This window comes from Ostrinia nubilalis, chromosome 26 (assembly GCF_963855985.1).
Source record: "Ostrinia nubilalis chromosome 26, ilOstNubi1.1, whole genome shotgun sequence".
Taxonomy (NCBI): domain Eukaryota; kingdom Metazoa; phylum Arthropoda; class Insecta; order Lepidoptera; family Crambidae; genus Ostrinia; species Ostrinia nubilalis.
In genome coordinates this window covers 11,030,492-11,102,580 of record NC_087113.1, presented here as the reverse complement: position 1 = coordinate 11,102,580, position 72,089 = coordinate 11,030,492, and the positions used below count along the sequence as shown (strand labels likewise).

At 38.3% G+C, this 72,089-nt stretch overlaps 2 long non-coding RNA genes across 2 annotated transcripts; both read left to right on the top strand.

The window, feature by feature from the left end:
* The first annotated feature begins 34,975 nt into the window (after positions 1–34,975).
* LOC135084559 (uncharacterized) lies at positions 34,976–37,079 on the top strand. The gene is made up of 3 exons (XR_010259887.1): positions 34,976–35,081; positions 35,314–35,415; positions 37,008–37,079. It is a non-coding gene; the product is annotated as an uncharacterized LOC135084559 (long non-coding RNA).
* Positions 37,080–39,858: 2,779 nt separating this feature from the next.
* LOC135084581 (uncharacterized) lies at positions 39,859–40,939 on the top strand. Its single transcript, XR_010259896.1, has 3 exons — positions 39,859–39,944; positions 40,252–40,362; positions 40,897–40,939. It is a non-coding gene; the product is annotated as an uncharacterized LOC135084581 (long non-coding RNA).
* The last annotated feature ends 31,150 nt before the right edge of the window (positions 40,940–72,089 follow it).

Here is a 72,089-nt window from a genome sequence, read left to right as displayed (position 1 = left end):
ATGCTACATACATAAATAATATATAAAATATATAATAAATAAATACATACATAAAATAGATGATTGAGTTAAACTGAAATTACAATTCATGAAGATGAAATCATTTGGAGGAAGTGATTATGGACAGATTTTTTAAAAGAAAACTTTCTAGACGCTTGCCTGGTCTCTTCAGGCAGAGAGTTCCAGAGCCTTATGGCCTGGAGACGGAAGGAGTCGGAGAGAAAACCAGTTCGGTGAAGAGGGGTGGAGAGAACGGACTAAAATTAAAATAGACATCTTATAATATTTTTATCCGTCAAAGAACATAATAAGGGTTTCATTACATTTATATTTTACAAAAAACTTTTAACTGAACTGTTTCGTAAACTGTATTTTATTGCTATTAAATAAATCGTTCCATTCACCCTCGCTCTGTGTGTCAAAATATGTCAACTACATTGAAGAAACCAAATCAAATCATATCATATCTAAATATTATATGTATAACTCAAAGGTGACTGACCGACTGACTGACTGACACAGTGATCTATCAACGCACAGCCCAAATCACTGGACTGATCGGGCTTAAATTTGGCATGCAGGTAGATGTTATGACGTAGGCATCCGCTAAGAAAGGATTTTACGAAACTAAGGGGGAAAAACGGGATCCACGCATACGAAGTCGCGGGCGGCCGCTAGTCAAAAATATAACAGCTTAGCATAAAATACGACATAAAAATATGATGACACTTTTGGATTTATAAAAATTGGAATTCTTTTTCTGTCGTTTATTCGTTGAGCTAGTAATTTATTTCCGTGTTGATTTATTTATTTATCCGCTCAATGTCTTGTTAGGAAGCAACAGAAAGCTAACAAACCTTTGTAAATAACACTCTTTGGATTAAGAGCCTTTGAATGTTACTGTATCCAGAAGATGATAAAATGCAAGTACGAATATATCCTGAAATCTATACTAATATTATACATATGCGAAAGTAACTCTGTCTGTCTGTCTGTCTGTCTTGCTTACACGCCTAAACCACTGAACCAATTTTGATAAAATTTGTCATAGAGACAGTTTGAGTCCCGGGAAAGGACATAGGATTATTAATTTATATCCCGATTTTTGAAACAGGGACGCACGCTATAAAGTTTTTCTGAGACTGACAAAATTCCACGCGGGCGAAGCCGCGGGCGGAAAGCTAGAAGGTATAATTATATTTTCTGCCGTTTCGTAGTATTACCACCGAGTTTTTTCAACCAAATTACTTGATATCCGTACGAAAATGGAACAATATTACCAACGCCGACAATACTCGCACTAGAGCCGCAATCATCGGCACGAGTTATTCGATTAATCGGATACATTCAGACCGACTCGATTAACTTATTCGATTGCGTTCGCCGGCACAATGAAAAGCGTTGCGATTGATGAGTATCGCGCTACTGGTTTGTACGCTCTGTTTCGCTTTTGTTATTCAGTTGAATTAAATGATGGTTTATTTAGAGCAAAATGGAGGAAAGTGGAACAAGGATGATAGAAAAGAACTTCGGGTCAAATTTTTAAAGAATAGAAAAAGCAACGAAATGGCAAAGAGAGCGTACCTTTTTAACCGACTTTAACAATAGGAGGTTCTCAATTTGGTTGGTTTTTATGGATGTACACTGTTCTGATCCTATTTAAGTGAATCTTTCTTTGTTCGACGCGAAATAGTTGCCATTTGGTCCCATAAAAATTGAATTTAATTTGGTTGGATAGATTTTATTTTATGAGCATTTTGTTAACTTTTACGATGCAATTTTTATGATACTTTTTAGTGTGAACGAGCATACAATATCCGTGTTTTTTTTTTTCACAGGACCATAATCGGGATCCTAATGATCGAACCATTAGTATTCTACGGATCGCAATGTCTGTAACGCTACGACACTGCTACAGGAGTTAGTCGTAGCAATGTACGTAGCTTGTAGCGTTCGCTACGAAAGACTACGACGTCTACGTTGTAGGTACGCGTACTACGCAGGCAATATAAATTTTATATAGGTGTAAAAATATAAAAAAATATGAAATAATTATTGTAATACTTATTTAGATTGAAATTGTGGCTATTTAATATTTATTTTAGCTTTTCTTAATTCTCCGACACATTATTTTAAACTTCATTAAACAAGGCACATGTTTGAAAAGTGATGAACAACCTGAACTTTTATTGCTATCGACGGTTGCTGAATAAACCAAACCTACTCGTATCAGAACTGGCTCTGAGCTAGCTAAAAATAGAACCTTATTAAATGGCAAGGTCAAATACGTTTTTAGTATCCCAAGAACCACGAAATCTTTTCGTTATCAAGTTCCGTGTCGGACGAAAGCGAACCGATAGCATCGCCGCTTTAGATACGCGGCTGGGGCTCGGTAATAGGGATGTTATGGATATCCGTAACCGTAACTATCGGATATCCGAAATAAAAAAATATCCGTAACCGTAACCGAAACCGATTCAAAAGTTTCGGATAGTTTCGGATAAAGGCGGAGTCTAAATCTTAATATTTTTAATATTTGTTACTTGTCTGGCATCCCCTGGCCACATTCTGTTATACCCGCCTGTTTTACCTTTATCATAGTTACCGTCATAGTACATAATGTGGGTCGCGTAGCAACTTGCTATTTGAATTTTACCTTTTTAAAATTCTAATATCCGTAACCGTATCCATAACCGAAACTTCATATCCATAACATCCCTGTTCGCTCGGCAGCCCTAGCAAAATGGCGGATTTGCATAGGGCTGGCCATATTTTTTCGCATTGAATTTGCCTATGAATGGGATGCATAGATTTAAACGAAGTAGGTACATGCTTTTAGGAAACAATCAGTTAATAGGTAGGTATTGGTTCTATAGGTAAAGTAGAAAATGTTTTTACACAAAGGATTTGACTTTAGTTTCTATTGAGATGAGAATTTGCGTAGATTTATTTTTGTGTAAATAATAAGGATGAGAACTATGAATAAGAAGTTATTTACGAAATTACGATATAAGTACGTAATATTTCAATTTTCCGTTTGTACCTACTTACAGACAATATTTAATTTCATGATTATTTTTTATTTAATTTTAAATAATTAGGGTAAATTAAATAAGCAACAGGTTTTAATGTACTTTCTGGTAACAGCAAGATGCTTGTCTTTTAAAACCTTTAAGTAACAATACGTTTAAAGTTTAAACCTACAACGGATGAAAAAAGGGTTTTCATAAGTTGAATAATCCACTACATCTATAAAATATAACAAAAAAGTTATGATATGACTGGTACAAAAGATGCTTACACATCTCTTCGCCAGTGTTACGATCAAAACCCGCATTTTTCAAGCGGCGTAATATCTACAGATTACTTACAGCGCTGGATATTACCCACAATATCACGCGGATCCCATCCTAGCAGTAAACTAGTGCCAGCCCTATCCTGGTAGGGTTGATGGATTGTGAAGGTTTCTTCCCGGAAATCCCGGAATATTACGATTAAATCGTATTTATCTATCATGGACATACTTATAAGTTCATAACTACACACACAGAAGATTTTTACTGTTTTCAGTCAAAATCTTCTTTAAAATAAAAATAAAATGTTTTTGTTGATAATTTATGATGTAGTTTAACCTCCTTTCAGGGTTGCATTTTGTGCAGGGCTACACTGTATAATTTAGTTTCAGCACCCAGCTATCATTTTGAATTTAAATCATCAAAATCTGTCTCAAAGACAATTAAAAATAAGAATAACTTTATTAACACACATAATAAATAACAAGACAATACAAAGGTTACATTTAAAAGAAAGAAAGAAATGTATGTTAATAGGGCGCCCACTCAGTTTTAGTTGGGACACCTTGTAGGTTATCTCTACTCCTTGGTTTACCATCTTATCTTAATCGGATGGCAACTCAGCATCATATTCAACTTTCTACCGCATCTTAACGACATTAGTCTAATAATATTGACGTGTATTTAAACTCAAAGATATCCCGGGATTTTTGCATGCACCCCGACGTCCCGTCCCTAGCTCCGACGCGTGTCGTGAACGCGGCAGGAATTTTAATGCCGCATTTGTAGCGTCCCGGCACAGATTCCCGGATCTGGAGTAAGCTATGGCCGGAGCTAGGATCTTGAGAGAGAATCATCCTTGCTTAAAAATGAGCAAATCGTTTGAGGAATAGCCTAAAACTTACATTGGCCTGTTAAAAACCAATAGTTGTTACCTACTTAATCGATACCAACCGTGCGATGTGGAAGTCACTGGGGGAGGCCTATGTTCAGCAGTGGATGTACTGTGGCTGAAATGATGAAATCGATAGCAATTTTATTCAATATTAAATGTTTTACTTCGAACATAGAATAACAACCAGCTGAGAAATTAATTTACAACAAAATAATTATAGTTATTAAAATCCTAATTGCAATTCCTACATTCTAAATTAGTTCTAGAACATTAAAAACTACATTCGGTCATTATAATTATCGTGTGCTCTTGTAATAAAAGTATGATACGCAAAAGGATATTAAAACAGTCTAGTTTTAGATTTTAAATAGATAATGATGACTTGAATAATTGAATGCCTTTACTGTGAACCAAGAGAGCAGCACTTAAGAGCAAAACTTTGCTTTTTTATTCGTTTTCAATTCAATAGATGCAAATAATGAAATTTTGAATTTGACTTTGAACCAAATTACATAAAATTTAACTGGCGAAAGCTAGTTGAAAAATACTTTACAATATTATGTCCTAATTGCCTTTATCGTGAATAATGAAAGTAATTTGTGACAACGCTTGTTGTCGCGAGTGGCGTTATTATTTCCCAAATCGTCGGAGTAATCGACCTATTGTTTACAAACGAATAATTACGCTTCTTGGAAAGTTTTAGAAATATTACACGATGATAATAATATGAGAATACCTATTTAGGGACTGGAGGGCTGTTTTAATAATAAATGTCCAACTATCGCACCAATTTATCAAACCGTACAAAAGTAATTTACCGTTAAGAAACATGATTTCGCGCTTCGTGGGAACTAAATATGAGAGATTTATGCCGCCTTATCACTACATAGTATAAAACAAAGTTGCTTTTCGCTGTCTGTCCCTATGCATGCTTAAATTATTTATTAACACTGCGCAACGGATTTTGATGCGTTTTTTAAATAGATAGAGGGATTCAAGAGGAAGATTTAAGCACCCGTTCCAAGCCGAGGCGGATCGCTAGTTATTAATAAAAATATTGGACATCTAAAGTAAAAGAAAACAACAGATGTACACGTAAAATAAACAAGTTATCCAAAAACTACAAACTATTTTAATATGTCATCGTATGTTTTATTGCGCTCAATCAATCGACGATCGCAAACAAAAGATAATAACAAAACTTTGATACCCAATTGTAATCCGACAACAATACATCTTGTACAGCAAAAAAGCGTTAACAAAACAATACTTCAAATCTCATTATGATGTTATTATCCGAGAAGAAACACAATATTACTCGTGCTCAATTACGCTATCAATTTCGTACAACGTACGTTTTCGGTATCGGACTTCAAAGGATCGGCCTTGAGCTCCTCGGGCTCCTTTGAAGGCCCGTAATCCGCAATCGATGCCTAGACAATTTGATAGGCCTTCTCGATTGTAGGGCTACCAATTGCTAGATCGATTTAATTTAAATTGAACCGCTGATCGGTATTGTATGAATAGGCTTGGAATGGAATTTAGATTGGTAAGTACGTAGACGGAACTAAACGACTAAGACAGTATTCTATCGTTAAGTGTTCCTTGCGACACCTTTTGGAGCTCTCATAAATAAATGGTGAGTGACTACTACTAATCGAACAGTATTTCAGACATTGATTATGAAAAATTTAGTACTCAAGTCATTTTACTTTACACTATAATTTGTATATTTTAAAGACTGTAAACCCTTGAAAAGGAGGCTGACAATAGTGACTGAGTTTCTTGCGCTGCTTCTTCTCAGCACTGGCCCATTTATTTACCCGAAGCAGTGGTAGGGTTAATACTGGGACATGCAAAAGTGCATTTTAAAAGCCTATTTGCAAAAATAAATAAGTTTTATGAGTTTTTTCTTTACTTTTACTTCAAAATAATACTGATCACTGAGGCATAGTAACTAAAGCAGCAACTTGATTTTAGTGATTATATGTATTAACATCAATAAGAAACACTTTAAAATTGCTTCAAAAGATTGTACTTTCATTCCCTTCATTATTCATCCTTCCCTCCAGTCATTATGGGAACCGTAAAAACACACTAAACCATTGCTTCTTAGCTTAATATCCGTATATAATTATTCGTACCGTTTATACTCGAGCACTAACCTCTCCGAACTCACTTCACCCTCTTGAAGGCATGACGAGTGGTCGCTGTAGGGCCGGGGCCTCACTGCGAGCGGTTGTTTTTAATTTCGAGATCTACTTCGCTACTTGAGAGCTTGACGAGGGTTATTCGGTGTAGTATATTAAGCATAAAGTGAGCGTTCACATGCTAGAGTGAGCCACTGTTTGATGTAGGATGTAGGTAAAGGAAATTGGATTGTGAATTAATCTACGAAACCAATTTTATTTCATTAATTAATGTAATTTAGATACTGAATTTTAATTTTCAATTTTTTTAGTCGAGTTTGGACTAAAAAAATTGAAATTTTTTTTTAGTCCTAACTTGGTTACACAACTAAAACCAGTTGCAAGATAAATTCGTAATTGTAAATGGCGAGAAATGATAATGTTGCAAAAGATAATTTTGATCAATGAGGGCTTTCGCTTTTTAGCTAAGGTTTGAGCGCTCACCAGTAGGCGCCACTGTTGAGTAGTTATGTCAATCGCCAGTGGTGGCAACTGTTAGTATAAAACGGTAGCCCTCATTGGGTCTTGAAAAATCTCCTCGCTTCCTCACAACCGCGGCTTCATTTCCCAATTTCAGACAAAAGATGGCGCGCGCGGACGTATTCCCAGAATTATTCATAAAGCAGGCGGTTAAAGTAACGGCGGCGGACGATCTAATCCGCTGGGAAATTCCTAATGACCCGCTTGAAAAACTGCCGCAGGCGCGTGCCGAATGGAGACGGCGTTCGGCTGTGTATAGATGTAATAGCTAAAAGGTTTTTTAATATATCCGTGTATAGTGTAGGTACAGTACAGGCGATAGCACATTGGATAGATTGTATCAAAATAGCTACTAACAACGCCATAGTTTTAGCTTGATATTCTGAATCTGTCTCTGTCGGATACCTGTCTGTATAAAACACTTTTAGGCACAAATGTGCCTAAATCAACCCGGAAAGGGATCGTAAACGTATCAACTCGAGGCGGTCAGTAACTTTGTATTAAACTACATATTATTACTGCAACGCACACTAATCCGCACCGTAACGTAAACGCCTCGCCTCGCGGTTGACAGCGTGCGAAAGGTGATGAATTGTTTGGTTTTAATGATGATGAATTTAACAGACGGTGAAACGCAACTGCAACGAAACTACAACTGCTAGTAAATTTTTAGTTGCATCTAAGTTTCTGTCATAGCGTCCGTTGAGAGACCACACATATGACGCGACCAGTTTGAAACTTTCAGTTTCAGTTTCATTCATAAGAACCATCAGAAAGTTGCAGTTTCGTTGCAGTTGCGTTTCATCGTCTGTTTTGGGCCTAACTCTTCTATCTAAGATAGTAACTATCATTCAGCTGATGATTATACGTCAATCATTCTCTAACTAGATATTAGTCGAGCGCTACCGGGGTTAATTGTCACCCATTCTTCAAACGAGTAGAAGTAACCCTAGTTACCCTTATTAATGGGTAATATTGAAGCTTTATTGTAGTCGATTAATTGCCAATCCAATTAACACCCTTGAGTACTTCATTGTACACAGAACCCATTCTAAAGACTGTAAATTATTCGTAGTAACTACCCTCGTAAAGCTGAGCTCCAAACTAAACTTAAAAGAAAGCATAGATTGAAGCCTTATACCTAATGGAATGTGTGGTCTGAATTTATTCCTTCAAACTGAAGCTTAGTTTTATTATAGGCCGTAGAATTCCTTGAATCATGTTACCTTTAAGTAGCAAGATATAAAATATCCATAATGCAAATCCAAATATCAAAGTAATCTAGGCTAAATCCAAGGTTTAGGTACTACGCGGTACCTAAAGATGTCGTTATACAGTCTAACATTTGTTAGCCTCTTTTAAGTTACATTTTACGTTTATTCAGAATGATATTCGTTTCAGGCCTAAATCGGAACGTACGCATCTTATTAAGGATTTACAATCTCAGATTATTTGGTCGGATCGTGATCTGTTCGGGGATGGGACCTGAATATTTATTTACATAAAATTATAGAGAATCCTTTACAATTGAAGACAAATGCAAAATATTCACAATCGAATACAATAATTATCGGATACGACCTGCAAGCTTTCAAGAGGAGAGCGTATCTTTACCTTAAAGGCCGGCAACGCACCTGTAACGCCCCTGGGTCTGCGGGTGTCTATGGGCGACGGTAATCACTTACCATCAGGTGATCCGTCTGCTCGTTTGCCTCCTGTCACATAAAAAAAAAAAACATATTTATGCGACAATGGCGAGTGATGATTGCGCTAAGTTGCTGCCAATAAGCAATAATGGTAGACAAAACCTTTGGACCTGCCTTTTGCGTACCAAAAGCTAAGCTATGTTGCGCCAAGTACTATACCTGACGCAGTTTTTCATAGTGCTTGTATAGACTATGGGAAACTGCATCAGCTATGTCAGCTAAGATAAAGTAACTTAGATTTTGATCTTCAACTGGCATTAGAAGCCTATGCGTTGGCAAAAGTCTTTGAATACGACTCGTGACGATTTTAGCAGAGTAAATACAAATGAGTAATTGAGTAGGTCATCTTCATAGAAACGCACCGAGCGCGGTTTGTATGTGAGCGCGCCAATATACGTATGCGGCGCGCACGCACACACTGACAAAATTCGGCGCAACCACGACTGGCTCCTCGCTAAACCACGCTAAATTTTGTCAGTGTGTGCGTGCGCGCCGCATACGTGTTGGCGCGCTCCCATACAAACCGCGCCCGTGGTTTCTATGAAGATGACCTACTCATTTGTATTTATTCTGATTTTAGTGAACATTCCTTTCTTGCAATACGACCCGTGTAAAGGCCTCTAGCCTATCGTTTCTTATTATCTCCGTCGTAAGACTGGAAGATGCTATCGTCGCACGCGGCCCGCATACGCTACGGGACAAACCCGCTCTCATTGGAGCAGCGATTGCGCCGTGAGTTGTGGCGGTTGATAAGACTGAGTTAACCTTTGTGAATCTTTATCGACGTACACGATGGGTTATCACGTTAAATATGGAAACATCAAGTAATAAATAGGATTAGGTAGTACTTTATTTATTTAAGACTAGTTTTTTTTTTTTTTTTTTTTTTTTTTTTTTTTTTTTTTTTGCCCGCAGCTTCACCCGCGTGAAATTTAGTTTGTCACAGATCGTCATAAATTATAGCCTATAATATGTTATTCTGGGTTATAAACAATAATACCGTTAAGTTTCATCTAAATCCGTTAATTAGTTTTTGCGTGAAAGAGTAACTAACATCCAGACATTCAAACTTTCGCATTTATAATATTAGTAGGATAGTAAATAATATTAACAAGTGTCTTTCTTGTTGTCATTTCACTAGCCTACACCGCTAATTTAATGACTAAATCTATAGATGACAGATTGTACAGCGCCCCTAGAGGCTACTTTCAAGAACGTCATCTTCATAGATTTTTCAAGAAAGATTTTTCAAGAAATCTTCATAATATTTTTTTGACGTATTCGCTAGCGAGCACACCTAACGTAAACTCACGGTAAGCACACCCATCTGGGATATTATGTAATTTTTCTGTGCTTCAGAAATGATGTATTTTTAGGTCGTCTTTCCAATTAGGTCACTTAAGACACCTTCGGTGTTTTAAAAAGTCAGACACTAATAGACAGAGGCCTCAGTAGTTATAATAACTCGAGAAAAGGCCATAATTGATAACTGTTGGCACTTAACACCTAAAATGGCGTAAAGAATAAAAAGTCACCCATTTCAAAATGTTTTTATTTATTTATCGCAAAGTGTTTCAGTAAATATTTCATCAAACAATATTTACAAATATTTTTCGCCGAAAACTACTTCAGACTAAAATATTTATTGAAAAGCGAGAGACATGCGAACGACCTTTGAAACCTTTCGTCCTTAACATTTGAGTTAATAAAACGCTTTTCGAATAATTCTACTAATTGCTTTCATCATTTCTGATAGCTCACGTTGATATTGGATCGTTTTTCGCCGTGGAACTTTAATATCTGCTATTTAAATGTCTATCTCAGGGGTTTTATTGGCCGATGCGGATCCTTTAATAACTGTCAGCGCGGACGTCTGTAGGATCCGATCAATCACTGGAAGGAATCGCTTTGCATGAGCGCCGCATAGTGCGCTCGATAATGCGTAGTGATGGGATCTTTGTGGATTTAGGGATATAAGTTACTTAGTTTGGTTGAAATGGTACTTGTAAAATAAACCCGACTTTTTCTATTTTTAAACCGCCAGACGGTGGTGACTGAGTTTGTTGTGAAATGTGATGCCTCTTCTCAGAATTTGCCAAATGTTTGTCTCGAAGCGCTGCTAGGTGAAATAAATAATGAGATATAAGAGCATTTAACGATTTAAAAGATATTTTTGATTTTAAAATGTGCTTGCATGTTGGATTACATTTTCAATGAAGATGAATTTAACAAGCTAGTTCATTCGTAGTAGAAGAGCCTAAGTTTATGAAACGAAACTGTTTCAAGTTTCTGAAGGTTGAGTCGATTGAGATTTTTCGTTTCGTGCAAAGATACTCGTTGATTTAAGCTTTTCATTCGTTGAATTTCTTTGATAAAATAAGTAGTCTTGAATTTTGAGAAAAGTAAATCTCACAACAGATCCAGACTATTTGCTTACTGAACACGAGAATCGTACCGCGTTACAGATATTTAGTGCCTGTAATAAACATATCCGGGTTTGACTAAACTAATTTCTGGCACATCACTGGCCCGCGCTCAATCCGGTAATGTGATTACTCCGTCGGACATTAGCGGGGCAAGACGGGACACACGGACAAATCCGGTTTAGGCCTTTATTGCCATTTAAAGGGAAGATACTCGTAATAGAAATATTAATACGGATTTATCTACATGTAGAATATGGGAAATTGATAAATCTGTTGTGTGGGAGATAATCCGTTTAATGGTAAACAGCTCTTGGAGGTAAAATCATGTAGTAAAAGGTCTCATAGTTCAGCAAAATTAAAATAACGTTACTCATAGCTTTCTACTACGGCAACAGTGTTAACTATCCATTGCCGGTCATGTCATCTCGTTCTATCGTAAAGAATCACCATTTGATGTGAGCGAGGGCAAAAACAGAGGTGGAATTGTGTAAATCAATCGTAATCATTTGACAGTTCATAACGTACGATTATTCTGTCAAACGCTTTGTTTGTCTGACTTTATCGTACGTTATGAACTGTCAAATGATTACGATTGCTTTACACAATTCCACCTCAGAAATGGATAGATAACAATGCAGCCGAATAGTATTTGTCTTAATGTAAAGCCGACCTAATGTGATATGTCTGGTGAAGTGTTTTAATTTTATTGAATGGGGATTACAATTGAGAAAATGAGATATCTAAAAGTAAAGTTGGACAACTGGCCATTGTGGAAATCATTGGAGGAGGCCTATGTTCAGCAATGGACATCCAATAGCTCAAAATGATGAGATGAAAGTTGGACAAATTGCTGCAAAAAAGTGAATCTTAATATTTCTCGTCAAAAAATTCCTAAATCTAACTATTAGCTGGATTATAAAACCAAACCCAACGATTTAATCATCAGTTTTACAACTCCATCATCATATTCTAACCGTCAACCGCTTCCACAGATTGGAACACATTAAAAATGCTGGAGGGTGTTTTCCATAATAAAGCCGTTAACTTAACGACCCTCGTGAGCTCGTGACAGGCAAATACAAGCCCGGTCTGCCCTTGTATCGTCCTATGAGTTGAGTCCATTGAGTTCCACTAATCCACTAAACAATATTAGTTAGTAACATATTATTATTATTTATCATCGGGTCATTTTATACCTACTTAGTGGCGAGCACTAATTTTCCAGTCAATGGTACTTAGAATTATTCCTGTTCACAAATTTTTAGGTAGGCAATGATTTATTATTTTCAGATAGGCAGTGATTAATTTTCTATGAACTAGTTTATACTGTAATAGTAAACAAGTTATGTTTAAGACAGGCCACACATTTTAAATGTTCATTTCGATGAATTTAAGAGCGCTTTCACATTAAGGCGTTAGAAGCGCGACAGCAGCAGCGGCGTTTTTATAATACTAGCTGACCCGGCGAACTTTGTTCCGCCTTAATTTCAATAAATAAGCAGACTTTTTTTTTAATTTCGAACGGGATAAAAAGTATCCTATGTCCTTCTCCTGGCTCTAAACTACCTCCCTGACAATTTTCAGCTAAATCGGTTCAGCCGTTCTTGAGTTATAAGTGGTGTAACTAACAAGACTTTCTTTTATATCCCAACTAAATCTGCTGTCACATACGAGTAGTATGAAATTTTCGGCAGCGCGTCTGTCGCGCATTTGTCGCGCTGCTAAATCGCCTAAATGTAAAAGCGCTCTAACTGCTTATATGAAACATTGTGGTAAAATCTGTGATGGCGTTCCCCGTTTAGTTTTTCATTTACACTTTAAAAGAAAATATGTGCTTAAATGCTTTTAAACTAAGTAATTAGTAATGAAAAGATTAACCGCCATATTTACGCCGACATCTTAATTTTTACGGTCTGCAATCCTTGCTACGTATTCTCGAAGAAAATAAAACGAGCCCTTACTCGTGTGTACAGGCATAAATCTGTTCCCTAAGCAATAAAAATAATTACCGCGCATGTAAACACGCCCCACCCACTACCCTCGGGCGACGGCGTAATATTTGGGGGCACGGAGAGCCGCGGGCCAAGTTTTTAATTTATTACCAATATGGCAGAGAATTTGATGGAGTTTTTTTATGCATCGGTGACGTGAACGTAAACTGATGAACATAGTCTGAAGGGGAAGCCTTTCCTGCTTAAAAAAGATTACACTAATAGGTTCTTTTCACATTTGAAAAAGCTGGGTCTTTGTAAACGTGTGTTGTTAAATTACTAATTATATGTTAGGTATGTCGTGATCACCTTTACTTAGACGAAGTCTAAAACATACACTATCATTATTAATGAAAAGCATTAACACAAACACATAATTAACTCGTAGCCTTTACACTCAATGAAAAGCACCAACAAGGTGGACCGAGCCGCGACGACTTCATAAAGGTAGCAGGAAGGCGCTGGATGCAGGTCGCTACCAACCGGGCGATGTGAAAATTATTGGGGGCCTATGTTCAACAGTGGACGTCCTGTGGCTGAAATGATGATGACACTCAATGAAATCGTTCCTATCATCTTATTTTTTTATCCCAAGTTCCCCACAACTTGGCCCATTTTTACCACCGCCAACAAATTCCTTCGCCCCAACCGCCGACGACAAAACATCATAACACAGATTCCGTAATAAAGTAAGAGTCAAATTCATTACTCCAATTAGTCTGAGCGCGGCTCAAATTGGCTGTCGCGGCTTCCAGATGATGACGTGGAGGTAGCTCGATAAATTGAGTGAGCTGCTAGCAGTGAGTGAAGTGATACGATATACAAGATTAATACTTATGAAGTCACCAGCCTTACAGTCACGCTAACAGTGTATCTATTAATTGAAAAAGAGACTAACAAAGGTGACCGAGTTTGTGCCGCCACTTCTTTTCAGCACCAGCTCAATGTTGTCAAGAATAAGTGATGGTGGGGTAAGCTGTACTTCAGACGTGTAAAAGCGCTTTTTTAAAAGCCTACTTGCAGGATATGGATGACTTTTAATTCAGGTAGAGGTCATGTCTATCAACCTAAGATTTCGCTAAAGATCTCCATGAGATGTCAAAGTCCGATGCTGACTACTGTTTGTGATGTTAAATATCAGCAGGATAGGCTATTAAACAGTTAAAGTTGATTGTTGGTGATTCACTTGCTTAAAAAGTTCTCCAAAAGGAAGAAAGTGGACTTCTCAAAACGGGGATATCTTATAATGTGGAATTCACAAAATGGGGATTTCTTAAAATGGGGAGTTAGCTAAATGGGGATATAAAGTACAATCGAAAATACGCACTAGTTTGTGCTCAAGAAGTAAAAATATTTGTTTGTTAGTTTGAACGGTATCTCTGAATATCTGATATAATTCTAGGAAACCCACCACTAATGGAATTAGGAAATATCTTTGTCTAAATTCTTTCAATTTTGAGAAAGACGCAATTCCTGAATATTACTTCGGAATACTGAAATTTTACTGGTTTTATCTTACATGATGTTAGTGAAAATACTAGAATGAGTTTTTCAGTACGCTAGATACAAATACAGTCTTTTATTATCTTTGGACGAATTGAGTATCAGACAGGATGGAAGACGAATTATTATGGATACCTTCCCCACCAAGGTGGTGGATCACCAATGAGATGGACGGACCAGATCAAGGCCGCAACTTTCAATTTCCAACAAATTATAACCAAGCAAGATTCCATAACAACATTGACCACCCACATTGAAAACTTAATAAGCAACCTAAAATCTTTCAACAATTAAATTTATTCTAAATCACGTAGGCGGCGAGAGCAACGCGTAAACCAATAGCGTCGCGCTCTCTCTGAAATTCAAAATGCTCAAATTAAAAAAAAGACCATACTGAGAAGAAGAAGAACCCCACCAAGTGCAAGTGTAAACGTCTTTAGCCCGCTCATTAGCCCCGCTTATGTAAGTGCGGCTCCACGCAAACACTCAATTAACACTAATTAATAGAGAGCAGCCTGACGGCGCTTGGAATGCCAAAGGAATTCCGATTGAGGGTATCATAACAAAATTATATCGAGGATCTTCCTGTAAACAACCCTCAGATACTTTGAATTCAGTACTCTTAAGGATATTAACTTCTTCCAATTTATATAAACACAGTAAGAGCTTTTTCAGAGCACTTAGTTTTCGTAAGTCTTATTACGTCAAAAATGCTAGAAGCTTACATATTAATGGTTGTCCAACCAACTTAAAAAAATTTGAAGACTTGCTGCCGGGTTACCAGAGGCAAATAGAGTTAATACTACACCTACACTAATATTATAAAGAGGAAAGATGATGTGTATTTTCATATCCGAAACTGCTGTCTTTCCTGAGTGAATAGGCACTTAAAACAGATATGTACCATCCTAGATTACATTTCACTTAACAGCAAATGCGATTGCGGTCAGATACCTGCCGCCTTGGCTTGCCTGTCTTACATAAAAAAAAACTACTGTATCGATTTGAAAAATTCTTTCATCATCAGAATTTCACATTATTTCTAATGAACATACCTATGCGGTACGACATTCGCCGGGTCATCTAGTCTAATAAAGACAGAATAGATACGAATAGAAACTTATTTCATCAAATAAGAGGAGTGATAGCATTCTTGTTCAAACATCGCGACTCTCGACACGCTTCGGTCGACCGGTGACGCCTCGTTAGCGGAGGGCAGTTTTCAACATACGATTTATCAAGTTTAGAGACGAAAATAATAAGATGAATTGAGTCCACAAGGTGGAACAACGACCTCATAAAGGTGGATGCAGGCCGCTACCAACCGGCTTTTGTGAAAATCATTGAAGGCCTATGTTCAGCAGTGGGCGTCCTATGGCTGAAATGATCATAATGATGGTGAAGATGAGAAGCTCCCCCTTTTTTAAAGTCAGCTAAATGTAATCCAACGCCTTACTTATTATTATGCTAAGACTGCTTCCTTCGACCGCTGGACTTTTGTCGTAAACCTACTTCTGTTATTATTTTAGCTTTCTCGGAAGGTAATATTAGTAAGCGCAAATTATGTGTAGGTGTTTGCTTAAGAAATTGTACTAAAATCATTACAATTTCTAAAGCAAACACCTACACATAATTTCTCTAAAATTACTTCTAAGTATTGATAGTTAAAAAATCTTTTTCAAAATCGTTTCATGTAAAAGCTTTTAAAAGCTCGCCCCAGCAGTGCGTACTGGAAAGCTCCTTTTAGCGCGAGATTAATGCTTGGCGGCAGCTTCAATCAATCTCGCTCATACTTACAATCCAAGGAATATAAAATATTATTCAACATTTTGGAATGCCACAGTATGGAGGAGTCAGTATCATTACTCGCCTACTTACTGTAGCGTAACAACCTTTACCAAGACTGCAAACCACAAGCAATTTTGTAAAGTAAAAGAACATTAATTATTGAATACATTACAGAGATTCAATTAAGAAACTACAGAATTCTGATTATCGAAACATAAAATATTACATATTTACTATCTAACCGTAGTATTAGTAAATGAGAAAATATACATATTATGTATACGAACTATTAACTTAATGATTAACGCCCGTATTCACAAACGTTGTTTGCTTAAGTGATGCAGCAATACGAAAGCACACCGTTGAATAGAGCTCTGTGATTGGTTCGTGTGTCACCCTGTGCGTCCACGCGCACTGTGAGACCTCATAATAATGTTTGTGAATGCGAGCGTAAGTGTTTGGTTGCATTAATACTCGTATTGCCCACACCTAACTACTCATTGTCTGTAGGATGTTTTCAGAGCAAATTCCCTATTTTATATTCCTACTAGCGGCCGCCCGCGACTTCGTACGCGTGGATCCCATTTTAGTTTCGTAAAATCCTTTCTTAGCGGATGCCTACGTCATAACGTCTACCTGCATGCCAAATTTCAGCCCGATCCGTCCAGTGGTTTGGGCTGTGCGTTGATAGATCACTATATCAGTCAGTCACCTTTGAGTTTATATTTAGATAGGTTTCAATAAAAAGCCTTCTGACCTATTCTGCGTTATGCAATGACGTATACCCCGCAGCTGGGCTAAACACCTCGCTCAAAGCGAAGATTGAGATTTTCATTCATCCCGCGGCAATCAATCTGCTCGTCATGCCGACGCAAGATCCACAAGACGTAATACTGAAACGTTTGCTGAGGTTATTACTTCAAGACATCGAATATTTAACACATCGTTAATTTGAAAGGATTGTCTGCTTAACCTTCAGTCTAAAAGCAGCGGCTTGATTAGTGGTTCACCATCATCATCATCACCATCTCAGCCATAGGACGTCCACTGCTGAACATAACCCCCCCCCCCCAATGCTTTCCATGTTGCCCGGTTGCGATTAGTGGGTAGAACCAATGAATGGTGGAGTTGACGAGTTCTTTAATGTAGATTTTCATTGTAAGGGCCATGGACCTATAAAAAAAAGGCGGACGGAACTCGCGCTACAACAAAACTGTGACGCAAAATTTTGGCGTTTGTCTATTGTGTGAGTGAATTTAGGGATGCCATGTTAGCCAAAACATTTTACCCATTTATCTTAAGAAAAACATCGATGGGCAGATATGTTACTTAGAAATGTGGACGGAATTATATCGTGTCATTTGAAAAGGATGAAAGATGAATGCGTTGAGGTAGACGCGAAATTTTCAAATTTTCTTACTTTGTTTGCAAGTCAGTGTCAGGTTATATGTTGATCAAAATATAATTCACGCAGTTACAAATTATCAATCTTGTGTACCTACGTAATCATAATGTATCATCTTTATTATTATCTCTGATAGATTTTAACATACAACCTGACACTGACTTTCAAAAATATAAGAAAATTTGAATGTCGCAGTTCCACGCCCTTGGGAAGGATCAAATCTGCCTACGAAAATATATCCCATTAAAACACAGTTATTATGATAAATTATTTTATTTCTATAGTATGCGTAATAAACACCTAAAAAGTCTTAAAATTATAGATTTCCCACTTTTCGGGTAATTTTCCCACGTAAATAACTAAGAACACTGGCCTTTGACGTATTATTTTGTCGGGTGATTGACGTTTGATTTTAATATTTTAATGTTTATAAAATCGGGGAAATAAGTGATTAGATTATTAGTTTACCTGTGAAATGTGATTCCTTGATTTTTGTTCGTTCGATCAGAACGGTTTTTACACAATTTCACCACGCAAGACATGTCGTATTTGTGTTTTTTTTTCGCCGCGTAAATGTGTCAACTGTGTGAAGTTTGCACTCGAAGTGGTGTATCAGGGTATGAATGTGTGCGTGCCGGCCTGTACGTACAGGCGAGCTGGTATATCCTAATGTCACAGTATTTTGTTGATGAGAATCCGTCCGACTTTTTTTATAGGTCCATGGTAAGGGCCACTGGACATGCTAGTTTTAGCATCGGTGATCGACGATTTCGTGATTATCGATGCAGTATCGCGATTTCGCGACTGCATGCGTTCGGACGCGGTATCAGAACCGCGCGTTTTAGCTATTACTGTCGCTGCTTTAAGCTTACGGGACTATTCCCACCTCTCGTTCCCCGCTGCAACTCCTGTATAACCAGGATCTACAGCTTGACCGCCAATAAAAACCCAACTAGTGAAGGTCAAGTTTATTAGAGACGCAACGAAATTAATCAGGAGAAGGAGGAGTTCGAAGTTAAGGCTCGACTTCCCTCCATTGCAAAGCGGATGACAGGTAACAAACAAAGGCGTCGAGCTTCCGAAAAGCGACTCAATTGACGCGTTTGGCGTTTTTATGTGAAATATGTAGTCGCTACATTCAGTTTCTAAAAAGCGTCTAAATCGCCGACCTATGCTAAAAGTATGTGTCCTGTGGCTCTAAGTGCAGTGTAGTTTGCTCATCAAATTCGAGTACGGTTGGTTTTACACTTTTTCTGAGTGGTTTTATCCTGTTGCGGTCGTCTTACATTCAGTTGAACTAAATTAAAATAAACACAAAGTCATTAAAACTAAAGATGTAGATTGTATTTATAGACGACTTGTAGTTGAGAAGTGGAATGACATTAAAATTGTGCAACAAGCAACAGTGCAGTTTAAGTTGGAGCAGCCATATTGGCGAATTGTTCGCACACACTACACCCCCCGGGACTTGAGGGAACAAGACGATTGGTGGGAACTTGGAAGATAAGACAAATTACACAGAAACATTATGTCTTAGGAAAGGTTGATCTAAATAATAATTGAATATGATACCTATCTCCTAGATCATTGCTCAATTAATATTGTAATGTATAAAATACTAGTTTCCCGCGTGGCATTTCGTTTGTAAAATTTTCCTGAATTTTCTTTGCTATAAACCTCACGGAGCCCGAGACCTTTTCAACGAATGCAAAACCGTGGAAATCGGTTCGTGCGTTCTGGAGTTATAGATAGCGTCAGGAAGGAAAATCAAAAAATCAAAATCAAAATCAAAAATATTTATTCAGTTTAGACCACAAGTGGCACTTATGAAAACCCGACTTACCTATTTTTATACATATAGTAGATTGAAAGTGAAAGTTGATTTATGTTTAACATTGGGACTAGCAAATGTAAAATAACTATTCACAGGCTATTTTTGCAGCATTTGACGAGTTGTGTGTATAATACAAGACTAACTAACACAAGTTCGCTACGTGATATTTTATGAACAAGAAAAATAACTACTTTATTTACCCTGTACGAGTATGTCCTTTCTGCGCCCACACAATGTCAAGGTTAAGTAGTTTGACATTTCCAAATAATGTAGGTAGACGCGTAGGAGACTCGCATTGACCCATTTGTCTTAGAAATTATACAAAATTCCTCTTATATTTTCATACTAGTTTTTTCTGCGTTTTCGCATATAAGGAGTCTATAGTGTAGTCAGACGGAGACATCCCGTTTTTTGCAGGAACTGTTTTTAGCAGGATCCCGTCTAGTATACTAGACTCTAATAGTATACGTGTCTTAGGCTGAGTTGCACCACCTAACTTTAACGGTAACCGGTGATTTTTGTATGGAGTTTGACAGATTTTTGACGTCTGTTAAAGTTAAAGTAAGATGGTGCAACCCAGCCTTAATATTAACGCTCACACGAACATTCCGTTTGTTTTTGTGTTAAAAACTATTCCTTTGTTTTTGTGATTGGAATTTCAAAAAAACATAATTATTATGTGTGTTCACACGACAGTCCAGTTTAATCCAATCCTGCATTAATGGATACCCTGAAACTGGATTGCCGTAGGAACGACCCCTCCTAATACAAGATTCTCATTTTCCTTTACATTAAGTTATTTGAAAAAGCTTGTATTTTCTGCAGTGGCACACTCCCGGCGATATTATTTACCGAGTGCAACGCCATCTGTCGGCGTCAAGTGTCCCGTGGGAGGCTCCACAGCTCATCCAGACAAGTTTTAGGAAATTGCTATTGTTATGTTAGGTCCTTTTATTGACATACTGAGTTTAAAGTGTCAATTTTTACCTAAATGCCGCGAACTAAACTTCCTACTTGGTTTCGTAGGTATTTATTATAATACTTAGTTATATTCATAAATCTTTATTGCATCATGTTGGTATACAGTTTGGTACACGACATAGAGTGACACTATTTTTAGGAAAAAAAATAAGTTTGTTTGTATTAAATTGGCTCTGAAGCTACTAGAAAGATTTAAAAAATCTTTCACCATTAAATTCTACACTATTCTTGATGAATATAGGCTAGAGAATATAGATGGGAGACATTCTAAAAAAAAGAAAATTTTGTGACAAATCGAAATTACCGCGGGCAAAACCACGGGTAAAAGCTAGTATTTTATAAAAATAAGTAACTCAGTTGATATAAATCGTCCCATTTTTCAAAAGGTTCACTTATTAGTGTAGAAAATGCTATAATGCTACAGTCGCAAATAAAATGCCACTCTTGGGGCTATTTACGATATCACATTTCAGTTCTAACATGCGGTCTTTAAACTCTTTTACTGTGCAATCATGCTTATTCCATTTTATATTACATTTGTTTCTGTGGGTTCCAATTCACGCTGTATCACCCTTGTAAAGCAATATGCGCTCACAAGGATTCCTTTGTGCGATCACAGAAGCGTGTAAAAATTTAAATTGTTTGGCCACATGTGACAATCCCTTTGTCCACAACGTCTTCTATTCTATAGATTAATACATCGCAGCTGCAACAAAGATGCAGGCGAATTGTATGCAAGCGATGCGCATCTGAGATACGTTGCAGTGTTGCCAAAATTACGCTTTTCTTTGCCCGAGATTTTCTTGGATTGCTGTGAGACTACAAATTTTTGAAATTGATTTGATTGCACGGATTTTTGTGTAGCTGCGTTGGTTTTTCAGTAATTCTACTTTGCTCTACTAAAAAAATTCTAAAGCTACTCCCTTCCAATTTTTTAATAATCAGTATTGAAGTAACAGAATAGAACTAATTACAACAATGAAAAATAACCAAATTCATTTAAATAGAAAATCTGTACTACTCTACCTATATTTTTTGTGGTCTTAATACATTATTGCATACTGTTTTGTTTTGTTAAGTACAGCATTTTTTTAATTGGTCCTATTCAAATTGTTGGTTCTCATTGTCAAAAACTAAAATGTTAAACAAAATTTTCCCCAAATACGGGGTAATCCCCTCACTATCTGCCCTCCCATTGTCCCAAGTTGTTATTAATGTGTTTGTTTGCAACAATGCCATTGTTATGGCAGACTAATGTTACGGACAGAAGTTTGTGCTATCTTCCGAGTTACGTTATCACACGGGCTAGGATCCGTGAGACAGTTGAGTTTTCTTGGAAAACATGAATGAGTGTTTTGTTACATAGGAAATACATAATTTTTTTAAAGTTACTCTAGCGTTTTCCAGGATATAACGGGAACCGAGCCAAAATAATGGGAAATGGCTGGAACAAAGAAGAGACTAGCATTTTCCAGTGTTGTATTTTTCGTAGTTGAAACATTGTTAAAAACAAATAAAATAAATATTGCATGCCGTGGCAACCTATAATTAAGGCAGCACTTAGTTTATGTTTAAATACGTTGTAAATATTGATTGTCTCCTAGTGTATGTCTTGTTGGTTGTCCTATTAAATAAATAAATAAATATTTTAAATGTAAACCAATCTGGAACAGTCTTCGAATAGTTGATAATTTAAAAAATAGAATAAATAATTTAACGCGTGACAGATTTTTTTTTAAAGGTTATTAGTAATTTCATAATTTGTATTGCACAATTAATTACCTACTAATAGTTCCGTTAGCCCCTCGTGGTAACATTATTAAGATTGTAATCTAACAGTTTCACTTCAATAGAAATCTATCGGAAAATATACGTTAAAGTAAGCAGTATGTTACGATTCAACGGTTGATATCTCACAAGATAAGTAGATTTAATCTAACGGTATTTACAATTTTTCGATGACAAACTCTGCTGATTTATGGGCCGTTTCTAGTATGCAGTCAATAATAAGATTTCAGCTATCTTGCTTATTATTTCACAAAGTCAATTATCAGAACTTGCTAAGTGAACCTCACTCGAAACATCTTACAAATTAAGACATTCAAGATGTTCTTTGATCTCCCCAATTTGGATTCCCATTTCCTAAATATTACGCATCAAAGTTGCCAGCAATGCACCCTTAGCTGTGCTCAAAGTGGGGTAATTTGATAAAAAGTTTCCAAAGAGCTCCTCTTGGATAATCTTAAGATGCTGTAGCACTTTAAACTTACGTCTGGTTTGCGGAGACATGGTTATTTTATTTCGCAGCAGTTTAAATTGAATATTGAGATTAAGCAACACATACCGCTGCTGGAAGGGGATGGGTGATCACGCGTTCATAATTATCTTCTCTATAATATAAAAACGCCTGGAGCAATTTTGCCAATTATTTTTTTCAGTGTTCGTTGAAGTCCAAGGATGGATTTTACGGCGAGAAAAAATCGAATAATTTCTGAGAAATCCCCGGGCGAAGCCGCGGGCGGAAAGCTAGTAATGTAATAAGTTTACAGATGCGATAACGTATGACATGCCATGATAAGGAATAATGATTATTTCGTCATTTGTAAGAAATCATTCATATAAAGATTATGACTTTACTTTTTGTCGTTATGATTTAGTAATATTTCTTTCAAAATTGCTACAGATATTAAATTCAGCTACTTAAAGCAATAATTTAACGCAAATAAAGTTATAGGCACTGACTAGTTGAGAAATAAATTGACGGGCCCCACCGGCAGTTTACGGGCATCGACAAGATATTAATCGCAAATTACAGGAACAATCTCCCAACCGACAGTAAATATTCCGGGAAAATGAAGCGAATTCATCGAGACTTCTGTACTCAATTAGCCTTTGATCTTTACTCGATGTTTATTAAGAAATAATCCGATAACTCCGCGATAACTCGCTTGTTTGACTTGAGTTTTAGGAGTCCATTTACTAACTCCATCGAGTTAGTGTCCCATTGAATAGGTACGGAGTTGTTTAAGTTATTTAAAACTGGGTCTAAAAGCAATTAACTTGGGGAGCTGAAAGAGTGGAAATACTGTTTTTGCGAGATGTTTTTGGATATGAAATATTTTTGGGACGAAAAAGGTTCAGCTATGTTAGATTAAAAATTAAAATAATGCAGATTATACGAGAAAAAGCTCTATGTGTTTTGGGTCAAGTGAAATGAGTCACGTGAATGTACGAGTAGGTTAGTCTAAGGCCTAAGATTTAGATTTTCCATGAGTAAATCTAGGGGCTTATTACAAAAAGTTAAACTGGAGTGGACGCGTACCGGCAAACGCAGCGCGGGACGTCCACGCATAAGGTGGACCGATGACATCATAAAGGTAGCAGGAAGGCGCTGGACGCAGGCCGCTACCAACCGGGCAACATGGAAAGCATTGGGGGAGGCCTATGTTCAGCAGTGGACACTGGACGTCCTATGGCTGAGATGATGATAATGAAATGGGGGTTGAACGAGTGTTTAAATTGATGATATTTCAAACACGTGTTTAAATCTTTTTAAGTTTTTTGTTATACTCGTAACCAAACAACACATCAGTGTCGGTGTCATATTATGTCACCCTATAACTTTTAAGATTCTTCAGCCATCTCTCTCTCGCCCGTATTCACAAACATTACTATGAGGTCTCACAGTGCGCGTGGACGCTAAGGGACACGAACCAATCACAGAGCTCTATTCAATGCTGTGCGTTCGATTTGCTGCTTCACTTAAGCAAGCATCATTTGTGAATCATCATCATTTCAGCCATAGGACGTCCACTGCTGAACATAGGCCTCCCCCGATGACTTCCACATCGCACGGTTGGTAGCGGCCTGCATCCAGCGCCTTCCTGCTACCTTTATCAGGTCGTCGGTCCACGTCGGTGGACGTCCAACACTGCGTTTTCCGGTACGCGGTTTCGTTTATGAATACGAGCGTCTTTCTCGTTAACTTTTGCTAACAAATGAAATTACAAAAATCCTCTCGCTTGTCTACAGGCTTCCCCCCCTCCCTCGGGTCGGAGTGGTCGAGCTCCGAGCGCGCGCCGGCGCCGGCGCCTGCGCCGCTCGCCGTCGACGCCGCCGAGCTGGTCCGAGACGCGCCCCTCTACCCCCCGCTACAAGTAAGTGGATGAGAAATAAAAGGATGAAAGAATGGTCATCCTTTCGTCCATCTCTCTTGACACAGGCTTCCCCCTCTCTCTGGTCAGAGAAGTCGAGCTCTGAGCGCTGGCCATCGACGCCACCGAGCTGGTCCGAGACGCGACCCTCTACCCCCCGTTACAAGTAAGTGGGTTTCTTTGTCGAGGGATAAGATATGAAGAGATCCTTCGTCCATCTTTCTTGTCACAGGCTTTCCCTCCTCTCTTGGGTCGGAGTAGTCGAGCTCAATCGCCGTCGACGCCGTCGAGCTGGTCCGAGAAGCGCCCCTCTACCCCCCGCTACAAGTAAGTAGATGGCAAATAAAAGGATGAAGGAATGATCATCTCTTCGTCCATCTCTCTTGTCATAGGCTACCTCTCTCTTCCTCCCGCTGCAAGTAAGTGGGATGAGAGATGAAGGGATTAAAGAATTATCCCTTCGTCCAACTCTCTTGTCACAGGCTTTTCCTCCTCTCTCTGGTCAGAGTAGTCGAGCTCAATCGCCGTCGACGCCGTCGAGCTGGTCTGAAACGCACTCTTCTACCCCCCGCTACAAGTAAGTGGGTTTCTTTGTCGAGGGATAAGAGATGAAGAGATCCTTCGTCCATCTTTCTTGTCACAGGCTTTCCCTCCTCCCTTGGGTTGGAGTAATCGAACTCGGTCACCGTCGACGCCGCCGAGCTGGTCTGAGACGCGCCCCTCTACTGCCCGCTACTAGTAAGTGGGTGTCTTTGTTGAGGGATGGAAGGGATCAGCCCTTCGTCCATCTCTCTTGTGACCGGCTTCCCCTCCTCCCTCGGGTCGGAGATGTCGAGCTCAGTCGCCGTCGACGCCGCCGAGCTGGTCCGAGACGCACCACTCTACCCCCCGCTACAGGTAAGTGGGTGTCTCCTTCGAGGGATGAGAGATGAAAGGATGATCCCTATGTTCATCCCTTGGGTTGGAGTGGTCGAGCTCAGTCGCCGTCAATGTCGTCGAGCTGGTCCAAGACGCGCCCCTCTACCCCCCGCTACAAGTAAGTGGATCAGAAATAAAAGGATGAAGGAATGATCATCTCTTTGTCCATCTCTTTTCATAGGGTTCCTCCCTCTTCCTCCCACTACAAGTAAGTGGGATGAGAGATGAAAGGATGAAAGAATTATTCCTTCGTTCAACTCTCTTGACAGGCTTCCTTCCCTCTACCTCCCGCTACAAGTAAATGGGTGTCTCCATCAAGGGATGAGAGATGAAGGGATGAAAGAATTATCCCTTAACCAACACTCTCGTCATAGGATTTCCCTCCTCCCTCGGGTCAGAGAAGTCAAGCTCGGTCGCCGTCGATGCCGCCGATATGGTCTGAGACGCGCCCCTCTACTGCCCGCTACTAGTAAGTGGACATCCCGCCCATGAAGGTGTGAAGGTATTATTCCTTCGTCCATCTCTCATGTAACAGGCTTCCCACCCTCCCTCGGGTCGGAGAAGTCGAGCTCGGTCGCCGTCGACGCCGCCGAGCTGGTCTGAGATGCACCACTCTACCCCCCGCTACTAGTAAGTGGGTGTCTTTGTTGAGGGATGAAAGGGATCAGCCCTTCGTCCATCTTTCATGTAACAGGCTTTCCCCCCTCTCTCTGGTCAGAGTAGTCGAGCTCAATCGCCGTCGACGCCGTCGAGCTGGTCTGAAACGCACTCTTCTACCCCCCGCTACAAGTAAATGGGTTTCTTTGTCGAGGGATAAGAGATGAAGAGATCCTTCGTCCATCTTTCTTGTCACAGGCTTTCCCTCCTCCCTTGGGTTGGAGTAATCAAACTCTGTCACCGTCGACACCGCCGAGCTGGTCCGAGAAGCACCCCTCTACCCCCCGCTACAAGTAAGTGGATGAGAAATAAAAGGATGAAGGAATGATCATCTCTTGTCACAGGCTTTCCCTCCTCCCTCGGGTCAGAGTAGTCAAGCTCGGTCGTCGCGTCGAGCTGGTATGAAACGCGCCCCTCTACCACTCATGAAGGTGTAAAGGGATCATTCCTTCATTCATCTCTCTTAACACGGGCTTCTCTCCCTCTCTTGGGTCGGAGTAGTCGAGCTCAATCGCCGTCGACGCCGCCGAGCTGGTCCGAGACGCGCCCCTCTACCCCCCGCTACAGGTAAGTGGGTGAGAAATAAAAGGATGAAGGAATGATCATCTCTTCGTCCATCTCTCTTGTTTTGCTTTCTCCCCTCCTTCGAGTTGGAGTAATTGAACTCGATCACCGTCGACGCCGCCGAGCTGGTCCAAGACGCGCCCCTCTATCCCCCGCTACAAGTAAGTCCATCGAGAGATGGAGATGAATGGATGATTGGCGTCCTACGAACATCTAATTTGAAAGAGGGCTTAAACGATGTAGGAATTGAGATTAATTCCCAAAGAATGAACGGTTGAAGTAACAAAATGATAAAATAAAATGAATGGCTCCACGGAATGAATAGGTAGACGTTGCTTGAGTCCAAGAAAAAGATTAAACATGTCTATGCTTATTTTCACTGTGAGATAAAAATGTAAGCCTTAAGTCTGAAAGCACTTCTACATGTCCCAAAATAACTTTAACCCTACCACTGCCTCGGAATAATAAGTAAGCTAGTGCTAAGAGTTTGGTGGTGTGGTGGAAGAACTCTGGTTGGATACATATTTGAGTTATTAGGTATCCAAGCAGAGTTGAAGTGACAATTGAAGTGAAAACCATATTCTTGAAATATCAATTACTATCACTTACTTTTCCAACAGAACACCCCAGAAGACCCTGACCCCAGCATACTGGATAGTGAACCTTCCTACAACGACTTAGAGACTAGTATCGAACAGAGCCGGCTGCTCGTCACGCCGGACCTGGTCAGCGCACACTCCGAGACTGAACATGGAACGAAGGTAAATCTTAATATTAAAAGATGGGAAATTTTATTTATATTCCAAAAATGTAACTTAAAAGTGTGTAGTATTAATAATTCTATGCTTATTACCCGACTGCGCCAGAAGGAGGGTTATGTTTTTCGAGTGTATGTAATATGTATGTATGTACGAGGTAATTTCTTTGGCACGGCTTGACCGATTTTAGCGTGAGATATGTCGTTAGATTTGTCTTAATCGTGAGAGTGACATGACTCATTTAATTTAACTAGCATCTCACAATAGGTTGAAGAAATAAGTAAACTGTAACAACGTTGTCAATGCTTGGCGAAAGTCCGTGTCAATTTAACCAAACTGACCAAACTCTACTACTGGTTGGGGTTCATTGGCGGCCAAGCTGTAGAGTAGTTGCAGTGGTTCCTACTAATAAGGCATGAGATAATAGGCTAGTCTCCTAAAAAAATTTTTTTAGTCCGTCATGTTTAATATCAAAAAATATTGGACTCATATATTATTTTATTTGTCAATCTAACAAATAATTACATAGTTATGGTGCGTTGAAGTTCCGCACAACGTCACAACGTGCGGCACTTTTATGCACGCATTGACGTCAAGGGCCTCTTCTTATGAACTTTGGCGCGCTTTATCTCTTTAAATTTTCACTAGTTTGAAAAAGTGAAAAATACGTGTAGAGTATTTTTTGATAAGTTAACTGACGGACTAATTAAAACTCTTGCTTTTTGACCCAGGAAAAATCCCTATTCCCTTTTACCTCAATCGCATGCAATTTGAAGTTAGATCTAATTTTGGATTTGATAGCAAAAGCGAAATAAACATTGGTTTTGTTGAAACTGTTATTGCCACAGTAATGTTCTTTGAGCACACTTATTAGGTTATTCGTTTATTTATTTGAATTTCAAATGTATTTTTGCTGCAGGTACAAAGAGAAGAGGAGGTAGACCTGTCAGTGAGTAGCGCTGACGTCGAGGATAGAAGCAAGCGCAGCAGCGGCCACGACTGGGACAAGACCGCTAAGGTAAAGTTAAACTAACTTGTATGGTCAACTCATTTCTCGTAACATCAGTAACATGCTCATTTCAACTTGTGTTGAACTTTAGTATAAACTAGCGGCCGCCCGCGACTTCGTATGCGTGGGGTTGAATTTTGCAAAATCTCATCTTAGTGAGCATCTACGTTCTAAAAGGAAACCCCATGCAAAATTTGCGACTCCTAGCACTTGTTGTTTCTGAGATTTCGTGATGAGTGAGTCAATCAGTGCAAATGGAAGAACTTTTAACGGCATTATTGGTCAAAAGACGACAATAACATATGAAAAAGCGGAGTTATTTGTAAATATACAAGATCTTAGTCTAGTTTACTGGAGAATAAAAGTACTTATATCTTCAATGGACAACAAGAGAGACAAAATACTAGTCGCGGTTGATATTAAATGTTGGCTAACTTTAAATACGTCGCATTTGTGTGTTATACTTAGGGTGTAGCGAAATGAAGACGATAGACAAAGTACGATATCTGTTGAGGTACAGAAACTTAATTAATCGTAGTGTCCAGGTTATCCTAGACCTAGATCTAAATGTCGAACTAACGATCGGGTAGAGACGGTGGTTAAATAGGGACCGGCTATTTGGAACTCATTAATAACTCGTTTTACATTATTAAGACAAATCATTCTGTCATAATAAAATTGCTTTTCAAAGGGCCATTATTATTTTCAAATTACCTTGTATTAATAGGTGTTCAAGTAATAATTCACCTCACTTATTACGTCCACACAGGCATAATTGCGTCTTAGCACATACACAAATCAATCAGCAATAACGCGTAATATTACAGCCGTTTGATTTATAGGCCATGAAATTGCTAAACATTAATCATGTGATCGATGGCATCCGCGTAGCCTTCCTTTAGAAAAATTGGAGCTGACGGCACGGATAAAGTTTGCAAGTTTTTTCTGAAGATACATGAAAAGATCAAATTCATTTTGTTGTTAGTGACGAAAAAGCGAACAGATTGTAAAAAATTTTTGGACAAGAAGTGTCTTAGCCAATTCAGTAATTAAAGCTAAAAATGGGCCAGATCTCAAAATGTAGAAAGCTAAGGCTTCAAATGTACCGAAATGTTTTTTTACAAAAATAATGTACAAATTATTTTAGAGAAACTACATAAATGTAATGTAAATTAAAATTTGCTTCCTTTATCTATGGAAAAAGCTACATGCGAGCAACAATACATCTTATAGGTTTGAAACTGAAAAGGAAGCAATGCATGCTTTCAACTTTCAGGAAGGTTTTCTTTCAACATTTGTAAATTGAAAAATACAGGAAACTCTTCATAGCTTGCGTGCTTGCTTGATTTCGAAGGCAGAGAGTTTAGAAATATGTATTCATGTGGCAGCAAAATAAAAGTTATTCTATTCTATTCTATTCTAAATAAGGGCTTTACTTTTTTTAATGACACTTTTCAGCGCTAGATTTCAATCATATCCAATAAAAACACCAAGTGTAGAGCTTTCTCATTGGTAGACTCCAATAATTCTTTACAGTCAGTAACGTACTTGCAAATCGCAGGATTATCCTTGGTACAGACTATCTAAACAAAACAGAATATCCAAACAGTGCTGGAAAAGGCATCCCTCAAGGATGAGGGATCCTTATCCAGTTTGATACTATTAAAAGTCTTCTGAAATTGCTACCAGTCATTCCTTTTTCCCTTCTCAACCAATAAAGCGATGACAAAACTTTCTACACAGTTGACAACTATTCAATATATGGAATGACCTATACTAAAGTTGTATCAACAGGCACCAGTAGACCGCCGCGTGAAGACGGGTGACACGATCCTGAACATCCGAGGAGCGGTGCGTGACGCCATCGGCGACGCGGGCGCAGCGCCCGGCCCTCGCGCTTCGTCCCGCCTTGATACGTTCGTCATCCGCCCTGCGCACGCGCGTCGACCAAGGCCCATGCACGACCAGCCTGATTCCAACCCTACGCCAGTGCAGGTAAGGTTTGAATTCCTCTGCCGGCCACGCTAGGCCCTCACGCTTCTTCACGCCTTGATACGTTCGTCATCCGCCCTGCACACGCTCGCAGACCAAGGCCCATGCACGACCAGCCCGATTCCAACCCTACGCCAGTGCAGGTAAGGTCTGAATTCCTCTGAAGGGCCGCGCCCGGCCCTCACGCTTCTTCACGCCTTGATACTTTCGTCATCCACCCTGTGTACGCTCGCAGACCAAGGCCTATGCACGACCAGCCTGATTACAACCCTACAACTGTGCAGGTAAGGTTTGAATTCCTCTGACGGGCCGCGCCAGGCCCTCCCGCTTCCTACTTCCTGTGGTGTACCTCCAAAACGAACGGTTTTGGAGGTACACCACACATGAAATATCAATTTTTAAGCAATTATCTTTATTAATCTTACACTTACTTACTAAAAATAAGATTAGATTATAAAATAAGCCTATTTTTCCGAGACACATTATCTAATGACTACGGTACACCCTTTGCGGAATACTAGATACGATGACGGGATTATTATTTCTATCAAGTAAAAAATTAAATGAATATATATTTAGTAAAAAATATTCACTCTAACCAAGAGAACAAACAGCGCAGCAAAGATATTGAATAGATTTCATATTCTGCAAAAACTAGGTACTTTTTGTAAGAGTTGAGTTCCAACATCTGCAGCCGTCTGCAAAAATCGAGTCTTCTGGCAACATTTCTGATATTAAAAACACTTCATCCTTTGAAACTCAAATTGCCTTGGACTTTCAGTGTTTTTATTCGCCTGTTTACTGCCACAGCTACGTAGAAACAGTCTTAACATTAATGCCAATTTTACATTATTTTTTCTAGAATCAATGGAAAACTTCACTCGAAGACTTCTATCCTTGGAAATAGTAGCTTTAGCCATATAAAATAAAATTATAGTGGCTTAACTACCTTATCTTGTTTCGCACAGCTACGCTATCCTTACAGAGATTAAATATAGCTCACTAAGGGCTTGTTCCCACGGAGACATGCCTTTTTTTGCAGGATACCGTTTAGTATAACTATACTTACGTATTTTATAGTTTAAAACCGCTTCATTCTTTGTAATTTGAATTTCAAACACATTGTGTTCATACGACAGTCTAGTTTAGTAGGATACTGGATTATTGGATCCTGCAAAACTGGATTGCCGTGGGAAAGAGCCCTTAGAAACAGATAAACAAGAGTCGAGACATGATATTAACATGAAGAGTGTATGTTCATGTTTTAGGCTGGGTTGCACCATCTTATTTTGACTATAACCTACGTCAAAAAATCTGTCAAACTCCATACAAAATACGCCGGTTAACGTTATAGCTACGGTCAAAGTTAGGTGGTGGAACTCAGCCTTTGAGTAGGTACTACATGTTTTTGTTAGGACTTAGGTATCCTCTTCAAGCCTAATCCTGTAATCCTAAGATTACCGATTCCACGGTAATTTCCCCGTCAATTGACCGTACGCTCCTAATTGCGGGCAATGGGCCGTCGGTTCTGCCTTTGTTGTGTCCCTGCAGGGAATCGACTCTCGTTACTATAAGCGGCTTAAACGTCTCGGAATCCGTCCGCCGAGTTATACCACAAACAATTCAGTCTCATTCCGAAACGTTTTTCCAATATTTTTTCTTTTTAGTTGCCTTTGAGTCTTATGACGATCTATGATGAATTTAAGCTGCTTACGGACTGTTCAATAGCGTAGGTACATACTTATCGAGATATTTTAGTACAAAAACGTATTTTACAAAATAATACTACATTTGAAGATTTTTCAATGGCAATTCAAATAAATAAACGTGGAGAAATTTCGCTTCGTGGAAATCAAATAACGAAAATGAAATGTATTAACATTTTCCAGTAACAATTTGGCAAAATACAGATGAAAATCTTTTACTTATAAAAATAAGTTTCTCATAATTGAATTAGGCGTGATATTTCTGATCTTATGTTTATTATTTTTCAAATTATGTAAATGTACCTACATAATAGACTGAGGCTGGGTTACACCCTCGTATGTACTTTAACTATAGCAAACGTCAAACATTTGTTAAACTCTATACAAAAAACACCGACACGTAACAGTTACAGTTAAAATTAGGTGGTGCAAGTTAACCAAAGAATCTATTGAAATGTTGTTGATTTGTCAATAGGCACCAAGATACGACCGTGAACTACTGGTGGAGGCTCACTCGAAGGCGCGCATCGACTGCGACCTGGCCAACGTGACAAATCTGCGATGGTATAAGGATAACGAGGTAGGTCTCCATTTATTACATTATTAACTGAAAATCAGTCAAACTATAGAAAGGCTACTATGGCACAAACACCTGTGCTCACCTAAAAATTGGAAAGTTGATAATGATTACGAAAATTTCATGTCACAGCTTTACTTAAAGAGCACTTTATATTGGGCCTGAAAATCAAAGTTGCTTTGAAATAAATAAATCGTAACTTCGTAAGTCAATATAGAGTTCGGGAAAATACTGACATGTCGTCTACTGTAATTTCGTCTACTTTAATAATTTCGAATTACTATAATGCCTTGTGATTGCTACGTTTTAACAGCTCATGACGTCATTTGACTTGAAACTATACTCAATCACAGTCTTGTGCGGAGAAGAAGAAAAAACTCAATTTCCAACCAAATGTCTGCAGATGGAGTCATGACAATCACATGACCATTCGTTGCTTTAAACTTAGTTTTTTTCTTAGCAAATGTCAGTGGCCCCCGCGGCGGGCGGCGGGGGCGAAGCTCTGTGGCAGGAGGGCGCCGCCCTAGTGGTAGGGCGGGCGACGAGGGCAGACGCGGGCGCGTGGCGCTGCGCCGGGGCAGACAAGGCGGGCAAGACTGTCTCGGGGAAGCCTATGCACCTGCTTATTTATGGTGAGTGTATGTAGCAAGTTCTCGAGTGGCTATCACGGGCCAGAAGACGTAGTGTGGGTAGGCCCCACACTCAGTAGTCCCCGTACCCGGCGGTGGCAGGAGGGCGCTGCCCTGGAGGTAGGGCGGGCGACGCTGACGATGTGAGCAAGGCTGTCACGGGGAAGCCTATGCACCTGCTCATTTATGGTGAGTTGTAGCAAGTGTCAGTGGCCCCCGTTGAACGGGGACGGGGTAGAACTGTGGTAGGAGGGCGCCGCCCTAGTGGTAGGGCGGGCGACGAGGGCAGACGCGGGCGCGTGGCGCTGCGCCGGGGCAGACAAGGCGGGGAAAACTGTCTCGGGGAAGCCTATGCACCTGCTCATTTATGGTAAGTATATGTAGTAAGTTCTACGAGATTATACTATATTGGAGCAGAGAAATTCTCGAGTGGGGATCACGGGCCTGAACACGTTTTGTGGGCACTGGAGCAGGCCCCCACTCGGTGGACCGACGATCTGGACAATGTCGCGGAAGAACCTGGATGCGGGCAGCGCAGGAGCGTTCGTTATGGAAATCCTTGGGGAAGGCCTTTATCCAGCAGTGGATAGCATCTGCTTATTTATGGTGAGTTGTAGCAAATGTCAGTGGCCTCCGTTGAACTAGGGCGGGGTAGTGCTGTGGCAGGAGGGCGCCGCCCTGGTGGTAGGGCGGGCGACGAGGGCAGACGCGGGCGCGTGGCGCTGCGCCGGAGCTGACAACGCGGGGAAAACTGTCTCGGGGAAGCCTAAGCACCTGCTTATTTATGGTGAGTTGTAGCAAGTGTCAGTGGCCCCCGTTGATCTAGCTCTGTGGCAGGAAGGCGCCGCCCTGAAGGTAGGGCGGGTGACGCTGACGATGTGAGCAAGGCTGTCACGGGGAAGCCTATGCACCTGCTTATTTATGGTGAGTTGTAGCAAGTGTCAGTGGCAGGTTCTGTGGCAGGAGGGCGCCGCCCTGTTGGTGGGGCGGGCGACATTATGGGGCGCCGACAAGGCGAGCTAGACTATCACTAGGAACCCTATGTATTTGCTTATTTAGAGTAGCGCACACCGTTGATTTTTAGTTGGCCGATAGTTGTGCCCGATTTTAATTTGTATGGGAATCGGCCAAATCGAATCGGCGTAGTGTGCGCACTCCCATACATGCCCAATGCCCATACTGATCAACTGCCCGACTAAACTATCGGCCGACGAAAAATCAACGGTGTGCGCCTACGTTTATGGTACGTTCATTTTAGAAGCAAATTATTTAGTTTTCACAGAGTTATCTTATAAAGAATCCTTCGATATTTTATACTTCGCTTTAAGCAAATCTTGCACTTTGATATAGACCAGACAACAGAAACTTTCTAAGAAATAAAAACATAAGGAATCCAGTTCTTGAACTGTTAGGTGAGGAAAAAATTGTCCCAACTTAATCAAAACTACATAGTGTAGATAGAGCCCTAATAATGAAATAACTGAATTTCGTTGAAAGATTTCGATTTTTGTACAGAACCAGTACGGTCAGTCTATCTGGCGGTGGACGGGAGAAGACTGGACGCGGGCAACACCTGGGTGCCAGTCCGGGACAAAACAGTTTTAGAAGTCCGCTGTGTTGCTGAAGGTAAGTTATTAGAGTCATGAAATAAAAATTAAATATTTTGAGACTTTCGGTTTAGAGAACAGCGGCTAGTGTATTTACCTACTGTCTTAAAAGTCTGAAAAATAGTGTTCTAAGTAAAAACCATTTTTGTGTAATTATGCCGACTCTACGAGTTAAATGGTGCTGCAACGGCGCTAATGCAATGCCCATTCCAGCGTAAAAAGCATAATAATAAATATTCTTTCTCTATTAGGTGGAGTGCCACCACCAGACCTCTCGTGGCGACTGCTAGCACAAGAACCGTCGCTGGATCACAGACCGTACTTGAGGATACACCACACGAACTACTCGATAGGTAAGAATTTCTACTCCCAAATAGCATATAGGTCTACTTCGTAATTCATTTTCATTACAGTTAAAGCCCTTTCTGGCGGGGAGAATCCCCTCACATCCACCATCCATCATCACACACCATCAAATCAGTGCACAATCAACCGCTACGGCATGTACTCGTATGTATCAATAATTATCAATAAATCAAAGCAAAATCATCAAGTCAAAATCGTATCATTTCTATCAATTCTAAAGGTGTGCAGTAAGCAGCTCGTACAGTGTAGCCAAGATAAGCGACTCATATTTATCTGTCTCTCTTCCTAACGAATTACTTAGTTTTGTTAGAATCGCTCGGTTTGATGATTTCCATTATCATTTTGCGTAGATGAGTCTTAATTCACACTAGCAGCCGCCCGCGACTTCGTACGCGTAGATCCCGTTTTACCCCCTTAGTGGTGGAGTTTCGTAAAATCCTTTCTTAGCGGATGCCTACGTCATAACATCTACCTGCATGCCTTTCAGCCCGATCCGTCCAGTGGTTTGGGCTGTGCGTTGATAGATCACTATGTCAGTCAGTCAGTCACCTTTGAGTTACAATATTTAGATTCTGTAATTAAGTTTTTTTGGGCAATTTTACAGTTCCTTAGGCCAGTGTTTTTCAACCTTTTTCATGACGCGACCCACCTAGTATGAAAAAATATTGTGCGACCCCCCGACCGCTCGTTTTTTTTTTCATGCATTTTAAATGTTACAAACAAAGATGTTGTAGGAATCGAATATTTAAATCCATACAACATTTATGCATTTGCATAATTAGATTTGGGATAAAGGACATCATCCACGTTTCATAATATTTTTGGTCCAAAATCAAAAGTGCCGGCCAACAAAAAAAAGTGCTGTATTCTGATAGAATACATCTGCCTTAGCATTTGTTACTATGGCACCAAAGCCGTAGCTCCACTGTGCGTCGAGTATTTGAGATCTAAAAGTCATCGACTATTCATACATTTTTTGTTCAAAATCAAAAGTGTCGGCCAATAAAAAAAAAGTGCTGTATTCTGACAGAATACGTCCGCCTTAGCATTTGTTACTATGGCACCAAAGCTGTAGCACCACTGTGCGTCGAGTATTTGAGATCTAAAATTCATCGACGATTCATACATTTTTTGTTCAAAATCAAAAATGTGGGCCAATAAAAAAAAAGTGTTGTATTCTGACAGAATACGTCCGCCTTAGCATTTGTTACTATGACACCAAAGCTGTAGCACCACTGTGCGTCGTAGTATTTGAGATCAAAGTCGGTCGTTTCATATATTTTTAGAACTCAAATACTACGATGCACAGTGGTGCTACAGCTTTGGTGCCATAGTAATAAATGCTAAGGCGGACGTATTCTATCAGAATAAAGCACTTTAATTTTTTGGCCGGCACTTTTGATTTTGGACCAAAATGGATGATGTCCTTTATCCGATTTTTTTACTGAGGTCGTTTTTACGACCTCTCGCGACCCCCTATAGAGGCTTGGCGACCCCCCAGGGGGTCGAGACCCACAGGTTGAAAAACACTGCCTTAGGCGCTTAAGCCTATTATAATGATTCCATCTCTCCCAACCAGAGGGCGTATCGTCCTCGCATGCAGTAGTGACGGCTGCGCGGGAGTTGCACAACGCGACGCTGCAATGCGAGGCTCGCCAGCGCTCCCCGCGGCCCGCGCCCGCCCCCGCGCCATCCAACGTGTCTGACGCGCACACGGCCAAGCTGGAGATACACGTCACTTGTAAGTTTGTACTGCAACTATGTGTGTAGATTAAAAACTCATAACACTCATTTATTTCTGAGAAAAGGCTTTACTGATGCACTTTTACACGTCCCAGTATTAACCCTACCACTGCTTCAGGACAATAAATGGGCCAGTGATGAGAAGATGCAGCGCAAGAAACTCTGTCACTATTTAGTCACTATTAGCTCTGTGTTATTTTTCGTTTCAGTCATAATATGATGTACCACTGCTGGACAAAGGAGGATCAAGGATTTCCATAACGACTGGTCCTGTGCTGCCTGCATCCAGGTTCTTCCCGCGACCTTCACCAAATCATCAGTCCACCTAGTGGGGTGCCCGTCCACACAGCCCACACTACGTCTTCCGGCCAGTGGTCGCCACTTGAGAACTTGTCTGCCCCTGCAGCCATCTGCTCTATGAGCTATGATGGTCACTTAGGTTTTCCTGCGGATCTCCTCATTTTTGTTTCAGAGTATAGCACCATAAATAGCACGCTCCATTGCCCTTTGGGTGACCTTGAGCCTTCTTAAGAGGTTCATAGTAAGCGATCACGTCTCAGATCCGTATGTGGTCAAAACAAGAACCAGTGTGCTTACCATGAGTTTACGTTAGGTGTGCTCGCTAGCGACTGCGTAAAAAAATGACATTTAAATGTATGACATATTGTGCAGCGCCCCTAGCGGCTACTTTTAAGAAATAAAATCTTCATAGAATCTTTTGACGTATTCGCTAGCGAGCTCACCTAACGTAAACTCATGGTAAGGCCACTGTAACTTGAATTAAGACCGATTTTTTTTTCATTTTGACGTTTTGTCTGTCCTGTTTTCCTGTCTCAATTCTAGATACAAGTTCTATATTTTGACTGAAACTGCATCTTTTTCTCTTCTGTGTCACGTAGATCCGCCATCGTTCGTGATATCCCGCTGGCCCGGGTTCGGCGTGTCGCTATCAGCAGGCGGCGCGGCGGCGCTGCGCTGTGACGTCGACGCCAACCCGCCCGCGCGTGCTTGGTGGCTGCGGGACGATGCAGATCCCACCAGGTAACAACTACAGTATAAGTTTGAAGTGACTAGGGTCCGGCGCAGACTTGGTGATGCGCAAAAATGAGATTCGATGTGTCGCTAAAAGGCGACGATTTGATTGATTGATTGATTGATTGACAGCCTCCGGGAGCAATGGCGTCCGTAGGTCCATGTCACTGTCCAGAACTATCTAGAGACGCACTACGACTACTTAGTCGCTTTCATCCTTTAGGCTTTCGTGGCAACTTGACGGCGTTTGCTAATTACCGACTTTGGCCGTGACTTTGGCATGTAAATCGTATGACATAAAAAATAGGGATTCGTTCAAAAACAATCGTCTCGGTCTCTTCGCAATGTCTCACTAGCTTTACGGAAAAGGTTGAGTTCAACCTTTTCAAACCTCTCAAAACTATCATCTAGGTTGCCTGGAACATATCACTCTGCTTAAATTATGTCATATCTTTTGTATATTTCTTTCTCTTTCTTGTCTTGTCTTATGTGGTGTACAATAAAGTGAGCTCTATTTGCAAGTATCTATCCATCTAACTATTTACCATTATTCTATAACATCACCCCCCTTTGCCCAGCTCCCCCCCACCAGTGGATGGTGGAGACGAGCCGTCAGCCCGCGGTTCCGCCACGCTCCGCTGGGGCGCGCTGCGGGCGTCGCACGCGGGCTGGTACCGCTGCCGAGCCACCTGGTTGGACGCCGAATACTCGTCTATTGGGTACTACTTGAACGTTATTGGTGAGAACCCTCAGAATATTTTTAATATTTTAACTAATTTAAGAGTTTGAGGTGATAAATCTACTTGCCTGCGACAAATATTCTCTTTTTAGAACAACATTAATGCAGATTGTACAAAGAGGAAACTTCTTAGAATCGTGATCAGACGTTGAAATACAGTCGCTTTCAATAAATTATAGCTTTTTTTATCTTCTGACTAGTGACCCGCCCCGGATTTGCACGGGTGCTAAGTATACTTATTTATAAACTTTCCTCTTGAATCACTCTATCTATTGAAAAAAACCTCATCAAAATCCATTTCATAGTTTTAAAGATCTAAGCATACATAGGGTCAGACAGAGGAAAGCGACTTTGTTTTATAATAATGTAGTGATGTGCAAGGATCATTGTAAAGGTTTATCAAAATCTGTCAACTCTTGCCCTCGCATAATAAAATCCAATAGTTTGGTGATTAGTCAACGACGCATTAAATAAGAATAACTCAACTAATCTAGCTCCAGAAGACAATGCGGAGGCGTCGACAGAGCCAGATGAAGAGGAAGAGCCCGACCACCAGAAGGTGGAAGTGCCGGTGGGAGGGAACGTACAGCTGCATTGCCCCAAAGGTAAGTGCGAAAACTTGGAAGGAAAAGATAAACAATAAACATGAATTTTCATCGTGCCTCTATCAGAGACATTACCATCTTAACCGTGATCTTATTTGGTTCAGCTATGACTGAAGATGTTAATGAGCTGTTGAACGTGATCTTTGAAAGAAGACATTTATTGAGTGATAAATTCGATCTTCTGATTCTAAGAAATAAACAACTTCACATTTTAGCTGCTTTACTTCTTTGCTAATTATGTTGAGAAACATCGTTTTGAGTTGATTAGTGGTGTGGCGGTGTCATAAAGTTGTCTCTTTTGCTGTAGGTAGCGTCGGTTGCTGGTGGAGGAGAGTAGTAGGTAATGCAAGCGAAGCCTGGGCCCCGGCGGGCTCGCACCACGCACACGGAGTTTTAGGTATAGCAACACTTTCTTATAGCATTATACTAAAACCATAGTACCTCATAAAAGTTCATTAGAGCCATCTAATATAAAGAACAACAGTTTCCATGAACAATGTAAAGCACTGGGCTTAGCAACACATCCTAAGGTACTCCAAAGATAATTCAGTTGTTACTCCCATAGAGTTGCCAATACCGGCACTTAAAGTCTAAGTTGTATTTAAATTGTAGAAGAATGAGTCTATGAAAAAGACGACCACACAAAATTGCTCATTTACGTTGTCAGATGCTTCACCGTGGTCATTGAATCAATGTTTGGACAGGTATTAAGGATGCCTTATATCAAGAGGGAGGTGAGTACCGCTGCATAGGAGCGCGTGCGCCGGACCTCAAGCGACTGAAGGAGTTGAAGAGAGTTACTTTGAAAGTTACTGGTGAGTTCTTTGCTTTTCTTCAACTCTAGCTTATAAAGATTTTTGTTCAAATGTAGAATACTCGTAAACTATAAAAAAAAACTATACGATGAGAAATATTATCACATTGTATCTGATATTAGGGATGGACTTTGGCACAAGTCAAATATAAATAAGTGTTGGGCTCTACAAAAGGATAGGAAAATGCGTTATGTGACAAATAGGACATTTAAAATCTGTAACGCACTTTTCTGTTGCAATTGATAAAGAAGCAATAATTCTATGTAGAATAATTATTTACAATCTTATACAGATATCCATCTTGTTCAGATTTTGACCTATATAGACCTGAGTCAGATTATTAAGGTTTTACTCGTATTGTGTACTATATTTCACGGTCGATTACTTACCTGTTAGTAGTATTAGATGAGGTAGAAAACGGTTGAGCCTTATATGAGTACTTACCTGTAACAAGAGAAATAGTATGATATCAGTTACTATAAAAAGTACACAGACTGAATAGAATCCATCAAGGTAAGTTCTTCATTTGTTCAGGAAGCGCCACCGCCACCGCACTTAGTGCGGTCCCGGCCGCGGGCGGCTGGCGGCTCGAGTGTGGGGCATGCGGGCGAGGGGTCCGCGTGCTGTGGGTCCGAGTGGGGGCCACGCCGCGCGTCACCCGCGCCTCCCTTAGTCCGGACCTGGCGCAGCACTGCTGGCGCGCTATACTGCACGTTGCAGAGCCGGACGAGGTTAGTGATCTACTCAGTTTCTAGACTTTGTATTCATCTAGCTACCTGCCACCACTGCAACTCTTACCACAGTACATTTTATAGTATTTTATTCGTGTATAGCCAGATTAAGAACTGCTAGATCGATAATAAAACCCAACCCCCCTAATTACAAAAAAAAAAAGTAAACCTGTGACGAATAAATTAAACCAGATTTCAACTAGAGTCAAAAGTTTTGAAATAAGGGGGATAAAGTTGTCCACAAAATCAATAACAAAATGAAGGAAAGAAGTAATGATAATAATTATTTCAGTACAGAAAGGACTAACCACCAATCATCACTGCTTAAATAAATATTTTTAAGCTGAGCTCTACATAGATCTTTAAGTTTGAGCTTTAACAGCTCGTCCCTTAATACTCATCTCTGTTATTCATGCTGGTATCTCGGAGTGAGACTAAATAACATCAATCAAAAATGGAAAAGGTGATAATTATGTTAGTTGCACTAATGTGTTAATTTCTTAGAAATAAACAAAAAAATTGTGGACTAGGTCTGGTGCGTAGCTGCTACTACAGGGGCGGGCGCAGTGGCCGTGTTCCCTCGCAGGGCGCCCCTGGCCTCGATAGGGCCCTCTCCGGAGCCAGCCAGGAGGGCCCTGCACGCCGCAGCGACGGGCCTGTTTGTCAACTTGACATTGGTGCTGCAAATGGCGTTGGTTCTGATTTGTCGTTGAGAGAGATGGCGGCCGTTGGTGCAAGCGTTTGGGTTCAAGCAATAATACCGCAATAATGCAAGCAATTACTAAAGTTAACAGTCATAAAATGATGTGCATGATACGATTGGGTTATGTTTTCTATGTGTAAAAGTTAAAGTAAATATTTTGTGGTAATGGTTATAGTAAACAAAAAAATTCAAACTTTACAATTAAGTTAGTTTATATTATTAAATGAGTTGTTAGGAAAAGCTTTGACGAATGCGATGAGAATATTTGGCACTTGCAATAATGGAAAGGTAAAAATACTATTTGCGACGAAATACACGAATTTTAATTCTCTAGTAGATAATATTATTGTATCTTTATCTTTAAATAAATAGAAATTCGTTTTCCATTTTCGATGACTTCAAAATTAAGTGAGAATTACGTTGAAAAGTTTGCTGTCTAAAGTCGCCTGAACTACGAGATCTAATTCTGGGCAAATTGACAATTCGCGGAGTGTTCTAACTCGTTGTTTGAGATAAGTTTTAATTCTAAACTTTTGTAAAACTCAGTCGTGTCTTAAAATACTTCAACTCGAGTTAGGGGCTAAACGCTTGTACCAACAAGCAGGGTGCAATCTTATCAGAGATAACCAGTGAGCAAATCATTCTTATAGGTTAGAGCTACTCACAAAATACGCTCGATTTTTTTCAATTGACAAACTGTGGTGCAACACTAATAAAGTTTTAAAACTTGCTACAGACAATTATTTGCTTGATAACAATACTTTCTGTTGTGTAAAGTATACTAAAATTGAGCGTATTTTGAACACCTACGTGTAAAACACGTGTTGTAAATAATTCACACATTCCCCGAAGTGTCAAGATTCGCGATGTGTGCGTGAGTTACTAAGTGTGAGTCATCGCGAGTTCACTGTGTGTCTCTGTTCTATTGTTTCCCTGTTAACGAGGTAATCCGTAGTTAGTTCATGTCAAAGTTTAATCTTTAGTTTTAGTTTCTGCAAAGTCTTAAAGCTTAAATAAGACGAAGTTGGAACTGCTGACTTTACAACTGATAACTAGTGCGGCAATTTTCGGTTAGCTGAACTTACTAGGTTCTTTTTCTGAGTGATTGACAGAAAAGATGGTACAGAATTTAGGAAAGTCAATTCGAAGTAGGTGTACGTTGTATGTTATAAATGAAGAAGAGATTACAACTGTCTACGATTGCTGCATGATGCTTAACAACGTTAAGATGTCTTTTAAGTCATTCAAAATGAAAAGAGAGGTTAGTTTATTCTTAGCATAATTTGCGTATTTACTATCTGTAATATTTTAGACTCTGACATGAACTATCTACAGAAGATAGAGTCACAATATTTTGTATGAGTGTCATGTACATAGAGGCGGTAGGACTAACGTTTCGGTTCGTCCTTGTATATTGTATTGCGATCCTTACAGCCCCCGTCCTTGCGCGGGTCGATCTAAACTAGGCTTTAGATGTCGGACCCTTAAGTGTTGGTTGACAATCGATTGTCACTTTGAAAGTTTATCCTAAACATGTGTCTCAAATTGTTCATTGCTGTTTAAGTTTTTTGTTGCATTAACAATTTTGGGATAAAAAGAACACAAAAATGTTATGAATAGACATTTAATTTCAATAGGATTGGCATTTGTTTTAACGGTAACGAGTCCACGTTTATACCATCATGTTATTTAAGTATACAATTTTATAAGAGCTACATATCCTTTACTGTTGCCAATAGTATTGTAAAATATTCAACAAAAACTTTCGAATTTTGACAATCGATCGTCTGACAACACAGCAGCCTATCCTTACTCTAGTCTTGTAGATTGTACCATATTGATAATTTGTATTTCTAGTATACTAACCTATCTTTAATCTCTAGTAACGAACGGATCCGCTGCGGCACTGACTTATTTCATTTTAGAACGTATACTAAAAAAACTTCATTGAGTGATTGTATGAGTAAGTAGAGATATCTCAAATATTTTGTACCAATTAACCAATCTAATTTTCTTGCCTTATAAATTCAACCCTTTTATTAAATTATAACAAGCAACTAATATACGTCTTCGAAATTCGAGTATTCACAGAATAATAAGGTCCCTTCTATATCATTGTCAACGGGACCGTCTCAATGAGGGTCTAACGTTTACTAGCTGGCCTACCCATCTCAAATATTTTACTGGAAATCCCCCAGCCTTACGTTAGACGCATAATTTTCTCTTAGAAATATGTCTGGGCTAGGTCTTCGGATTATATTAGCGGGAATCGGACCTCTATCGCAATTTATTCAACTGGAATTACGTTTATAAATGAACGCTAATTAATTATTTATGCGGCTTTATTCGGTTGTGCTAATGTTTGTATACTATATGGAAATTAATTTTCGTAGAAGTGCGAAGTATCTTTTGTTTGTTTTGCAACTACGTATTCATAATAATTTAATTTTGGGATGATTAAGGTTAAGTAAAAACAACACTCCTATTAATCTGCGTAATAGCTAGATATTTATGAGATCTGTTTTCACGAATATTTCACTCTAAGCCTGAGCGGCGGTAATTAATGTTTACTAACATATTATACAATTACATTCTCGTATGTAACAACGAGCAATTTATCTTCGAACACTGCGCCCCGTTCGTTCGAGCACGCAGTATGTTCTCACTAAATGACGTATAAAATCGTAAAAAATGAGTTTGGACCGCAGTGGACACGTTCACGTACCCTTTGCTTTGTTTCCCTCCTCCTCTTTCATTGTTGACCTTATTTTAGAATATTCGAAAAAACAGGAAAATGTGCCAAATTGTTGATATTTTTAAAAAAGATTCTAATTATTCGTAAATTGATGAAATTAATATTTCGTTTGTAGTGTCTATTGGAATTAAAGATTTTGCGTATGTAATGTGAACACCAATTGAAATTAGTATTATTTAACGTAAATTGTGAATTCGTAAAGACGATTCCAATGCTAGTTTTAAAGCAGTGTACTGAAGTGTTCAAGATTAAACTGTTGCGTTTCAATCTCGAACACTTGAGGTTAAGCTAGCATATATTTTATATAGATGTCAAATTCTTAATAAATAACGTATAATTAATACATTATGTATCATAGCTTAAACTAAATCATGTAAATTTCGATGTCAATTTTAGACGCCCGTTTAGATCGGGTGACGTTTTGTATGAAAAACATTTGCTACCACAATTTTTGCAACAATTTAGTAGTGTAAGTGTAAATTTTATCAAATGTTCGATGTTGAAATGTTAATATCAGTGGTTAGTTTCTATTAGATTGTGTTTAACTGTTTTCTTTCTTCTTCGTCCTTTGTCTTGTAAAGCTATAATACTCCTCAGTGATGTGCGATTTGAAAAACGATTAAAGATATTTACAAAAATGTTCTAAACAATTCTAAATGTTCTTGTTCAATAGCATTGATATTTACATCGAATTTAGCATCGAAATATTAAAATTAACGCATTTGTCAATAGAGAATCGTTATCAATCAATCATCACCCTTCTGCATTTCGTAGTTTGTGTCGTACATTCATTTCTAGCAGAGTATTATGGATCGTTGTTGTTGTTAAGAATTGTGATACCACTGCGAGGGCGGGAGTGTCGCGGACAGAATTAATGAAGTTATCGTCGTTGAAGAGAATTTAAAACAGAAGTTAGTTTAGTTAGGTAGTAGTGAGATGTATTTTTGTATAACTGAATGTTACTGTCAATTGTGATGAGTTTGACAAAGATTATAACGTTGGTTTAGTTTATGTACCTGGAAATGTGGAAAAAGCAATGATCCGTCCATCACGGAATTCGTAGTTAGTTAAGGAGCTATGTAGTGCCCTCTTCTAGTCTCCACGCAGATCCACCCGACGGTTATCACCAAATCTCATTAGATAAATCAATCTCCTATTCTGTTAGTCATTTCCCTTACTTTCTTCTCCTCTCTCTTTCTCTCGTATGCATTTCGGGAGTCCCTTTTCCTCTCGCACTTGCTGCAGTAGATATGTATAGCTCCGCGACCCCCGCTCCTCATATAAATTTACTTCGATGATGTAATAGTATTATGTTGTATCGCTCAGTCAATATACGCCACTGAAATTACTTACAGAGTTTTTTCATCGTGTTATATGTTTTGATGAAATTTCCTATCTGCGAAAATGTTAGAGACGTTACCGAAACTGTTTACGGAAGGTTCTTATATTTGGCACATGTACGAGTATTTTGACTTTGCGATACGAAGGTTATTTCTCTGTATCAAAATGATTTGTAACTTTTTGTACTTAGCGTCCATTTCGATACATTCGAGTATCGCGTCTCGGTGCCAAATAATTTAATAGATCATAATAATATATATTTACATTTATTAATATACATTTTATTGTTTACTTTGATATTGAATGTACAGAATCCATATATTCATCGCCATGTGTTTATGGAAACTCGTATACCGGATAAATAAACGATATAAAAGTATATGTTCGTTTTCATTTCATTATTCTGCCTTGACTTCATGCTGTGAATTTCAATAAAATGAACTGGCTGGTGTTCTATGAAATTCGTTTTAGTTGTTAGGGATTTAGGGTAGATTTTCGGTCGTCGAGGGGAGTTTTAATAAAATTAATTTCACTAAGAGTGCGTAAGACTCAGCGATGCGTGGGATCGAGGCAAGCACTAGTGATGTGTTGAAATGGAATTGGTAAGTACTTTTGCAATCGAGATTGGTGAGTATTTATAAAAACAAAGCGAATTTTACCCAACGTGATTGATAGGGCAAGCTTTAGTAGACACGTCATTGAGTTGGTAAATAAAGTATCTATTTAAGGCAAACAATAAGTAAAAAAATATTCACTGTAGTATCTAAATAAACTATTGTTTACTATGCCCTTATTTAATTAAAATATTAGTATGTAGTAAAAGTGTGGTGAACTTTTATTAGAATTATTATAGTTTAAGAAGTCCCATGGAGCATCTAATAAAATTGTGAATAATAATACTTAACCGCGTAAAGATCAACGCTCTATTCAATGAAAGATCTGGCTTCACTACCTAATTCATTGATATTTTTTGAGTAGGTAAGAAGAATAAAATCTATATTTATACAAGAAAGTCGTGTTAGTTACACCACTTATAACTCAAGAACGGCTGAACCGATTTAGCTGAAAATTGTCAGGGAGGTAGTTTAGAGCCAGGAGAAGGACATAGGGATACTTTTTATCCCGTTCGAAATTAAAAAAAAGTCTGCTTATTTATTGCCATTAAGGCGGAACAAAGTTCGCCGGGTCAGCTAGTAACGAATAAAATAAATTGCAAAATACAAACCGTACCGTTACGGGAATTTAACAATGCTGTATCCTAGCACATCACTATAAACAGAATGAAGTTCTGTATAAATTTTAAGGAGAGTTGACTAACGCGACTATCTTCAGAAGTCTTTTGTCTTCTTCGCAATTTTTGAGATCTGTTCCGCCCTCATTTGGGTCAGGGCCACATTTTGCGGAAATACGGCGGCTGCCTGAGACGGATATTGAATGGGCGACCCGTGAATGGATCACGCAATCGATCGGGTATTTAGCGTGTTTTGATGTGGGTTGCTCTTCATGACGCCGGCAGATGTTTTATTTGATGTTGATGGAATTGATTTTATTGGAGAGCACTCAAATATTGATAGCAGTGATAACGCATGAAAATCTAAAGTTAGGGAGTATAATATTTCATATTGCAGATAGCTGATGCCCTTATCAATTTTTAATCAGCTGTTTTACATTAATCCATCCTTATAGACTTTCACGTTCATGTAGGTATATGAGAGAATAAAATTAAATGGTTAGTATCACTGTAACTGAAATTACTATTAAGAATATCTAATGGATAAAAATAAAACTAAAGTAGTACCTATCTGTTAACTATTATGATTATTAAATTCTCAAAAATGTACCTACCTTAGCGCCTCCTTCAAATTCAATTGAAAGATAGTTAACATTTAAAAAAAAATGTTGTCTCTATCGTATAGAATCCAACCTAACCCTACACATAGGGGAGAGTTCGGTATATTGTACCGCCGGGTAAATTGTACCACCCTCATATTTCGTAAAGTATTTATTGAATGTCTGTAATTGCAACACTCAGCGATACACAACTATAATCAATTAATATCGGCCATGTGGTTTTTGCCGTGACAACAAACACGTGTGTTTTATTTTGAAAAGTATTTTTTCATTGTTTTCAAGTAACTTTTGACAATACATGTTTAGATTGTAATTTTGTTAAATTTAATCACAGGGTGTTTCTAATATATTATTTAGAAGCGTAAATTAGTGTGGATTACAATTATTTGAAACATTTTTCGGTATTTAATAAGCTATATTAATTTACCGATTTTTTAAAAGCACTATCACCTAGTCGGCTAAATTGTACCACATCAAGTTGTATGGATTTTTACCAAAGGATTTTGAATTTTTTTTTAGTAAATGATATTTTGAAGTTATAATAGCGTAGTTATGTTTGACTAACAATAAATGAAAGCAAAAGACTGGCAAAGAAGATTAGGTACAAGTGTGCGTTACGATAATTGGAATTACAAAACTTGTACTCAAAATCGTGATAACGTGTAAAATAATATCGATTGTCTATGTTATTAACTACTGTTCCTTTTCGTTTCCTAATTTGTTAAGAATGTATCGTATAATATTTTGCCATAGTTTTTTTAAAGGCTTGAAATTTATTGAAATCCAATTTAGTAACCCTGTGGTACAAATTATCGAACCGGTTGGCTAAATTGGACCGAAGCTCTGAACTCGTACTTTGTTGATTTGTGCTAAATATACAACAATCATGTTAATTAATACTTATGAAATAGTAAGTTGAATAATGTATCTTTTATTGTATACCATGGACATTAGCAAAAACAAAAGAAAACTATGTGTAAAATGGGATTGAAAAAAACTGGTCCAAATTAGCGGACTCTCCCTTAAAATAAAATCACGTACTATTCATAACACAAATCGTGCTCATAAACGAATAAAACGGTATTTTAAATACAAAAAGAAAATTGTTCACCTTGTCGAAAAATCGTAAACAACATTATCCGAAATTACTTCAGCCACTTTTTTGGACCTAGTTCTAGTGAAAACCCTCTGGAATCCAATTTGTGCGGTCGTCAAGCGTGAAAACGTGTTATTATGGCTTTCATTTTTGCCTTCACGAAAACATCCTATACTTAAAAGGGCTTCCAACTTTCAATACGCGTTAACAGACCTATACTTATAAGGCTTAAAGAGAATTACTTTCTGAAGTTGGAAAGGTATTTTTTGTTGCCTAACAATTTGTGATGTTTATTATTTATTTACCCTCATATTCATAGCTATGCGACTTTATTATTATACATAGTCGTTGCCCAAATTAATATGGGAAGTTGCTTGCTTCGAAGCTTTACCAGGTCATCAGTCCATCTTGTAGACCTATTTTATTATTGTTTTGACCTAAGCTTTTGTTTTAACCAAAATCAAAATAAGAATTGTCTGGACTAATTAAATTTGTACTTGCAAATCGTCAATTGCTCTTAGTCTTTACAATTCCCGACCAGCACTTCGAGACAAACATTTTTTGTCTATTTCATTACACTGATAACAATATTTACAGAGTAACAAAAGAACTTATAGTTACTTAAAACACTGTTTCATTTAAGAATTCCTTTTTATTTTTACACACAACATAAATTAAAAATAGTCAAACATCGTTTTACACTTTTCTATTCACTCAAATTAAGGACCGCTAACTTATGGATCCTAAAGCGCTTCCATGGCAAATAGCCAGTATCAAACAGCTCCAGCCAGACACTCCTTTGTTTCAGAACCCCAGCGGATTTACAGAATGTTAACAGCTTCAAGCCGTATCGTGCATTTCGCGGCGTATCAGAACAGAACATCTAGTTTTTTCCAGTCGCTTTATCATCGGTAATGTATTCATGAGCTGCAAGGGGCCAGTGCGGTGATTTGGATTGTCGATAAAAATTAAACTCAAACAAGCAGATAAGTAATTGAAATCGATAGGAATGTGTGAGACCTGACTTTTTGTAAAGAGTTTTAAGTGGTAAAGGACAAGTGTAGATATATGACATTGCATTGTTCAAAGTAAAATTAATTTTATTGCTGATCTAGATACTAATTCATAATTTTAGGCAACTTTATTTGAGAAGGCTAGGACTAGAATATTGAAAGTTATTTTAAATACAAAATTGTGGGAGTTATTTGAAATGGAATCACCTGCCTGGTATTGTAAGCTGATTGAAAAATATGCTAAGAATAGGGAATGCAAATTTTTACGTTGCTCTTTTTTAGCCGGCATTCCTGCCTCGAAGTAGTTGTAGAGCTCTAAGTTGCAAGAGCTGATACAATCAGCTCTTGCAACTAAAAACTAACTAAAACTAAATAAAGAAAAGATAAGATGGCGATAGGATCACAATCGATGGTCAAGTTATCGACAGGCCAGCAACACTAATGCAGGCCAAAGCTCTATCGCTTCGTTGATCTCAGCACGTTTCTACTAAAATACAAAACCGTATACCCCGTGGTTTGAGTTGAATTTATCTAAAAAACTAATTAAAGCCCAGCGCGTTTTTGTTTCAAATTATAACATTATCTGTGGCAGACATCTGCCTGGATAATGGCGCATAAAATAATAAATTTCAATCCTTAGAGATTAGAATAAGCATTCAAAACTAATTACCTAAGAAATTCATAAAATAACAATAGTACCAGAGAACTTTTGACCTTAAGATTATTATAGTTATGAAGGACAATGCCCAGGCTTGGATTAGGACATAATAATTTGAGTCAGAATTAAGATAATGTTAGTCCATCTTGTCAATTACACTCTGTATTAGGTATATTAGTAGACAACAAATCAAATCTTGGACATTATTACTCGTATAATTCGCAAGGCCATCTCTTTTACCACTAAGTAGGCTATAGAATAAAGTATCTGTTGGTACTTTGAGTTTGTGTGACTTTTTGAGCATTTACTTTCATCATCATCATTTCAGCCATAGGACGTCCACTGCTGAACATAGGCCTCCCCCAATGCTTTCCATGTTGATCGATTGGTAGCGGCCTGCGTCCAGCGCTTCCAGGATTAGCAACCTGGCAATGGGCAGGGCACATAGTACGCAGAACTGACGGCCGATGGGGCAGCAAGGTTCTGGAATGGAGGCCGCGTACCGGAAAACGCAGCGTGAGACGTCCACCCACAAGGTGGACCGCCGACATCGTAAAGGTAGCACTTATTTTATATATATCGTGTTATCACAAGAATTTTTTTGACTAGTAAAACTTAGCTTTCATCCAGATGGGTTTTCTTATAAACAAATAGCACTCGGGAGACTCAAATATGAAACAAAACAAAAACAAGTACCAAGTTTTTCGGTAAAGGTCCACCCAAAAGTTTTTGGGAAAGGCTTAGGTCGAATCATATTTCCCATGATTCATACATAACATTATAAGTATAATGTTTGTATAATGATTAGCGATGGATAGCTTAGGTTCTGTTCTTGGGTTCTATTTGATTTTCAAGATCGATAGAGCTGTGAATACACCCATAGAACTTATAACGAGTTTTTGAGACTGTTTTTATTTATTAATTATAAAATATGTAGTAAGTCTTTTTTTATCTTTTACGTGACACCTTGAAGTCTAAGGCTGAGTTGCACCAACTTACTTTAACCGTAACTATAACAATGACCGTTGCTTTTTGTATGGAGTTTGACAGATTTTTGACGTTTGTTAAAGTTAAAGTAAGATGGTGCAACTCAGCCTAAAACTTTAAAGTAGGTTAGATTTTAACGTAGTACCGAGTTAAAATTACCAAATAGAACCAGTGAAAAGTTTTCAAATCATAATTAGCTGATTATGCGAGGCTAACACAATCACATTTGGAAGTAAGACAAACGTCAGACTAGATCTAACTTGAACACTAACCTAATATTATTCCATTAATTCGCATACTAAGTTAAACGGTAATATCATGATATGAGAAACCTGTGATAGATAATACAAGTAGACATAAAAAAAACCTGACCCTTACCGATAAATATATCGAGAAAAATGAGTAGGTACCTCGTTGAATAACTTGAAATCTTAACAACAATAAATAGTTTTGACTTAAACATTAAACAAATTGATTTCGCTTGGTACAGTTGCACACTTGCACATGCTTATTCGCATGCTTAAAATATGCGTAATCGATCAATTAGAAATGAGCATAAGTACTTATTGCAGCAATGTTTCGACACACATGTATTGTGCACCTTAATTCTTATTTGCCTTTAGTGGGAATCAAGCCTGCGACCGAAGCGTTGCAATCCTTTAGCTACGGGACTATTCCCACCTCTCGTTCCCACCACTGCAACTCCTGTGTAGCCAGGATCTACAGCTTGACCGCCATAAAAACCCAACCAATGAAGGTCAAGTTTGTCCCGGGGGAAAGCAATTAAGGGGGCCTATCTTATCAATAATTAGCAACTACCTGCCAATAATATTTTTCACAAAATCGCTTATAGCTAACCACCGGGTCATGCCGTAACAATGTTCTGATTGTTACCTCATTTCTACATCAGATCGCATTCGTATCAAATCACTATGAATTAGAAATTAACTCCAAATAATAACACCACCGGTTATTACTGTCCTTATTACCCCCATAACAGTTAACAGAGACAGGCACAACTTCTGCTCGGTGTCTCAAACTATGTAACTTTTCCGTTCGACGTAAGGCTGATGTCACACTCCACGGAGTTTTAAAATCTATGTAACTTCGAAACGCTTTTTAATGTAGAATGGGGATGGGGAGTTGGAAATAAGTTCCAAGACGATAATGCGTATTACATGAGATAGGTGAAACGCAGTTCGTTTCAGCCAAATGACGTCCACTGCTGGACAAAGGCCTCCCCCAAGGTTTTCCACAATGAACGGTCCTGCGCTGCCCGCATCCAGGCTCTTCCCGCGACCTTTACCAGATCGTCGGTCCACCTAGTAGGGGGCCTGCCTACGCTCCAGCCCGTGGTCGCCACTCGAGAAACGAAGTTACATCAACTGAATACGGACCTATGATGTAGAACGTAGCTCAGCTCAGATAAATTGTAAAGTAGTAAAATACTATCCACTAATGTAATGAAGTAAAAACACATTTGCTAGTAACATATTGAGGCATAATCATTAACGGAGTGAAACAAAGAGATGTTATGAAAGTTTAAAAAAAATAGTAGGTTAATCTATTACCTTCAATTGTCTCTATCATCAAATGATGTAATTGAAGAACATTCTAAGGCGATAAGTCTGCAGTGTGGTCACGGCCTTAGAGAACGATTACGGGTGAAATTAGGACAGTTACACGCGGAGTTCGCAACTTTTAGTAAAATCTTCGTGTTTTAGTTCGTGCTCGTTGAATAGAGATGAAAATCTTTTAGAATAATAGAAACTGTGATATTCCACGGTAAACGTTCTTTTAGTTTCTTTGATAAACTTGAAGAAACTATCCGGTACCTTTTATGTAACTCGCCTTTTTACAAGCTTTATATTAACTTCGCTTGTTATTCATGCTTATGATAACCGGAGTATAGCGAAAATTTAAATTTGAGGACAATATCACTATGATAAAAGGCAAAATACGTAAAAATTTCATTTCCCAATAGTACAGTTCCGTAATTAAGTCAGTGTTCCTGAATAAATTCATACACTCCAAAACTTTGCAAGATTTGAGTCGTCTTTTGGGATAGCTAGGGATTTATGGAGAGTCATCATAATAGATATAGTATCACCTTTATAAGAGAGAAAATCAAGGAAATTTTAACACTTTTGATGTTTATAGCCTTGTGAGAGATCATTTTAAAGGCACTCATGGTATGGCACCTTAAGACCTTATGTTCAACTTGGAATGCAATAAAGATAATATTGACTATTGACTATTGACTATAACATCACAAAGATTTTAAAAGTGGGTCTAAGATTGAACGTAGACAAGACAAAAATGTATCAAATGTGTCGTGAACCCACTCCTCTGAAGGTTTAGACAACAGTAAAATGTCTGTACTGATTGTACAGTTATTTTGAGTTGTACTCGTACCTATCTGTAAGACATTTTGATAAATCTGTTTGAGCAATTTTTTGTTATCACCGTTATCACTAATAAAGTAAAATATATATAAAAATAAAATAAGTCTGAAACGTACAGTGTTCCTTAGTCCAAAGCGGGATATGTAAATGCGTGGTGAGACAAATAGAGCGATTTGAAGCCGTCCCTCTCGCTCCGTCGTGCAGCGACGCGAGAGCTGCAGTTTGCTGATTCCAGATGTATAAGAGACAAAGAAGGAAACCTGTTTGAAATTCCTAAAACTTGCAACCTTTTCAGATGTTGATACCGATGGGAGAGATACCTTTTTTGTGCCTAGATGTTTTGTCTTTTAACATACTACTTGGGGGAGGCGTTTGTCCAATAGCCGACTACTGGCTTGACTGAAACGATTGAATTTTAATTTTAAACTTGATTATCTTGTTATGCGAAAAACCAGTCTCGGTAACATAATTATTATTATACATATAAATGAGAAGTTTGCCTAAAAGAAGCATTTTGCCCTCATTGAATTAGTTAATTTCCTTTACAACATGCAGCGCATTCTGGAAACTGGCATCCATTAGAACGAATGGTTGAATTTAAGCCCAATTACAAACTTGAAACTATTCTTGAGTACTTCGTCTTTTAACTATCATTTAATTTTGTATCCAGAAAATTACTTCAAAATACCACAACGAGGTCAAAATGTACGAGATTTCTAATCTCCATCATCGGTCTAATCATAATCATCTCCAAAAACGTTGTAAACCCTCGTGCACACTGGCTCTATGCCAGCGAGGCCGCCACTAAACTTGCGCTTATGACCGCAGACTTATCTTTCGCGACCGACAATGGCGGACGCACGCGGTTTTTAGTTCTGTAACTAGCTCACAAACTATGAACAAAGCTGGCCTTAGCTTTGCAATGGGAAATTTAGTTTTAGCTGAAATTACGAATTTTCAGATGCACTTAAGTAGGTACATGTTTTTGTCACAGTAAGGCTAAGAAATCACGGCGTGACTTTCACCCGCGCCCGCGGCGGTTGTGGAATTGCGGTTTTATTTCAAAATTCACGGGAGTGGTTATTTGCGCGGTTATTGTAAAAGCGTGCTAAGTCGCTGGTACAAAATGGTTTTCGCGCGGGTGAAAACCTCCGAGCGGGACCCGTTTACAACCGCACCCGCTGCGGGCGAAAACCGCGTCGTGAGTTGTGCATTAGTTTTTACATAAGTATCTGCATTCTACAGAAATGCGGGTGCGGGTGAAAATCGCGCCATGAGTTCTTAGCCTAACACTGAACAGTAAATTCTAACTAACATTAGTGAGAGTCTTGATTTTTCACAAGCTCAGGAAAGTACGCATACATTAGGGATGAGTTGCACCATTATACTTTGACTTTAACAAACGTCAAAAATCTTAGGCTGGATTGGACAGTGGACTAGACTTATTTTATCCGTAACTATAACAATGACCGGTGATATTTGTATGGAGTTTGACAGTTGTCAAAGCTAAAGTAAGATGGTGCAACTTAGCCTAAATGTCATTATCATACTTCTGATTAAGAAAAATTCTGGCACAAAAACTTTACCAATTCAAAATCTGAAATTATGGTTTACCAAGTTTAAACATGATCGACCTATTTTAAGACGCTTTATCCCACACTGTTGTTAGCAAAAGTTGATAGGACTGAAAAACCAGGCAGCATTGTTGACAATGTGTTGAAAAAGGACTTCGTTGTGGACATCACAAATGCGAACCTCTCACTCGAAGACCCCTCAAAAGTGAAACAAAACAAAAGAAAACAATAAAACCATCCATCATCGCCCTCAGCCGGATCATTTATCTCCGGGTTCACCGGCCGGGGTTACCTTAATCCCGGTCTACACCTAACGGCGCCCTAAGCCGTGTTTAGACGTTCTACCGCGACGGGATTTAACAGTTCACGCTCGCAATAATTATGCCGTTTGCACCTTTTCATATTATTATGTTATTGTTGTGCCATTATACGCTTTTGTTCTTAACATAATTACCGTCAGAATATGTATCAAAACAGTCAAAGGGTGAAGAAATACCAGCCAGACCAGGAAGTTTGAGTGCACTCATGTTGAGCCTAGCTTTTGCCCGCAGCGTCACCCGCGGAAAATGGAACGGGAAGCTCAGTTCGTCACAAAAATTACTCCACTCGTTGCAAAGGTCAAATAACTCAATATCATTAAAAAATATGTGTGTTGGACAGTTCTGTAAAGTTTTATCAAAATCCGTTTAGAAGTATTGCGTCAAAGGGTAACAAATATCCATTTATCTATCCTCATAAATTAGGATAGGATACTTGATTACCCACATTTTCCATGAACAATGACATGTCACGCATCAGGTCAACAGCTAGAAATGAGAAGAAGCGAAACTTCATAACAGAATAAACAACTAGGCCACCAGTTGCCTCGCCGACGGGGAACGGCTTCCGACGTGTTCGACCTAGCTTAATGCTATGACGTCATGTCAAACGAGTTGCAAAGACGTGGTCTATTTAATTTCATGTGCTATCATAGCGTGAATAGATTGGATATGACTTCACTACACGTATTTAAAACGATCAACTCGTAGCGATTGTAAGACAAGTTCTATAGGCTTATTGCCATTTTAGTACACGTACACAAAATTCTCTACATAAATAATATGTCCACTTACATTTGGACATCCTTTCTCTATCTCTGGTTGTTATTGATTACAAGTTCATAATATGCGACTCATTATTGAAGTATTTGATTTCAAATCTCGTTAGTTTCTGCATCGTGATGGACCGACGACCTCATAAAGGTAGCGGGAAGGCGCTGGATGCAGGCCGCCACCAACCGGCCATTGTGGAAATCATTGGGGGAGTAGGGGCCTATGTTCAGCAGTGGACGTCCTATGGCTGAAATGATGATGATGATGATGCATGATGATGGTTACTTGCTTAGCTGACTCGAATTGCCTACAGGAAGACATTAACAACCTTCAGGAATGGTGCAGTAGAAATAAAATGTTTTTGAATTCCTCAAAATGTCACCACATCAAATTCACCAAACGCAATAAGCTATCCACTGAGTACAAAATTGCAGGTGATAAGCTCGAAGAAGTTAAAACTATTAGGGATCTTGGAGTTGTAATGGATAGCCAGTTGCGATTCACGGAACACATTGACAAAATAATTAAGGAAGCAAATAAATCTCTCGGCTTCATACTAAGAAGTACAAAGGGTTTTAGAAGGCGTTCTACAGTCATCCTGCTCTATAATAGCTACGTTAGGAGTAAGCTTGAATACTGCAGCACGGTTTGGTGTCCAGGATATAATGTGCATATCAATAGGATTGAAAGAATTCAAAAGAAACTGATCCGCAGTCTGTCTTATCGTTTCAGGATGCCGAGAACAATTAAGGCCTACCCAGATAAAGCAAAGTATTTTGGTTTGGATCCGCTTTCCGTGAGACGTGTATATATGGATATGACCTACCTCCATAAATTGGTGAACAACCACATTGATAGTCCTGTCTTGCTGGGTCAGCTTGCCTATAACGTGCCCTTGAGAATACCACGTTACCCTTGTGGATTGTTCAGAAATAGATTTTGTAGGACGAGGATGGGTCGCAGTTCACCAATTGTTCGTGTATCTCGTTTGTACAATGATCTCAGCAAGAAGTTGCCAGAACTTGATATACATTTTCAAAGCCTCGCTGGTTTCTTAAAAACAATTAAGACGGGTGACGTGCCCCTGGTGGCATGCATCTAGGAGGCCTCTTATTATTTTATTTTTTATTTTTTGTTGCTTTCTTTTTGTTGTTTAAATTCAAAGTTGTAATTAGGTACTATATTATGTTATTGTATTGTGTAAAGTTCACGGGTTGCTTACATTATAATATTATGCATGCTGTGGTTATCGTTTGTGTGGGAGCAGTTAGCTAGAGACCTTTGGCTTAATTTTTTAAGGGACAATATTATTTGATCCTCTAAAAACTAATTGATCTTTTTTGTATGTGCACTTTTAAAAATAAATGATGTTTTTTATTATATTTTATCTTTATATTAATTATTGGGTCTATATTAGTTGATCTACGGATAAATTATGAATGATCTTCATTAAAGGTAACATAATATTTATGTTTAACCTACTCTTTTAATATTTGGTAAACAAAATTAATATTTGATCCTCTTTTTTAGTTATTGATCTTTAATTTTGTTAATTTGATGATTTTTATATCAAGTTTGCCTTTTAATATTGATCACCTAATAAATACATTTCGATCTATGTATAACTTAACTTTAAAATATATTTGATCTAACAAAAAATATTATTGGTTAATATTTTTAATTAAAAAATATCTTTTAGGCCTCAGCCTCGAACTTAGCGGGCAGCGGGGCGGCGGCGGCGGCGGCGCGGGAGCGGCAGGATCTTATGCGTAAAATCAAATAGACCGGTTCTCGAAAACAGCGGCGCGGCAGCGGGGCGGCAGCGGGGCGGCAGCGGGGCGGCAGCGGGGCGGCAGCGGGCAACGAGCGGGCAGCGGCGAGGGAGCGGGCAACGAGCGGGCAGCGCACTCCTTCTTTTGCCCACAATAAATCGAGCGTTAGGAATAAATTTGAATCGAAATAAGATTGTTGCCGTTGTTCAGACATTTCGTTTGCGAATAAAAACAAATATCTCGACAACACAACCCCGAACACAACACTTCCGCTAAAGCGCCGCGCGAGCTGCCCGCTTGTTTCGAGAACGGGTCTGCGTTGCCCGCCCCGCTCCCGCGCCGCCGCCGCTCCCGCCCCGCTGCCCGCTAAGTTCGAGGCTGAGGCCTTAATTTACGCGGTACTTTGTGGTTGAGTGACAATCGTCCGTCATTGGTTACTGAGTTGGCTTAGCGGCCAATAAGCAAGCAGAATGGTACATTGCCATGTTTGTTTAAATTACAAGCTTTGCTTAGTTTGGGACTAGAGGCGCTATGTAAAATAATTTCTTACTTCTGACATCCCCGAACCCGACATCATAATTTTTACATCTTTATTTTTTTCAAATCGCAAGGTTGATTTTCTCTTAGTACCTATACCGATCTCGACCGTGATCAGTGACCAAAAAGTCATCTGTCAACGGGTCGATTAGACACGATAAAAGCACTAAACGATATTTGTTTACTTTTAGTGCGACATCGGGTCGTAAGGACCTGATAAGTTTTTTTTTCCAAATATTTACTGTGTTTGACAAAACAATTGCAAAACAATATTTATCTTTCGTACTACTGAAAAGACCGAATATATCCATCCCGCACCAACGCATCCAGCACCTAAGGTCAATTCGACCCGATAACGCAGTGTGAACGTGTTAAGTATGCTTTTTTGATAAAAAAAAATCTTTGAACATCACGTGCCTTTAAATAGTTTCCATCCTTTGACTACAACTTAATAAAAATAAGTACCATAACATAATTATTTTGAAGATTATTTGATATAGACAAAAAATAATTTATACAAATCGAATTATTTAAAAAAGTATCACAATATTGAATATTTGGTGCTCATTTCTTTTATTTTTGAGGACCAACAAGTAACAATCAGATATAATTTTTACATCTCAAATTTTTTTTGCGTAGTTCAAAAGAGGTTAAAATATCGATCGATTTTATTTATTTTATGTCTCAAAGAAAGAGGATCAATCATTAAAATAGATGACCATTTAGATTTTTTTATTTGCCGTTTTTGCTAATTTAAAAAGATCATTTAAATACATGCCATTTTTTAATTGTGTTTAATACTGTATCTCATGTTGATAGCCCAATAAAATAAATAAATAAATAAATAAATGCATAAATCGCATAGAAATACTTACTTATACGACTAACGCCCGTATTCACAAACATTACTATGAGGTCTCACAGTGTGCGTGGACGCACAGGGTGACACAGAACCAATCACAGAGCTCTATTAAACGCTGTGAATACGGGCGTCAGAATTCAAATGATTCAAAAATGCGTAATTATGCTACAAACAGTAAAATATGTGGGAGAACATTTGCTGGAAAAGCAAATGCGAACAATTAATAAAATGTTCTAGACTCCTAAATCTCTTGAAAAAGAAACATAAATATGCCCGCAGCGCCGTTTAATCTACTCCGAACTTTCATCAGCAGAAGTGCTAAATTTTCAATTAAATTTGAGCGAAGCCGTGAAGTTTTTCGAGATATCATCTGTCGGATGATTTATACTTCTGTGCGTAAACTTTTATATGTCCCGCGTTTTTTAGGGGCAAAGTACAGATGGCTCGTCAAGTTTAGCACTGTAGCATCTATGTTTTTTTTATCCACAACGAGGAAGCTCTTGGCCTGTATCTCACCTGATGGTAAATGACGACCAGGCCGAAGGTGGAAGCGAGCTTCACCCGGAATCCTCAACCACGGAGAAACTGGCTATCTTACCTCTAACTGCCGGAACACAACAATGCTGTTAACATTGTTGTTATGGCGACAGACTTAGGTAAGATAGTGGTAGCTACTAGCCAGGCGGACTAAGAACAAGCCTTACCACCAACCAAACCGAACGGAAAAATCTGCCCCCACTGGGAGTCGAGCCCGGGAACTCTGCGTCTGAAGCAGGTGGTCTTACCACTAGACCACAGAAGCGGTTTGTTGTTGAAAAAAAGGTATTGTCTGACGTACTGTTATCTTTACAGTCGAACATATTAGAATGTAAATGTTTGATGCAAAATAGCTCGTATTACAGCAACATAAGATTTTAAAGTGTATATTTTAATGCCGTCGTCTGTACGTGCAGGTTTGAGGACAGGTGGCAGATCGTTTAACCTTCATCTAACGCCTCAGCTATTTTATGATTTTTTCAGTTAAGTTCATACATAAATTTACAATATTTTAAGTAAAAAGAATTGTATACAGAAAATTAAGTGTAAACTCTCTTTAGAATACTATGATGATGATAGTTTTTAGATGACAATGGTGCACAACGACACTTTACGGTCAAGTCTTTTCAATGGACATAAGAGATAATATTATTTTAATTAACAATGTTTCAACATTATTCAACAATCTTTAGATTTTTATAGAGTTACTAATTTGAAACTACGGGAAGAATAGTCATGATACATTTGGATAGATGCAAAAGTCATCAAGAGACAAAAATCACCAAAACCAAGTCAAAATTTTTTCTCTTCGCAAAATGGAGTCAGATTAAAAATGGTCCACTTTTAGCCTCCAAAAGCCTAAATAACGTACTATCGGGGACTCGGACGCCTTGACACCTTAAGGGCCTAAATTGTTTGCACACACACGCTGGATTAAGCTACGCCTCCATTCATTCATGTTTCGGGTCTAAGCAGCGTCGGCGCACCACTGTAGATGTTTGCCCTTGCAAACCAAGCTCTATGTAAAGCGTTTAGGATTGAGTATTGCTTAGCTTACCCGCATCCGTAGCGCTCGTTTGGCAACGTCGCATTTTAGTAAATTTGAAACCCAATAAAGAATCGCTACAAAATATTATATGGGGCTTCGTGTAAAAATTGAACTAGCGATTGCCCGCTCGAGTCACAAAATTGCTATCGCACATGCCGAGGTAACTGTGCAATTTCCTGAGAAAAAAGTAGCCCTTTCTATAATTATTGTTGATATTAAGATTGTAAATCTCATGATATAAGTTTAGCTAGTTAAGGCGAGAAATGCAAAATCATACAGTCACTTTCGAATTTTACTTGTTTAATAGGTATTTAATTTATTCGGAACTTATAATTTATAAACTATATGTTATCGAATTAATTAGGAAATAGTTAAGGAATATTTGTGGCTTAAAAACAATTATTGTAAGATCTGGCTACATAATAACTTTCTTAAATCCTTGAATGTAAATAAAAACCTATAATAGGTTTCTATTTATTTTTAATACATTAGCAACTTTTGTTTTCCGTTTAAAAGAAACACTTATCTACGTTATTACAATTTAATACAATTATTGTAACTAGGTAGCAATGATCCAGGTAATTGGTTATTATAAATATTATAATATTAAGTTTGTTTTATTTCAAATTAATTTTTTTATTGCACATTAAGTGTCTTTACACAAGGTTTTAAATCAATAAAAATTAAACTTCAAACTAAATAATACTTAAACAGTTAACAATGTATAGATAGATAAGTTTGTAATTAAATATAAGAATTAAGAATTATTTTGAGAGGCCATGATTCAGTCATCGCGCGGAGGTCAATAAAAAGGCAATCAAACAGTCCAATTACTAGCACGGGTCAACACAAAACAAAATCAATCGGTTAGGGATCACAAAACTTCACAAAAAACAAAGGAGAGAATATGTCGACAGTTCGCCAAAGCAAAAAGCAGACAGACCTCGTATAAAAATACAATATTAAAAAAATACATATTATCTATTTGTTTGTAACCAAATTCTATTATTAAAATTCTAAAGCTGAGTTGCACCATCTTACTTTAACTTTGACAAACGTCAAAAATCTGTTAAACTCCATACAAAAAGCACCGGTTACCGTTATAGCTACGGTCAAAGTTAGGTGGTGCAACTCAGCCTAAAACTAAAAAAAGATTGAAGAAAAAGAAACATTTCGTTTTAAACCTTAACCGTATGACAATAAAGTGCACAATGGTATTTCGTATTGCAACCTAAGCCCTGATTGTCTCTTATTGGTCGTAGTAAAAATATAGTAAAATGCGTAACCAATTAGAGACGGGGTGAGCACGTGACCGGAGCGATGCGCTTACGCTAAAATTTCTACAAAGTGGTCAGGCGGAAGAGTCCCCGATAGTACATACCCTTATCGTCACGCATGCCTTTGATGGTGACGTCGAATTACACCCGCAGTCTCTACTCGAGTGCAGGGATAATTCGATTACGTCCCGTCCTGTCCCGATTGAAGCGGGATCAATGGCGATGCAATTAGTGGGACACGGAATTATGCTGGCTTAGATGAGCTGGAATGGAGGCCGCGTACCGGAAAACGCAGCGTGGGACGTCCACCTACAAGGTGGACCGACGACATCGTAAAGGTAGCAGGGAAGCGCTGGACGCAGGCCGCTACCAATCGATCAACATGGAAAGCATTGGGGGAGGCCTATGTTCAGCAGTGGACGTCCTATGGCTGAAATGATGATGATGATGATGATGATGAGATGAGCTACTTTGACCTTCAAATTATTGTAAGCGAAATAGATCTAAATAAATAAAAGGAGAAACTGACTGACTGACAGACCAACGCTCAGCCTAAACGGCTAAACGTAGGCACTTGAAATTTGGAAGGGACGTAGGTAGCTTAGGTACCGTAGAGGTGCACTAAGAAAAGAATTCACGAAATTCCCACGGGAACGGGAAATAGCGGGAAAATCCTTTTGTATGAAAAATCTAAACCGCGTAAGATAGATAAAGGGGGTAAACGGGACCCACGCGTACGAAGTCGCGGGTGGCCGCTAGTTTAGATTAAACTATGTCTATCTATTGTCAGCCGTTCGATGTAGTGGTTTGAAACGGACTATATGACTATGACTATGACTACTATGCTGTGAAGTCCCGGGTTCGATTTCCGGCCAGGCAGAAATTGAAATAATGAATTTTAATTTCTGTGACGGGTCTAGGTGTTACTATGAATCATAATGGGGACAATATTATTTGATCCTCTAAAAACTAATTGATCTTTTTTGTATGTGCACTTTTAAAAATAAATGATGTTTTTTTATTATATTTTATCTTTATATTAATTATTGGGTCTATATTAGTTGATCTACGGATAAATTATGAATGATCTTCATTAAAAAGGTAACATAATATTTATGTTTAACATACTCTTTTAATATTTGGTAAACAAAAATAATATTTGATCCTCTTTTTTAGTTATTGATCTTTAATTTTGTTAATTTGATGATTTTTATATCAAGTTTGCCTTTTAATATCGATCACCTAATAAATACATTTCGATCTATGTATAACTTAACTTTAAAATATATATATATTTTTTTTTAATCTCCGGCTGAAGTTGCCGGAGTTCGGTTTCAGACAAAACAATTTGTTGAGTATGAAATCAATAATGCATTCTTTTTAGAGCAAGTGGTGGTAGTTTCTCGCTAATGTCTACGAGCAAACTTGTAGTCTCCATACTTTATAGACGTTTATTTTTATTTATGTACAAGGTTTTAAATTTACAAATGAACTTAGCATTTTACAGCAGTTCTTTTCTTTTAGGTATATTATTCTATTTTTTTTTTTTTCTATTTTTTTTTTTTCTATTTTTTTTTTAACTTTTTTTTTTTTCCTTTTATTGTTTTTTTTTTTCTTTTTATTTTGTTTTAATACATACATAAATTTAAATACCTATCATATATACTTTATGTACACTTAATATATTTGATCTAACAAAAAATATTATTGGTTAATATTTTTAATTAAAAAATGTCTTTTAATTTACGCGGTACTTTGTGGTTGAGTGACAATCGTCCATCATTGGTTACTGAGTTGGCTTAGCGGCCAATAAGCAAGCAGAATGGTACATTGCCATGTTTGTTTAAATTACAAGCTTTGCTTAGTTTGGGACTAGAGGCGCTATGTAAAATAATTTCTTACTTCTGACATCCCTGAACCCGACATCATAATTTTTACCTCTTTATTTTTTTCAAATCGTAAGGTTGATTTTCTCTTAGTATACCGATCTCGGCCGTGATCAGTGACCATAAAGTAATCTGTCAACGGGTCGATTAGACACGATAAAATCACTAAACGATATTTGTTTACTTTTAGTGCGACTTCGGGTCGTAAGGACCTGATAAGTTTTTTTTTCCAAATATTTACTGTGTTTGACGAAACAATTGCAAAACAATATTTATCTTTCGTTCTACTGAAAAGACCGAATATATCCATCCCACACCAACACATCCAGCACCTAAGGTCAATTCGACCCGATAACGCAGTGTGAACGTGTTAAGTATGCTTTTTTAATAAAAAAAAATCTTTGAACATCAAGTGCCTTTAAATAGTTTCCATCCTTTGACTACAACTTAATAAAAATAAGTATCATAACATAATTATTTTGAAGATTATTTGATATAGACAAAAAATAATTTATACAAATCGAATTATTTAAAAAAGTATCACAATCTATATCTATATACAGGGTCCTTCTAAACTAGCTACATTCCTTTTAATGGGGGCATCTATACGGTACACTGAACAAGTTCACCAAATTTGAGTATGTGTTTTATAATGATTTTACAAAGTTACATTTTCTAACAAAAATAAAAATTCATTTCGTCTTACATAATGGAACATGCTGTATTTTTTACTCACACAACAAAGCTGTAGTGTATTCATTCTGCACAGGAACACGAGACACAACACACACAACGCTCACTACCACTGCACACTTTTTTGTTGTTTACACTCACGTCATAACAACTCACAGCAGTCGTCACAGCTGATAGCCGATTACTTAGCTGATCGACTGATTGGGCGAGCTATCACTTCAATGTTGCAGGCCTACTCTCATATCGTTGTCTATCCTTATTATCTTATGTTAATCACAGTAAAACGGACTCACGATATCATCGAAAAATCAACCAGCAAAGGCCATGATTTTTAAGGCGCGTCTTAGTAAATTTATTTGCATTTGTGCATCTGTGCGTCATAGTTCACTTCACGAGCACTACAAAACGCACCTTCACACAAGAAAGCTAGTCAAAAACTGAATTAAATCAAAGCGCACGCGCCGACAAATGCCGACAAGCCGCACGCCTTTTGTTGACACAAAGACGCCGACGCCGCCAAAGCAAGAGCCGAAAAGTTGGCATAAGCGTACAGTCGACAAAAAAGAAACTTATTTGTTTATTATTTTATCTGCTTGCTTTCGATTTCAATTGATTCGAATCTAAATTATGGTGTTGAGTATTTCATGGTAAAATATCCTATAACAGATAATAATTAAAAATTAATCGAACTTATTGTTTTGTGAAGGTAATTCAATGGCCTAGTCAATTATTTAGAAACATTAAATTAGACTATTGAAGCAAATAAAACTCTTCAATTTGTCTGTATTGATATTCCATTTATCCTAAATCAAAGTCCATTCTTAAATTAATCGTTAATGTCATCATTTCTATTACAATAGAAAAGTAGATGAGGTAGGTAGGTACCTAATTAGTTAAATAAAATTTCCGAATCATTTCCGTTCCAACTTGGTATTTATTTATGACCTATCTTATGTACCTGTGATTTAACAATAAACACAATTTTAATTTGAATAGTAAAAAAAAGTTTGTTGCATTTCTTAATTTTATTTTGGTGAGTGTACATTGCGCTAGCCGGCGGCCGGCGGCACGTGTCTAAAGGCGGCGGCACGTGTCTAAAAGTTCGTTTGCTGCGCGCCGGCTAGTGTTGTACGATACGACACTCGAGTCTTGGAATCTTACTTATTAAAAGTTTGAAGAAAATAAAATAGCTATGAATTAAGACTATGTGTTTATTATTTTATTGGACCGTTTTAACTTTTTGATTACGAAAATCGTCAGTCTTTAGATGGATACTTCTGATTCGATTATTTGCGTTTAATGCAATTTTATTGATATTACATTTGTATTGTGCGATTTATTTTATTTTCAATTAGGATATAACATACGGATGATGATATGAAATCACTCATTATTGCCTATTAGTATACACCAACTCAAGTTCATGTCATGATTCAGTCTAGCTCAAAGAACTTAAAATACCTACTCGAAAGGACTCGGAAGACTCAATTATTCCCTTATTCATGTGACTAACTAAGTGTGTGAGTCCTAGTCTTAAAAATAAACTCAAGTCTCAAAATTAAGACTTTAAAGACTCGAGGTTCTTACAACACTAGCGCGGTCGGCTATTGTGAGGGACGGCTGTCTTTGATACCACCGACTCCGCCACGCATAAATAAGGATGTCAACCCCAAAATTCTTTCTAATCTTAACAATAATAAAACTATCATTATTTACTTTTATAAATTTTTTTTGTTTCTACGATGATTTTAATGATTATTATTTCAGTTTAAAATTGATAGTTGGGAACAATTATTTACTTATTTACTTCGGAATACTAAAGACTGCCGATAATCACAGGTAGATAATTCGATAGCGTTTAGTTTCTGCTATGATCGAGTCAATTACGAATCACATTTTTAATTTGCTAAGGGGATATTAAGCGATTAAAATGTGCCTGCTTTATCGTAATAATAACCGTAATTCTAAATTTCATAGTCATGGTAACTATCCCATTTGTGTATGGCATAAAAATAAGTCATTGATTTCGGCAACTAACTTTTTTGCTTCGTTTCGTTGCTACGTTTGAAATAAAAGATTTTTACAAGCGCAAAAGTATTTTAACGAACTTTTGAATAAACATCATTCCATTAAGGCCACTAAATAAGTACTTACCACATAAGATTTTTTTATGTTACCAAAAATAAATAAACTTTAATTTTCTGCTTAATTTAATTCCTTAAATAACTATTAGTAGCCCTAGAATAGCTTGTGTGGCGCCCGGTCCGTCGTCCGGCGGCACTCTTGTGTTCGCGGCCAGTGGCCCAACGGCAGCACAAGCGCAATGGCGGCCATTACGTAAGCTCGTGTGCGTGCGGATTTTTGCCAGTGTAGTAGTGAATCAGCTGAACAGGGTGTTATATTGGGTTGATAAGAAATGAAGTTGTTTCCTTAATTATCTCGGAAACTAGCCTGAATTTTTGGCTCAAACTTTGGGAACGTATTCAGTGTGACGTCTACATGCTCCCATTAAACGGAACGTAGCTGATTTAGAAGGACCCTATATATAAAAGAAAGTCGTGTTAGTTACTTCGCTTATAACTCAAGAACGGCTGAACCGATTTAGCTGAAAATTGTCAGGGAGGTAGTTTAGAGCCAGGAGAAGGACATAGGATACTTTTTATCCCGTTATTTATTGCCATTAAGGCGGAACAAAGTTCGCCGGGTCAGCTAGTATTGAATATTTGGTGCTCATTTCTTTTATTTTTGAGGACCAACAAGTAACGATCAGATATAATTTTTACATCTCAATTATTTTTGCGTAGTTCAAAAGAGGTTAAAATATCGATCGATTTCATTTATTTTATGTCTCAAAGAAAGAGGATCAATCATTAAAATAGATGACCATTTAGATTTTTTTATTTGCCGTTTTTGCTAATTTAAAAAGATCATTTAAATACATGCCATCATAATGTATGCATTTAGTAAGTTACTTACTTTGGGGCTAGATGGCGCTGTGTGAAATTATCCAAAGATATGTAAGATATTTATTTATCTATTTTTAAGGCACACCAACAGTGTTTTCTCCTATTAGGGCTTGTGCCCTCGGGGACATCCGGATTTTTGCATTAACTAACTGTTTTTTGCAGGATTCCGTTTAGTAGTCCTACGTGATTTAGTATTAATTTTCACACAAACATCTTGTTTGCAGACGTGAGGTGCAATTGTGTAAAGCAACCGTTTTCATTTGACAGTTCATAACGTAGGTACGATTATTCTGTCAAACGCTTTGTATAACTGACTATATTTATTTATTTTATTTATTTATTAACACTAACAAGACATACACCATTTTAGTCAATATTATACATGCTTATACATATTATAATAGTATAATTATATTATATCGTACAATTCCACCTCTGAAAAAAACCGACACGTTTTACATAATGTAAATAGCTCTTATAAGCGCCCTGGAAAGGGCCAAGTACTGGTTAAATGCTATGATTTTGACTTTTTCTTACTGCAACAGCATAATTAGTATACCTACTCGTTATTCACTTAGTTATTTATTATTTTTCATGGTCAGTATAAATTTTACACAAACCACTTAACTATAAGGATACACTAGAGTTAAAAAGTATTCGTACCAAACCCTATCCATAGATCTACGTCGATGGTTCCGTTGGTTTTTATTACAGCCCCGTGTAATGGACGCTCGGCCCGAGTGACGGGATAGAGCAATGTAGTTAGGTACTGCCATGTGTGAGGATTCGTGCTAAATATGCAAAGTAATCCTTTACTTACTTCGAAGCACACTTATCAACCCGGAAATGAATCGTAACTGTATCAACTCGAGGCGGTCAGTATTCTTTATATGAAACTCCGTACTGCAAGTCTGCAACGCACCATCTTACTTTAACTTTGACAAACGTCAAAAATCTGTTAGACTCCATACAAAAACACCGGTTAACGTTATAGTTACGGTCAAAGTTAGGTGGTGCAACTCAGCCTAATAAGTAATTAACCGCACCGTAACGTAAACGCCCGGCCTTACGGCGAAAAGTCCTTTTCCCGGTTGATAAGTATGCTATGACCTTTAAACGTAATAACTTTTAAAAAAAATAAAACCGACTTCAAATGCGTGAACACAAAAAAAAACTAAAAATTAAAAATATTGCGTATAAAAAAGTTTATCCCCAATTTTCCACCCTTGGGGGTGAAATATTTTCTTCAAATTCGCATGAAACCACCCTTTTGATAATACCTATTCAACAAAAAAATAATCGTTCAAATTGATTTACAATCGGCGGAGATATTGCGTATAAAAAAGTTCATCCCCAATTTTCCACCCTTGGGGGTTGTTTTTTCTATTATTAAATTTAAATGGGACCACCCTTGAGGTATTACCTATACGCCGAAAAAAGATTTGTTCAAATCGGTTCATAATTGGCGGAGTTATCGCGTAACAAACATAGAAAAAAAAAAAAACATACGGGTCGAATTGAGAACCTCCTCCTTTTTTGAAGTCGGTTGAAAATACAAAGTAGGAGTGATGAACCTAAAGGGATTTTTTTATCCAACCCCAAAATACAATATTTATTTTGTAAGTACTCAACTGAATGTTTTTTAATTCACGGGTAAGTAGTTCAACATAAATATTACCTACATTATTTTATGTTTTAACACCTCCAATTATGATCATTAAGTTAATCCATACAATTCCATACACGTTACTCATATCAATTATCTCAATCAATCGCGCTCAGCTTCAAGGCTATTAGATAACTATTGACACGTAAATAGATATTAATAGTGCGTGCTATGCTATGTTAAGTACCTACAAAGTAATTATTAAATGATCCTTCTCGACCTCCTACTAGTACCTAGTATGTACCACATTATGGCACCTTTGCCATCATCTAAATATTATAAAAGGAGAAACTGACTGACTTAGTGACAGATCAACGCACAGCCTAAACGGCTTAACGTAGGCACTTGAAAATTAGGAGGGACGTAGCTTAGGTACCGTAGAGGTGCACTAAGAAAGGAATTTCCGAAATTCCCACGGGAACGGGAATTAGCGGGAAAATCCTTTTGTGTGAAAAATCTAAACCGCTTAAGTTAGACGCTTGAAATTTGGCATGCAGGTACCTTAGTAAACTTAAAGCTTAGTTACAACAGAATATTGCAAAATTCCCAAGGGAACGGGAGTTAGCGGGAAAAAACATTTGTATGAAAAAATCTAAACCGCGTAAGATAGATGAAGGGGGTAAAACGGGATCCACGACGGGTACGAAGTCGCGGGCGGCCGCTAGTAGTACATATAACAATCTAAATAATAAATAAAACGTCATCTTTACATTCGTATTGTTCACGTTTATTCGATGTCCACTGCTGGACAAAGGCTTACCCCAAGGATTTCCATAACGATCGGTCCTGCGCTGCCCACATCCAGGACCTTCACCAGATCGTCGGTCCACCTAGTGGGGTCTGTCCACTCTTTACATAATTTATCAAAATGTGAAAGTTTGAGAAGATACTTTTAGATGGATGAATGGATGGATCGATGTATGTTTGTTACTCTTTCACGCAAAAAATAATGAACGGATTTTATTTAAACTGTTTAATATAAATTTTTATACATCAAATTACCATACAAGGTACTCTACTATTACTAATCCACGTGTGCACGGGAATAAGCTATTCTACTATAAATTCAGTTACCTAGGTATATTGTAAAAAAGTAGGTTTTAAAGTTTCCCCCAACCTCAAAGACGCATAAATTCAAATTACTTTTCTTTCCCATTGATTTGTAACCCCATATCTCTGTCGCCAAGTATAAGGTACGGGCTCATAAATTCGGCGATCGGGGCAATATCCTCCCGCGGTCGTGTCCGTCACTATATCTGTTATAATACGAAGGACGTGTCACTCGATACCTGGCCGCGGATTTACTAATGCTAGAATACTAGAATGAACTTCCCTCCAGTTTGCCGCCGCCATCGAACCCTAACTTCGAACTCCTCCTATGTTCTTCTGAATTTCGTTGCGGGTCCAATGACCGTTTGCCCGGGACAAATTTGACCTTCACTGGTTGGGTTTTTATTGGCGGTCAAGCTGTAGATCCTGGCTACACAGGAGTTGCAGCTACACAGGAGTAGTCCCGTCAAATGCTAGAACACGAGCATGAAAGTCTACCAGAACTGAAAAAAAAAATCATACTTCTGCCGCAATCGGATAAAAAGATAAAGATAGAGACTAGAGACAAGGGCTCATCGAGTTAAAAGCTGTGGACTGTCTTAACTATTCGAAAAGGTAGCTATTTTGCAACAAAGATTAATAGTCTGACGGTAGAGCGACGTAGAGTAGACGGTATAAGCCAGAGATTGCCAAGTCTATAATAACAGTACATTGACCAATATTCTAAAAACCTATTTGCTTAGAAATATCCGTTCATAACAGGATCTTTCATTAGAAATATAATTTTAAGAGGTCAATCGCCTCTTTAAAATCACAAATATCTTTGTTTGTTTAGATTCATTCAATTAGTAATATACTTGCAAATTGACAAAGTTTACTCTTAAGCAGCATTTACATATCCCATTTTTTTCCTACCACTGCTTTGTAACAAACATTTAATTTTGACAAGTGCTGAGAAAAAGCGCCACAACAAACTTTATGGAGTAAGTATAGCTCGCACTTAGTAAGCCATGAGCATACTATCAAAACAAAAAATCCTACCTCTCCTCAGAGCCACGGTCAGAGCGTAGTTCGCAGTTACGCGACTTTAGAGGGTCCGATCCGTATTTTTCCGGGCGCCAACCCTCTCAAGGGTGCGGCATAATTTCTGATCCGACCCGGGCGTAATCTAGCAATCTGCCATCTTAACAATGACTTCATTAAGATTGTATCTCGGCCTGTAAATAAA